The following is a 70,895-nucleotide window of genomic DNA, read 5'->3' as shown; positions in this document are numbered from 1 at the left end:
TTCTGCTGCTGTGTGAACATGGCCAGTAAAAGCAGGTAAATTGGTAATAGGTCAAGGTATCATGTTTGTGTATAAAAGGAGCATCTCAGTCTTTGCAAGCAAAGCTAGATCATGGCTCATCACTTTGTGTCAAATTTCACGAGAGAAATGTCAAACAAATCAAAAATTACATTTCGTAATGCAAAATTGCGAAGAATTTAGGTCTTTCACCAAGTACCATACATAATATTGTGAAACGATTCAGGGAATCCAGAGAAATCACAGTACATGTAGGGCAAGGCAGGAAACCTGTGTGTGCTTGACCTTTGAGCCATACTGCGTACTGTATTGCATTGCATACTGCGGTGTTAGAAATAGCCACATGGGCTCAGGAGTACTTCGGAAAACCACTGTCATTTACCACAGTCTGCAGCTGCATCAAGAAATGCAACTTGAATATCTGTTACTCTGAGAGAAAGCTATACATCAATTCTATACAGTGATGCTGCTGGATTCTCTGGGCCAGAGCTCATCTCAGATAGTCAATAAAAGAGTGAAAATGTGTGTTGTACTCAAATGAGTCCACATTTCAACAGGAAAAATGGATTTCGATTTCTCGGTCCAGAGAGACCAAAGGGACCATCTGACTTTCACCAGCAACAGAAGCAAAAGCAAACGTCTGTCATGGTATGGGGGTGCAGCAGATGAAACAGCATGGGTGACTGGCATATGTGTCAAGGCACTATTGACATGGAGGCATATATTGGGATTTTACAGAGACATATACTGCATCAAGAAGATGTCTTTCATGGCAAATCCATGGTTATTAGATCAAGACAATGCCAGTTGTCATTCTGCATGTGCTACAACAGTGTGGTTTCGTAGACTCAGAGTGAATGTGCTAGACTGGCCTGCTTGCAGTCCAGATGTGACTCCTATTGAAAATGTATGACCAGTCATGAAAAGGAGAATCAGACAGTGACGATCATAGACTGCTGAGCTTCTGAAATCTTGTATCAGTTGTCAGCTTGTATCTGAAGTCTAGACTGGACAAAAAATTTGCTTGCAAAACTTTAACAATTAGTATCCTCAACAATGAAACATTGTAATTAAAAGGAAGGTTGATGTGACACAGTGTTAAACATGCCTCTTTCTCAAATAATTTGGAGTATGTTGCGGCCATTAAAATCAAATTTGTTCATATTTACAAAATACATTTATGTTGGTCAGTGAAAACTTTGGAAATCTGTACTTTTGTCAATTGAATAAAAGTTTACTAAATGTCCCAACTTCTCTGGAATTAGGGTTGTGAGTCAGGGGAGAAATATCCACAGGTCAAGCACATTTTACAAGCAAAACCTGTCCAAAATGGTTTTAAACAAATATGTTGGTGAATTTTGATGCGAGAGGACAGTGGATGGGCTTTTTCAGTGGGGGAAGTATTGTTATGGATTATGGACAATGGTTTAAAGTAATACACCTTAATGATGGATTTGTTTCTTACTTTTTTCACTTCATGAGACATTAATTGATGGACTGGGGTCATATGGATTATTTTATCAGCTGTTTGGACTCTCATTCTGACGGTACCCATTCACTGCAGAGGATCAATTCATGAGCAAATGATGTCATTTTCCTTTCTGAAGCTATTTTAAACAATTGTTTTGAAAACAGCTGTCCACTAATTATCTCTCTGCAACCTGACTGAGCTTGAGCAGTTTTGCTGAGATGAATTGGGAAAAAGTCTGTAGTTGCATCCACTAAATGCAGCTTTTATTATAGAACTGTGAAATGTAAAATTGTAATACATTTTGACCAATTTGAAGAAATGCATGTGCACTTTGACAAGTAAAAAGAAAACAAGAAGAAATATTTTCAGTTGTTTTCTGTACTTTCCACTTAAAAACTCTTCACAAGTACTTCAGACTTGAGCAAGGAAAACAGGACAAGTCTTCTTTTTTTTCTTTCTTTTTTTTTACATTTCTCCACATGTCCTTTGGCAGTCAGAGAGGTTGATTATATGCACTCAAATGTCTAACAATAGTTCTGCAATCAACTGTAAATCTTAAAGAGGTTTTTTTTTTTTTTTTAACAGAGCAACATTACAAAGATGTTTGGCAGGAGCTTCCCAAAGACTGGCTGGATGGACTAAACAACTCTAGACAGGTGCTAATCATTAGCATTACATCTCAATAGTAAATATTTTTGTGATATTTTCATGGCAAGAGTCTGTAGCGGATAAAAGAGCTGAATGTACTCTCTTTGTGTGTATGATTTATGCCGTCTTGTGATGAGACTATAAAATGTATGAATAGTTGATTGCCACATGCTGTAGTTGACAACAGCTAGATTGCCACAAGCCAGCAATCATTCACAGTTGACAGAAACAACATATTCACGTCCAACTTGGAGCTGCTGTTGTGTGCTTGAATTTGAGAAATAATTTAAACATTTGTGCAGTACTAAGCAGGTTTTATGAGAGTTTTTTTATTTTTTTTTTTTTTATTTGGGTTTATTTCAGGTGGCTTCATCCACGTACAGGGAAAACGTGAACACCTATAAAGTAAAATGTGGAGGCAGTCTGGAGATGTGGGAAAGCAGTGGCTGGATTATTCCCCAGGATCCATATGGCTGGTTCCAGTGGTACTGCAGGCAAGAGCTTCTGCAACTCACCATTCACTATTGTTCAGAAGTCTGGGTTTAAAAATGTCATTTGTTCATTTAGCAAGGACATATTAAACTAATCAAAATTGGCAGGAAAGTTGCACAAAATAACATTGTTGCGAAAAAGCAATTTCACTTTTACTTTTGAACTTTCTATTAATCAAAGGAAATATATCTATCTATAATAATAAGAGATGTTTTTTAAGCACCAAATCAGCATATTACAATGATTTCTGAGGAATCATGTGACACTGAGGACTGAAGACTAGAGTCTTTTTAACACATTCTTGTTCCATCTTCCCTGCAGGTTTTACCAGGGCAGGCGAACAGAGGACGATGCACGCCAGATCAGTCGCTGGGCCAAATGTGCAGGAGTCAAAGGTCGGTGGCGACAGAACCTCATCACAAAAGTGGTCCGGTCTGGGTGTGTTTATGACAACCCCAGTGTTTCCCCAGTGGTCAGACAGACTCTCCAGCACTGGGGCTACAAACTCACCCTGGAGGACTATAAGGAAGGAGCAAAGAGAGTCAAACCCAAATAGGATTAACAGACTTCCAAATTGGCCTCATTCAATTTATCACATAGTGCAGAACAAAGCTGACCTTACTGCATGGAAATAAACTCACAAATCTGATTAAATAATTGATGCTTTGTCTGACTGAGGGACGTGTTTAGCTGAGAGACCTGTGGTAATAGTACTGCTGTATTTGGTTCCCATTGGACATGTTTTCTGTAAGCTGTTTTGGTAAATAGGAAAGTTAGAATAATGGTCTATTTTGGGTATCCAAAGCAGAAGGAGACATGAATAGTTTTTTTCTCGTCGCAGCTGTACACTTGCGTGCGTACCAGGAATGTGGAGAACGGATCTGTAATCGGATGTGGGCATTGTTACGATTATTTTTATTTTGACAATAATTTATTTTTCTAGGTTTATTTTTTAATACATGCTGAACATGCTTATCTATTTGACTACAGTCTGTCATATACAAACTTTCCAATCTGTCATCTCTGAATGGAGTTTATTAAAGGAGGTTTTTTTGGTGTTACACATTGTTCCATTTGGTTTAAGAAACAGGTGGATCGTAATTAGAAACATTTATTATATATGGGTCATGCAGTATTTTCATGCCCCCTTGTATATGTATTGATATATTAAATATTAGTTTATATACTCGTTCTTTGATGCTTTATGGTATTGGTTGGTTTGTCTCACTTTCTATCCTATTAGATACAATTTCAGAAATGTATATGATGATATATAAAAATCAAACAATTAAAAAAAATTAAAATAAACTTGACTGGCTCATTAAAATTAACCCCAAATCCCTCACTTCAGTTACTTATTTCCAATACGTATAAAGTTCTTGTCATTGTGTAAACAATAAAATTATAATTAATAAAAGTAAAGAGAATCACCAGATAAAAAGTGTACATTGGTTCATTTCTTTTAATTGAAATCGACACTTGTTTTGTTAATTGCGTTTCCTTTGTTCAACACTGGTCGGCGCCGGGAGTTCCCAATTTTTACATTAGCGTTTCTCAATCCACGCCGCTCACTAACTGGTTTTTTCGTCATTTCCTACGAACAACAACCAATGTTGGCCTAAATATCTGGGTTTAAAAACGGCTACAACCAATGGAACATTTGGAACTTGTAAACGTCATTTTATTGACGTGAAATTGGCCAATCGAAAGCGTCAGAACGTACGCCGGAAAACCCACGCCAGCCAATGAGCAGCTAGATCAGGCAGCAGGTTGAGGTGCACGGCGTTCAGCCTCTCTCTTCTTTGTGAGCAACACTGCGTGTGTTACTGGAGCGGATTAAATACTCTTATAAAAGGTATTTAGACGTTTGTATGGCTTTTGTATTGTATGCATATGTTGAATGCTTTCGTTTATGAATCAATGTGTTTGTGCATATGAGCTGGAGATGAGTCCGGGCCGTTTGTCGTGTTGAGCGTCTGGCCGGCTCGGCTCCGTTTTACAAACCTATAAATTACACGCTTATTTATGAAGAAATCAGACAGTTAATAATGTAAAAATGCATGCACTAAGCTACACTGACTAATGTTCGTAATTCAAGCTTGAGATCAAAACATACGTTAGCGTACAAAACGAAGAATCAAACAATCACTGAAAACAAAGACATTAAATTGCATCCACAATAAAGAAATCACGTTCTTAATTAAATCTGTTAAAACACTCATTATCTAACGCATTGGGCGTTAAATATGCATCTTATTTCTTCTTTAAATTATAATTCAAATAACATGTTCAATGCTACATATTCTTATAGTTTCAAGCTCCGTTGTGCTATTTTATTTTATAACGTAATGGGAGTCATAATTTGTTGATTTCCAGTGTCTCTTGTTCATGTGTGTTGTTTGTCATTAAGCATTTCATTACATTTGCAATTAAAGGATGCTGTAATGTCAGTGAATCATCTTACTCATCATGGCCTTGTTTACACTTTTGAATGGGCCTTATTCTTCTGAGGTTTTAAAAATCAATGAAATCAAGTTTGTATTGATGTTCATGTGCCTTAATAGATGCAAGGAAACAGAGGACCCCGTTCAGAGCAGCAGAATCACGGCCCACCCCGACAGCAGCCCAACCCCCAGCAGGAACAGCAGAGGAAGCCCTCAGGAGCCGACAGCAATGGACAACACACTGATGCTGGAGAGCAGAGCAGCCCGAGTAAGCAACAGTTGTGGGCTGATGGGACAGATCTTTGACTTTGTTAAAGTCATAGTTACTGACTGAGCCTTCTCTCTTGCAGATGCTGCTTTCACTATAGACCTGCAGAACTTCAGGAAGCCAGGTGAGAAGACCTACACGCAGAGGAGCAGGCTGTTTGTGGGGAACCTGCCCACTGGAACCACAGAGGAGGATGTGGAGAAGCTCTTCTCCAAGTATGGAAAACCTTCAGAGATTTTCATCAACAAGGAAAGAGGCTTTGGCTTCATCAGGCTGGTGAGTTTTAAAGAAAGTGACTGGTAGTTTATTTCAATGAGACTTACCTGACAATTCATAACCAAACTTTTTTTTTTTGTAACTTAATTTTTAGTTAAAGATTTTTTCATCAGGGTTTTTGCAGGTCTTTAAAGGTCTAAATTCTCTCTTCCACTTTTAATATTAAATTGAAGACTTAAATCGATAAATTCATGGCATTAAATGTTGCATCTCCTGCAAAAAATTAATATCAAACAATTAAAAAAAATAAAAATGCAGTCCCATTGACTGCAATTATATGACTGACAGACTGCAACGGTTTGAGTTAAAAATCTTCGTTTGTGTTCTACTGAAGAAACAAAGTCACCTACATCTTGGATGCCCTGGGGGTAAGCAGATAAACATCAAATTTTAATTTTTGGGTGAACTATCCCTGAATCTCTCTTGATTTAAGTGGTATTTTACAACTTTGAAGCATTGCTAAGAGAAGACATTTACATTTAGAGACCATATTGATATTATGTTCCTGAAATTCTCCTTATTTGGTCTTTCAAAGTCTAGATTCACCTTCATAAAACCTGCAGAAACGATGTTTTGTGCATTTTCATGTTTCTTTTTCAATGATGTGTGTATCTGTTATCAGACAGCAAAGAACAAAGGCAACATTAACCTTGACCTGCTGCTCTCTTCTCATTAGGAAACAAAGACTCTTGCGGACATAGCAAAAGCAGAACTGGATGACACTGTGTTCCGAGGTCGCCAGGTCCGTGTGCGTTTTGCCACTCACGGCGCTGCGCTGATGGTCAAGAACCTGCCTCAGTTTGTGTCCAACGAGCTCCTGGAGGAGGCTTTCGCCATGTTCGGTCCGATCGAACGGGCCATTGTCATCGTCGATGATCGTGGCAGGCCGACTGGGAAAGGCATTGTGGAGTTTGCCAACAAACCCTCTGCCAGGAAAGCTCTGGACCGTTGCGGAGATGGGGCCTACCTTCTCACCGCGTGAGTGCCTGCTGCTTTCATTTTATTTAAATGTGTGTTAATAGTAGTTGGTTTACTAAAGTTTGCCTTTCTTTCCCAAACTCAGTTTCCCCAGGCCTGTTACCGTTGAGCCGATGGAGCAGCTTGATGAGGATGAAGGACTTCCTGAGAGACTTATTAACAAAAACGCACTATATCACAAGTGAGTTCATGTTCTCGTATGCATTGTAAACGGTTATGTGTAACCAAATGGTTACCCAGGCTTCCTATAAGTATTAAAAAAGTACTAAATATTAAAAAGTGTTTTTCAGATCTGGAGAGGTTACGGAAACTTACAAAATCATGACAGAATTTTCGTTTTTGGGTGAACTAACCCTTTAATCGGAAGAACAATGTGAAAGGCTCTCACTTTAATTTTTATGATGATGACTGTTTAAGTGTAAATTATCCCACTTATTACAAAGCTACCCACCACATACATAAACTGACACGCCTTCCTCTATCTGTCCATCAGAGAGCGTGAGCAGCCGCCCCGGTTCGCTCAGCCAGGCTCGTTTGAGTACGAGTATGCTATGCGCTGGAAGGCCTTAATGGAAATGGAGAAGCAGCAGTTTGATCAGGTTGATCGAAACATCAAAGAGGCCCAAGAGAAGCTGGAGACTGAAATGGAAGCAGCACGACATGAGCACCAAGTCATGCTAATGAGACAAGGTGAGCACACACAGGTTGTCATTTGTCACATTAGCCAAACTCCTTCAAATATTTTCAAATATAGTTCAATTATTTGTTTGAAATATTCCCCCAAACAGCATTAGACATTTTGGATTGTTTTTTGTTTTTGTTTTTTTTACATTTTTATGATTTAATAAAAATGATCTGCTTTTCGCTCCCAAAACTCTACTTTGGTGAACCCAGTTTTAGAGCTTGACAGGAAGACTGTTTTCCTGCTATGCAAGTCTGAATGCTTTAATTGACATGTTTGTTATTTTTATGCAACTTATGTCTTACCTATTTTTGTCTTTCTGACAGCCAGTGATGATTCTGAAAGAAAACGCACAGTGTTTGTTATAGTAACACGTGCATCTGACTGACAGAACCGCGCGCTTGTATTTCAGCGTTGCTGTTAATGTTATGGTTATTTTAGCAAAATGTTTGCTCCATAAATTCAGTTCAACAGCATTAAGTTAAAGAGGGTAAACTTTATTACTCGACTGAATCTACACATGCAATAAATGTCTTTGAATGAGCACTGTAGAGTATTCTTCGACCGCTGAGGTAATGCCAATACGACCCATTACAGGGGCTACCAAAATTATATTTTAAAAACCCCCAAACCCAACTTTAATTCGCGCACTGTACACAACTGACTGTTGTTGCCGATGTCAGTTTTAACGAAAGCATATTTCACACTCACAGGGCTTGAATTGCAGATAAGTACAGATATTTAACCTGCTACATATCTCTTGGGCGTCAGCGCTTCTCTCAGATTGTATCTTTGATCTTTTAAACAGAGCGATCATAACTAAAGTAAACAAGCATGCGCTTGTCTTTGGTTTTGGCCTTTTGTCGATGATCTTCAAGAAAACTCAGAGTGGAAAATCTAGGCTAAAATCGTGTAGTGTGGCATTATGTTATACATTTTCCATATTAAAACCTTTTTTATTTTTTTGGCACACAAAATTTGCCTTTAATTCATCCATTTTAAAGGGGTCATATGATGCGATTTCAAGTTTTCCTTTCTCTTTGGAGTGTTACAAGCATTGATAAGACCCCCTGCACTTTGTCTAGCAATTTTTTTTTTAAATCAAGCATAGTCAGGGGAACCTAAAACCAGTCAATTCAGACGACTAGTAATTCAGGAACCCTATAGTTTTGCGCATCCCATCAGCAATCACACTGCACTTAGTCATGTCTGTTCCTCTCTTTGCTTTAGATCTCCTGCGCAGACAGGAAGAGTTGAGGAGAATGGAGGAGGCTCATAGCCAGGAGGTGCAGAAACGGAAACAGATGGAGCTGCGTCAGGAGGAGGAGCGGCGGAGGAGAGAGGAGGAGCTCCGTGCTCACTCTGAGGACCTAATGAGGAGACAGCAGGGGCAGGGAAGCAACTTCTCTGAGAAAGTGAGTCTGGGGTTTCCAAGCTCCACAGTTATTGTCTGCATTTGTGAGGATTTTTAATTCATGGGCTTTGTGTTTGCTTTTTCAGAGGGATCCAGACATGAGGATGCATATGGGAGGTGAGAATCTCACTCAAACACTCAGTGATTAACAACACTGAACTCACGCTTAGACTACTGAACATTTTAAACACCAGTGTCACAGCAAGAATTGCTGAAGGTTTACCAACCCTTTACCTCATTTGGTGTTGCTGGTTAAAAATTATGTAGAAATTATTCTCCTCTTTCTATAGTCTTGGATTAAATATTTTTGTCAACCCTTTTCTATCAATTAGCACAGGTTTTGTATTTATTGTTTTTTATAACTGATTGTCAGCCTCATTAATCTGATCTTATAAAACAATTGGGGGATAATTTCGGCAATGTTCACTCAAAAATGACATGTATAAACGCAGATCAATGAGGCCTATAATCAGTTAGTTCCAAAAAGATATACAACACCTGTGCTAATTGAAAGAATGCAAGATGATAAAAAGATTGCACACAATATTTGGTAATAATATTGAATACTGGGAAATTTATAAGCATTTTTTTTGTACGATGGTGCAAAAAATCTAGTTCTTTTGGGGAATTGTTACATAGTGTATGAGCGGAATCAGTAAGTTTGAGTGCAGTGCTATAACTAACTAGCATTTTACAGATAAAAAAATTACAAGAATGCAACATGAGGGGAGTCCTGTTGTTTTGCCCTACTTAAGATGTATAGAAAATGCATGGTACACGATTGGTCTTTTTTTGGTTCTGTAATATAAAATACTATGTTTTTTATCCATTTGAACATAACATTGTTTTTTTCTTTCTTGGGGTGAAAGGTCAGGGAATGGCTATGAACAGGAACCCGATGGGTGGAAATACCACAACAGCAGGAGCTGCCAGCTTGGCTTCCAGTGAGGTAGAGATTTCTCAACACACATTGGCAACTTTCAGTCCAATGTGAAAAGTGTGCAGTATGTAATCCTCTGTCTCTGTCTCTTTCAGCAGGGGCCTGCTGGTAATCCAGGTGGTCTCCCTCTTCCCTTCCCTCGTCCTGGACCTCCTGTTGACTTTGGCCCTAACAAACGCCGCAGATTCTGAGACCACCATCCAAAAGTCATTCGTTTTGTTTGTTTGTTTTTTTTTTTTACATACTGTAAAATATTTTTAAGTGCATATTGTGGTTTTGTAGGACCTGTGTATGCATTTCACATTCACAAATGAAATTGTGTAGGCAAATGTTTTAAACAGGTTGAAGTGTATGTTTTAAGTTACCCTGTAAATCTCCCCAGCAGGACCCTTAAGGGACTGTTTCCAGAAACGAATTGAGCGGCAGCTTTGGGGGACCCTTATGCTTATGATTTCTAACTGAAGATTCTTCTATAGGCGAAGGTTTATCTGTGCATGGAAACAGCTCCTGGCTGGATGTTCAGCTTTGTATAGCCCTTTTTTATTAATTTCTTCTCTTTTGTATTTCACCCAGCAGTGACCTTTTCTAAAGTAGAGATTAGCTTTTGTCCATCTTGTCCTCTGCAACGCTTGCCTTTCTAGACAACTTTAAATAAATTCATATCTACATGTTACATACTGTCCAGTGTCGCTGGCAGCATTCATGGATTACATTTTGTGATTTTGTCTTTGTACAGCTGTTACAAAGGAAAAAACACAACATAAATTTTAAAATGAAATTGTCTCCTATCCATTCAATCGTTAAAAGGTAGCGAAAAGAATAAGTAGTTCTTGTACTACTTATGTTTATATATACCCTTTGTCTTCTAAACCACCTTGAACTATTTGACTCCATGGTCCACAACAATATTCAAGGCTCCCTCATGTAGGCTAATGGATTTTCTTTGGTACATCTTGTCTGCATCCAAAATCACATGCTTTCCTACTATATTGTAGGTGAAAAACTGACAAAAGTATGCTTGAATTCACAGTGCTCCTAAAAGAGTAGGCAAAAAGTACGCAGATAACCTAATACTGTACTTCCAGTCGAGATTTTGAAGTGTGTGTACGATGGACACTTTACTATCCCATGAGACCATGGGAGAGGATGCTGGTAGGTCATGTGACAATGACAACATGGTCAATGTCCAGATTGCATTCATATTACACCCATTCATGCTATATAGAACATACTCTTTCTGCAGTCGTGAAGTAATTACTTATTCAAAAAAACAAGAGTATGTTATTGTGGATGCAGCCTCTGTGTGTCCATAGATAAAGTAAATGACTAATTAAAATGTAAAAAGTAAAAAAAAAAATTAAGAACAGACAGACTGGATGATGATGATGAGATCAAGATCTCGGTGTGGAGCACTGGCTGTTAGACAAAAATATCACTGGGTTATTACTGTTATTACTATTAATGGAATATTTTTGAGTTATAGGTTTTCTTTGTTACACAGCTGTTATAATTATTCAACATTGCTGTTTAAAGTCAATTTGTTTGGTAGGGTATAAAACTGTTAAGAGACAATTAAGCTTTTGGAAACACTATAACTGAATTAGGTTGAGCTGTTACACATACATACATTTAGCCCATGCATGTGCTAAAGATGAGTATGGCCAAGTCAAATAAAATGTTTTATTACATTAGAAAGTCTATGGCTACAGGAAGATTTCCAAAAGTCCAAAAATTCCTAGAGACATAGCTGGCAGTCTTATACGTTTAAAATGTGTTGTACCAGAAAATGTTTGAGGAAGAAAAGCACAATATCAAACTTTTGGATTAGAGCAATTGAGAAAAACCTTCGATTTACTGCCAAGACTTGTGGGATGACCTGATCAAAGTGGGAAAAACATTTAAATGCAAATTAACAAACATGCTGAGACACTTGCTGAAAGGCCATTCTTGACCAAGAAGAACATAAAAGGCCAACTGTGCTAAAATGAATTTAGATTGGAGTTCTGGAGGAATGTTTTATGGAATGATGTGACCAAACCAACTTTTTGCATGCATGGACCAGCAGTATGTCTAATGCAAAAAAGGAAATCTTGACTAAATGAAGGGCACGTAAATTAATAGTCACACATAAATACATAAAACACAAACAAAATATAGAATACTAAATATGTATACAAGACGCGATGCCACAACTGTAGCGTCCGGTGTAGACACCTATTTGTCCCCCAGGTCAAAGACTATAGAAGTCAATACAAGAAAGTTCTTTGCCCAGGTGCAGTAGCCCCTCACTGCAAAACAAAGATCCATGGGGCGGGGTTGCATCCACATCTAGGGGGTGGAGATGGGTTGGTTTAGGGGTGGGGATGGGTGGGTTTAGGGATCAGGGGGTGGAGACGGGTAGGTTTAGGTCAGGGGTGTCCAAACTCGGTCCTGGAGGGCCGGTGTCCTGCAGAGTTTAGCTCCAACTTGCCTCATGGAAGTTTCTAGTATGCCTAGTAAGAGCTTGATTAGCTGCTTCAGGTGTGTTTAATTAGGGCTGGAGCTAAACTCTGCAGGACACCAGCCCTCCAGGACCGAGTTTGGACAGCCCTGCTTTAGGTAAATGTAAGTCGGGAGGAGTTGGATCTAGATCCAACCACGCCCCCTGGATCTTGTGTTCTGCAGTGAGGACCATCTCCCCAGGTGGGGTTCCTATATGTAGTCGTCACGCAAACACTATTTTGATCCGCCCATTCCTAAGCACAACCCACATTATGGGTGGTTTTAATAAGAAGCTTCATTAACATTCCTTTTCCTGTTGTTTGCCCTTACTTTAACAATAGCTGTACATAAAAATCGTATTAGGATTTTATATACGACGAAATGGCAGGTAAGATTAATTAATATAAATAATATATGTGTGTGAGTAAGAAAAGTTCATTTGTAGGCTATATGACGAATAATTTTGCAGAAATCGCAGAAGAATAATGAGATGGAAAGTGAAAATAAAAAAACGACGAAAGGTTACCAGTTAAAGAAGACTTGTCGCCGTTTCAGTTTTATGGTCAGATTTAAGGCATTTAGCAGACAGTCAATTACTGTGAACATATTTGAGATTACGTATTATATTGTATTATATTAATACATTGTACATACTATTTTGGATGGTTGTAATATGTCTGACTGTATCAATCCTGTGCGCTCAAAATGTGATTCAAACTAGTTTTTAAAAATTGCTTAGACACTAAAAGTGTAAGTGGCTAATTATTTTATGTTTGTGTGTAGAGTTACTATGCAAAAAAATAAAATTTTTAGAAGAGTTAAAACAGTTTTCAAAGAAATGTTTGCTTTTGCGAGATGTGTGTGATGTTTTGTAGTTTGTGTGTGTAGAGTTTTGAGAAATGGAGTCATAGTTTCAAAAACTGCATGTAAGCATTTTGAAAAAACTGTAAATGTTGTAGCGGTTATATTTGGAGCACAAACAGAAAATTAATGCTTTAGTTTTAAATATGAGCAGTGAAATGTTACAATTCACCCCATAGTCTGGGTTAGATCCCCTGCGGTGAGATTATGCAACAAGGGTTATGACAAGAAAAAAAAACAATTTAAAAGCTTTTTATGCAACACTGACTTTTCAACATAATGTGTGTGTGAGAGTTTGTAAAAAATCTGAATAAAATGAGCAAATTTGCGATTTGCTAGGAACAACAACAATTGTGGGTATGTGTGTTACATATGATAATAAAACTAAATAATGATAGTAATAAATGAATAAAACGGTGTGTGTGTGTAAGTGATTCCCACAGGTTTGAAGGCAATGTGTGGTGGTCAGCCCGGGGGGGGGGGGGGGTGGGGGGGTGGGGGGGGGGGGTTGCAGAAGAAAAGAACGATTGAATAGGGGATACGATTGGATCCCCTAAAGGGATTTCCTAAGGTTAATAATTAACAAAAACTGTTAATAATTGGTTACACAGAACTTTATTACATTAATTCTCTCCTACTCTTTCTTCAATGCCTAACAAATCTATTTCTTTCTCTCCCTGACCTTGTCTTTCTGCTTGAGCAGCACTAGTTGAAGCCTGAAAATATTGTAAACAATAACATAACTAATTACACTGGTCGGACTAAGCTCCGTTTCAGACTGACACCTCCGGTTCAGGATGGTCCTCATCCTCAGCACGTGCCTTTTTCAGTCGCGGAAAATACTTTTCAATACTCATCTGGATTGAAGCAGCAAACATTCGGTGTAAGAGTAAAGAAACGACATAATTTATAATACGTTTATTTGATTCACAGCTGCATATAGTGTTTTGACCTCGACAACCCAACTAGGCTAGCCTACATTTTACCGCAAACTTGCGACTAGTTAACTTTCTAAAGAAGGCGCAATCGCGTTTGCTAAGGGTCGGGATTTACAGTAACATCAACACACTGAAACTATTGTATTCAGAATATAAAATATTTTATAGCACTTTTTAATCTGTGATTGTGTGTTAAAAGTGTTCACGAGATACCAACCTTTCGCCAGCCGTCTTCTCTCCACAGATGAATATGATCCAGACAGATGTGGTGTGCACGGAGGGGAGGTGCTGTGTGCGTGTGTGTGTGTGTGTGTGAGGGAGGGAGAGACGCGTGAGTGACAGAGAGATGAAGAGAGAGCAGGGAAAGGAAATGCAGTTGAACGAATTCGCTGCGTGTTTTAAATAGCGTACAAAAGAATAACGAAACGCAATATGTGACGGTCGGTATTGATTTTTTATTTTTTTTGGTCGGTGTTGAATCTGTGGCGGTCGGGGGGGGGGGGGGGGAATGAATAATAAAGATAATGAATTTCAAACGAAAGTGACTGAACCAATCATGTTTTTATTAATATAAGTAGCCTACATATACATATAATTTTATATAATATAGAAGTAACGTTAGGCTATTTTTATACTTCAAACTGAAGTTAATGAACCAAAAAAAAAAACAAGATGCTGCAGCCAATGAGCAGCCGGCGGGGGCTGGTTGCCAGGCTGCAGGATGACTCAACCTCGCTCCACGGACAGTTTTTTATGTTTTATCAGACAATAACTATTTAATTTTGCTTCAGTATAATTTTCGGGACACTTAGAGCGGGATTCGGGATTCGGGACAGCAGCTTAGATTTCGGGACTGTCCCGAATTTTTCGGGACGTCTGGTCACCCTAACCGCCACAGATTCGTCTATGTGTGGGAAACACTGCATGTTTGTTAATATCAGTCAGTAAATGGCCATAATAAAAGTGAATTTGAACAGTTGAACATTTAGAGACACCCCCCGGTTTGTCTTTCTCGTCCAAGACCCAGGCATACTGAAATTCAAAGAAAATATATAAATATGTTTAGAGTAAGTTATAACATGTTTCATTGATGTTACAACTAACCCTGAGTCTCGTGGCCATGAATAGCTCAACTTACAGCTAAGAGCCAAAACATTAGCACTAACAACTTGTATGAAAAATATCTACACGGACACTGCATATATTGCAAAGCAGGGACTGCAATCACAAAAATAATGAGGTACAAAATTGATTCTCATATAAAATATGCTGTGTCTGCCACAGGGCTCTACTTCCTCATTTCTGGAATAAGGACTAAACTGAGAATGTGTGAAGTGAATTAGGTGATTTAAACTTGCTCCTTATATTTGAGAAATTGGAGGTGTTACAAGTGACCTGTGTTACAACCCGGTCTCACCCTACATTATGCCTATGTGACAATGATAAGCTTATATTTAAATAACATATAAATTAACATTTGACTTACTCAAAGCGCTTTCCTTTAGAAAAAGTCTTGGAACAACTTCGGATTGAACTGAAGGATCGTTTGACCGAGGCCGTCATCAAAAATTTGTTGGATGATCTTCGGGACAAGAAGGTGCTAGGAAATGAGGAGATTGAAGAAATATTGCAGAAGACCAAAACGCGAACCGATCAAGCTCGAGATCTGATTGATTTTGTGAGAAGAAAGGGGACAAAAGCAAGTGAAATTATGTTGACATGCTTGAAGGCCAGAGACAACTATCTTTACGACAACCTAAACATAGACAGCCATTTAGAAATTCCTGAAACGGGAGCGACCTGTAGCCCTGCACCAATGCCACATAGTACAACAGGTACAGTTACATGAAACATTTAGTAATCATATTTACTTTTCATTAAAAGATGTTATCACATTTCCTCTTTCGGTCCAGTTTTATAGTTTAAAAAAGGAATCACATTTTCTTAAGACTTACTGACAATCTTTTTTCCCCAGACAAACAAAACAATTTGGTCAGTGAAGTAAGTAATAAATGCAACACATGTTGCATTTATGTTGCATTTACATGTTGCATTTACATGTTGCATGGGAAGTCGTGGCCTAATGGTTAGAGAGTCGGACTCGTAATCCAAAGGTTGCGGGTTCGAGTCCCCGGCCGGCAGGGATTGTATTTGTTCACTACTCACTGCTGTGTGTGTGCACTTGGATGGGTTAAACGCAGAGCACCAATTTCGAGTATGGGTCACCATACTTGACAATACGACTCGACTTATATATTTTTCCTTTTTTCTCTAAATTGATAAACATTTCAGACAGATTTTATTCTTGAATGTTGCTTGTGCTTTGTAACACTTGCTCTTTTGTCCCAGGATGAGGTGTACAAAATGGACAGTAATCCATGTGGACTGTGTGTAATTATTAATAACGAGAACTTTGCAGACTCAATAAATAAACGAAACGGATCCCAAAAGGATGTTGGTAGGCATTTGTTCACACACTGACTTAAGAGATGCTTATTGTTCTTGTTTTGTTTGGTTTTTTTTGTCCTCTACATTTTCTTTCTTTCATTTGTTGTTGTAATTGGTCTGTGGATCTATGTATGGTTATTTTTTTAGCTTGAACTTTTATACTTTTCTTTTATGTATTTCTCAGATTCTCTGAAGACCTTATTTGAATTTTTGGGCTTTCTGGTTGAAGTCGAGAAAGACAAAACTGCTGATCAAATAAAAGCGCTTATGGCCAAATACAGTAAAGATGCTCGTCACGGAGACTGTGATGAGTCATGGAAATGAGACTGGTGTCGAGGGATATGATAAGAAAATATGTCCCCTGAATAACATCACCTCCCCATTTGATGGAGACAACTGCCCTGCTCTCATTGGCAAACCGAAAGTGTTCTTTATCCAGGCATGCAGAGGATGTGAGATGCTGAGTAAAGTGGTGGTTACAGATGATGCTGGAGCCAGTCGTACCCAGAAATCTTGCAAAGTATACAGCATTGCCAAAGATTCTGATTTCCTGATCGCCCAGTCCACTGTGGAGGGATATTTTTCAATCCGTGATCCATTCAGTGGATCATGGTTTATTCAGTCCCTTTGCAAGCATTTAAAAGAAGGAAGTGAACAGTGAGCATCCAATACACTGGCCTTATTACACTTTATTTTAAGTCTCTTGTCAGTGTTTATGTTAAATGGTTTCTTCGTTTATTAAATAAAAAAGATAATAAAAAATATATTTTAATATAATAAAAACTATAATAAAATTTCACTATAATAAAAAAGAACAATGATAAAGTAGATGCAAAGATGACCCCTCAGCCCAAATTCACCCTGAGGAAGCTTCTTATTTTCAAATCACTGAAGGTCAGAACTGTTTTTTTTTAAATTCCATAACAGAAATAGATTACAATTTTGTGCGGTGTATGTTATAAGGTGTCAAAAACTGAAACATTCACAAATGAACATTGTTCTGTTGCAGATCTGCATCTTCTTAAACTAAAATGCCTCTGTTTTATAATTAAACATAGCCTAACAGCCTTGTGATTTCTGTAATGCTTGTCAATCTGCATTTAGCATTATTTTGAATATAAAATATTTATCAAATAAAGCGCTCTATTCATTCCCCATTGTAGGGTCAGGCTGCTGCTTCTAAACGGAAGAAAACAGTCATCTGTCACCTGACGAAGAGGAGGAAATCTTGCCATTGACATTCTAGAGAAGTCTATAGTAGCCGATTTTAGAATATGTTTACCACAGGAAAGTGGACCTTGAGGGCCAGAGTTGAGAACCCCTGTTTTACAGGATCAGGATCATTTCATTTAAGAAATCTGTGTTTAATCACATAGGCTTTCTTTAATTTCTTTAATAAATGACATAAATTTTTCTTATACTGATTTTGTTTTGGCTGTCGACTAAAATCACCTAAACTTATAACAACGGAACTGAATCCTGTAATTCACATAGAGTATGTACTTTAATTTACATACTGAAAAAAAACAATAAGATTTACTTAATTTTTATTTTGCAAGTTTTTGCACGCATAAATTTTAAGAAAAACGGCTTCTGAAATTTACTCAATTGATACAGCACTGGGAAACATCCATGCTATTACAGCATGTGATTCACTTACAATTATGTAAGTAAGCAAATAGACAGCTTATCCTTTTAAAATAATATGTCCACTCAATAGAATTATTACTCAACTGAACACAGAGACCTCAACACTTGGTACACCATACACAATGACGGTGACATTCAGTGGATAGTGTTTGAGTATGAATGGGTTATTTTGAGTAGAAAATCAACTCCAGATGTCACAAAACAGTAAGTTACTAAACCTAACAACAAAAGCAACCATAAAACGGTGTAAATACAACTCAAAAACCATTTTTAATTATTCATGCCCCAGTGCATGATGGAAAAAACTGGATCATAACTTTGATATTTACTTAAAGAATCCTTGTAAACATAACAAACAATTCAAACAGTTCAAACTTTAATTTCTACAAGCTTAAACTGAGTACTAATATAGAATTTACTTTAATTTTTTAATTCTTGCCTGAACTAAATTATTTAATGTAGAAATTACATTTAATTTTTATGTAGTATTTACTTCACCACAAAATCATTTTTGCAGTAAAAATTTCATGAAAACAGTGCACAAATAAACCCCTTTTATTTAGTCTCGATATCAATAAAATAAACTGTTATTCGTATTTTAATTATACAAAAGAATTTAATTTACAATAAACATTGCATAAAAACATTTAGTCTTGGTATGGATAAAAAAAAGTGTTATTTATCATCGCAGTATACATATATTTTATTAATATTTTTCTGGAAAACAAATGACAAACATATAATATCTGAAAGAAATCAACTGAAACAAAACGCTGCTTTTTTTGCTTAGCTAATCATAAATGCCCCGAAATAAGTGGCTTCCTGTGGGAAGCGCACGGCGCTAATGTCCAGCACGTACAATGAGAGCCTGTCGCCCTTTTCTAGGCGGAACAGCGCCCCCTGATGGCTGGAATAAAGCTGTACACTAGAGTTTGCGCTCACGCAGGGAGTCAATACAGATTTTGCGAGCATCACTGGTCGTGGATAGGACCCTGTCCTCTTGTATAAGTACTGCGTAAAGTGCATACTCTGTCCTAATTGTGTTTTGAAATTAACCTGAGAGAAAACGAAGTAAATCCCGTCTTGTGGCACCGCTATTTCTCCATCGGGGCTCAGGCGCATTAACCCTTCCTGACTGAACTCGCCGTTTATGTTGTCCCACTGAATGCGATCCAGTGCAGGAAATCCGTCTGCAGAAAGTAAAAAGATTAAACATATTTAACTTTAACAAATTATCTTGTATAGTGCAAACAATAGATTATTAGCCCACTGCATGTGGGGGATTTCTTACCATTGTTCTGCAGCCTTTGATATTGTTTAAGCTCTTGTTTTGCCCCGACGTGCACAGCTGGTTTGAAAATGTCAGTGACATTATGTTCTGTAAAATCAAAGAACACACTTTCAATTAAATACAACGCTTGGGTCAGGATGCGAATTGTGGGGGTGTGGGCTCAGACTTCACAAATTCAGAAAGTCTTAAAAGTATATTCTTTTTGCAAACACACGTTTTAACATTTTACTATCCACAGCTACAAGTTAAATCTGGAATAGGCCTACACTACACGACGTTTTGCCTCGATTTCCTCTGATTTACAGTCAGGAGATGTGGAGTATTGCCAAAGGTCAGTCTGCAGATTTGAGATTTCATAGAAAATCGCGTAATGTATGATGATCACACACTCAGATTTTTTGGAGCACATCAAACATGTTTGAAATTTCGAGCCAATTTTAGAACACATTTGTCACGCGTCTCCTAGCAACAAGACGCACGTTTCTGCATAAGTTTGTTGTGATGGAACCATTGATAGGCTATAGCTATATACGATCGGAACGACTTGATAAGTGTATAATGGCCAGTTTTTCCTCTGAGACTATTACAAAAGTCAGTAATGGTGTCCAGTGGGTTAAAATCTGTTCGGATATTGAAAGTTGTGAAGTGTAGCCTATTCCAGCTTTTAGTTGAGTTCGCGGGCTAACCAGATCAACAGGTAACGCTAAACAAACAAACATAAATGCATTTGTTTTACCTTCTAATGTTCCCAGTACATAATTCTGAATGTCCAGCAACAGTCTCTGTTTAAAAAAGAATCTAGTCTTAAAAATAGCTACATATATTTCTCATTATGGCAACATGTATTCGGGTTTTAAAGCTGTTTTAAATACCTGCTGTGCGGTTTGTTTCAGTTCTTGATTAAACAAGTCACAGCTTGCGATACCTGCTTGATTTGTGGGTTGGGTAAGATCTGTGGAGAGACAGTGGATTGGATACCCTCCATCTTTGCCTGTTTCACGAGTCTTTTAAAGTAAACAAACAAACGTATTGTAGAATATTTTGTCTAAATGACAATATTTCTTATTTAAAGATGATATTGGTGTATGAAGAGGTTATTATTAAAATAATTAACTCACTCTGTGAATATCCTCGGAGAAGTCATAAAGAAGAAAAGCCGTGATACACGTCTCCGTGCTTAATATTAAAGTCAGAATCAAGAATAGTACATACTGGCCTTTTGTGGTTTTGTTTTCAGATGTGTTTTCGTCCAGCTGGCTATAATTGGGGATGTTTGGTAGGTTTGATGTCATGTTCAGAGTTTTTACAGAATGTTCGCATGACAGAAAGAGAAAGTAGCTTATTCTGTCGGATCCTTGTGGAGTCAAAGGTCTGTGAGCTGCTCTTCCGGATGTCAGTTTGTTTTCCTTGCTGGAAAGTCCCGCAGTCACGGCACCACCCCGCTTTCTATCAGATAATACGATTTATTTTTATTTATTTATTTATTTTTATAGAAGTCTCTTCTGCTCATCAAGGTTGCATTCATTTAAAATAAAAAATATGGTTGTCTATGGTTTTCTATTTTAATAAACTTTAAAACAGGCAATACTGTCTTCAGTGGCACACCATCCTTCAGAAATCAATGTTAGAAATAAATGTGCTGGTTAATATGTTTAATATATGATACGTTTTTTTTCAGAACAGCATTTATTCAAAATATATTTATTTCTAACATTATAAGTCTATACTATCGCTTTTTATCAATTTAGGCTACCACATCCTTGCTAAATAAAAGTGTTGAAAAGAACTACACACATGCGCTGATTTGTGACTGCGTGTTTTGAGTTTGAGCTCCATCAAGTTGATTCTTTATCTTAAAAACTATTTTATACACTATAATTTTAGTTTCTATAACGTGTGACTATATCCCCTATAGCATTCTAATACAAAACCAATCAGAGCGCCTTGTTATCACTAGTTTTATTTTGATTTCTCGAGTCTGCTATTAGTTTATAGCCCGTTAGCATCGGCAGCGTGGCTGCCGCTAATCTCGCTTACACTGCTAATACTCTATTCACACACATTACCATTGTTTCTCTGTTACTTGCTTAAATGGCGGATTTGTGTCTAACTTTGAGTGCAGATGAGGACACATTCAAGCTGCATTCGGTGCAGCTGGAGCTGGAGGCTGTGGAGAAGCAGATCCGCGACCTGGTGGAGAAGCAGGCCCAGCTGAGAGAGTGGAGAGCCGCGCTGGAAACATCCCGGGCTGACGCTCACAAGTCCGGGGTAAGTATACAGCACGCTGCTAACACTCCCACCACCTCTACTCCGTGTGTTTCTCTGCACAGACCCTGTGCACCCAGGACGCGATCTTCCCAGATGTCCTTCACTCCGGTGCCGGGACGCCACGGACCCTGGGTGCACCAGCAGCGGAAGACGCGAGCCAGGCCCCGGGCGACGACCTCTCCCCCTCCGGTCTTCGAGATCTCCACCTGGAACCGCTTCGCTCTCCTCCGCGAGACGGAAGGCAACACTGTGATCGTTGGAGACTCCATCGTCCGGCACGTCCGTGCTACTTTAGCTGAAGGTAAAGTGCATACTCACTGTTTCCCCGGTGCTCGTGTTCTCGATGTTTCTGCGCAGATACCAGAGATCCTGAAGGGCTACGAGAGCATCGGTGCTGTCGTGCTGCATGCGGGGGTTAACGACACCAAGCTGCGGCAGACGGAGACACTGAAGAGGGACTTCAGAAGCCTGATCGAGACGGTACGCAGCACATCGCCCGCGACGACGTTCATCGTGTCAGGACCACTTCCCACATATTGACGAGGACACAAAAGGTTCAGTAGACTGTTTGCTTTAAACGAATGGTTATTATCATGGTGTAAAGAACAGAAACGGCTCTTTGTTAAAAATTGGAATCTTTTCTGGGAGCGTCCTAGGCTTTTCCATGCTGATGGCCTGCACCCCAGCAGAGTCGGAGCGGAACTCCTGTCGGACAACATCTCCAGGATGCTACGCTCCATCTGACTAGTAAGCCAATTCTCAAATAACTACTATGATGACTTTTGTTCTACCCACTTAAAAGATAGAAGTTGTCCAATCTATACAGACTGTGTCTGTTCCCCAAATAGCGAGGTCAAAATATAAATTTAATGCAGGATCTAGAAAAAATCTGATCGTGATTAAATCAGAAAAACGCAAAATAAATGAACAAAAGCAATTTTTAAAGCTTGGGCTCCTAAACATTAGATCACTCGCACCCAAAGCAGTTATTGTAAATGAAATGATCACAGATAATAATTTTGATGTACTCTGCCTGACTGAAACCTGGCTTTTTGCCTGACGCTAATTATGTCTCTATTTGTTTCTCTGTTTCTGCCACGGGATTACTATCCCAATTAATTACAGAAGCTTCAGTCTGGATCCAACCCTTAAATGATAACCGAACACCTGAGAAAAGATAATGCCAACCCCTCAGAGGACCTCAGAGGATGCCAATGCTCAGACAACATACAGAATTACCAAATTTTGCCATAAGTTAAATATATTAAGGTTCTGCAATATATAAATATATTGTGGAAACTTAATTTCCTGTACAGCTGCTTTGCAACGATTTGTATCGTAAAAAGTGCTATACAAATAAACTTGAAACTTGAAACTTTTTAATTTCTTTCAATAATTAATTTTTTTTTTTTTACCCCAAACTTTAAATTTTTTTTTGTGTATAATGTTATAGAAGATTTATATTTTAAATAAATGCTGCTCTTTTTTAACTTTTTATTCCTTAAAATATCCTGAGAAAAGTATCACAGGTTCCATAACTGCTTAACATTGAGGCTAAATCAGCATATTAGAAGGATTTCTGAAGGATCATGTGACACTGAAGACTGGAGTAATGCCTGATGAAATTCAGCTTTGCATCACAGAAATAAATTATGTTTTAAAGTATATTAAAAAAGTTGTATTGTACAAAATGTTGTAATTTAAAAGTTGTAATAATATCACACAACATTACGTTTTTTTCTGTATTTTTAATCAAATAAATGCAGCCTTTATAAGCATAAGACACTTATTTTAAAAACATTAAAAATATTGCTGATCCCAAACTTTTGAATGGCAGTGCATTCCCCATTTATTTAGAGATCTGTATTGTCTTAAGAATAATATATCAGAAAGAAACTTTAACATATGAAATTATCTATCACAACAAAAAGGCCAAAATACTACCAATTAAAAACATTTGGAAAAACAAACAAACTGCCATTACTGGACAAGATAGCTTTCATATTTTGTGTCTTAAATTAATGACAGATAAATTCTATTTTATTCTATAGCCTATTTCTATTGAACGTGTTTAATCTTTGGTGATTGTCAGCATTGGTGTGAATTAGCCTTTATATTCTTGCAAACATCCTTTTAGAATTTCAGGCTGCATATAAAAAGTTTGTGCTCTCTCTCTATATATATATATATATATGTGTGTGTGTGTGTGTGTGTGTATGTATGTATATATATGTGTGTGTGTGTGTGTGTGTATATATATATATATATATATATAATTATATATATATATATATATATATATATAGATATATAGATATATATATAATTCAAGTTATAAGTACAAAAAATGACTGAAACGCCAGCTGTAATAATAAAAATTTAAATCGCTTGCCTCTGCACACCTGTCTCTCGTCATACGACCTATTGCGTCGTTAAGGCGTATCCTACATATAACCAATCGTCTATTGAGCAACACTGACAAATTGTAACTGACAGAAACACTAACCAATTACTCTATAATCCGTCAGTGCCGCAACCAATCAGTGCAGAAAGAGGGTGGGCCGTCAGCTGAAACCGGAAGCGCCTGTCAGAGCTGTGTGACCTGAGAAGATCTCCGGGTCTTGTGCTAGAGCTGCACGGTGAGCGTTGCTCTGAACTTCCCCAGTCTGTCTTTCCGAGAAGCTCAGCAGAGCTGCGATGTTTAAGTGCAAGACAGTATGGGATAAACTGGGTCCGCTGGCCCGGGCCTCATCCACACTGTGTCTGCAGAATGCAAGGAAATCAGGTAAGTTGAAAAAAGCGGCAGAAGTTTGTGGCTCTGCTAATCACCTGTGAACTTCATTTCTAGCAGAAAGGCTTGCACAATTTCTATGGAGACACAAGTCCAGGCGCCGGTTGGGTAATGGTCCAGTTTGGTGCGTACTATGGGGTGCCGTCCAAATGCTAGGTACTTTATTTGACCGGGTAGATAGTTGAAACAAATAAGACACACTTAACTGAATTGAGTAACGTTAGATAAACACTATTGAAGTTTCATTCAGCACTGCGGTCACGCCGTATATGCAAGCATATGGCAAACTAACTCACAGAGTCGCGCAGTTTAATCAAAACTTTTATGTGGGAATTCTGTCAAAATTATTATTAGTCACGAACACGCTGAATGGGTGAATGCAGGACTGCACGAAGAGTTGCAGTAATTTTGGGCCAGGGTCGGTGAACATCACACACTTGTGGCTCTGACTGCTCCACGACGCTGTCATTCAACTAACGTTAGTTAATTGTATAGCAACAGATTATTTTACAGTATTGACAGGACTATAACTTCCCCGCTTGTTACACAGGTACTCACCAACTAAAGAAAACAGATATCAAAATGTTGATTTTAAATATTGGTTAAGTACACTTCAGATTTAAAATGTATAATTTTTCCGATACAGACTCATGAGAACCTAATAAAAATATTCGATTACAGACATATTTACAGTGCTCTTCACTAATATTGGCACCCTTGGTAAATATGAGCAAAGGCTGCTGTGAAAATAAATCTGCATTTTTTTTTTCATCCTTTTTGTCTTTCATTAAAAAAATTCACAAAATTCCAACCTATCATTGAAGTAAAACAATTTAAAGTGGGGGGAAAATCTCATTGTGAAATAAATGCTTTCTCTAGTTCATGTTGGCCACATTTATTGGCAATTGCATTTTCCTTGAAACCCTCCTGAACAACATGTGGTGATGTAGGGGCTGTTTGATATATTTTTTTCTGGTTTCTGACCCCAAGACTCAACTAATCTCTACAATTCTCCAGCTGTGATCCTTGGAGAGTCTTTGGCCGCTCAAACTCTCCTCCTCACCGTGCATTAGGACAATATAGACATGTCCTCTTCCAGGCAGATTTGTAACACATTTAGTTGATTGGAACCTCTTAATTATTACCCTGATTGTGGAAATGGGGATTTTCAATGCTTTAGCTATTTTCTTACAGCCACTTTCTGTTTTGTGATGCTCAACAATCTTGTTCTTCACATCAGAACTATATTCTTAGTTTTTACTCCTTGTGATAGATGATGGATGAAGGGAATTTGGCCTTCGTGTTCCTCATATTTAAAATCCTGTGGAACAGGAAGTCATGGCTGGACAATTTCATGCTCCTAGTCACCCTGGTGTGCTAAAAAATGTAAATATGAATGGGAATATACTTAGAGATATTTTACTCATAAGACTTTCTAGGGGTGCCAATAATTGTGGCCAACATTCATTGGAGAAAAATGTATATTTCATCATGAGATTTTCTCCCCACTTTCAATTGTTTTACTTCAATGATAGGTTAGAATTTTTTGAGTGAAAGATCAAAAGGATTTATTTTCACATCTGCCTTTGCTCTAAAACAGCTTGTAACCCACCCCCCACCCCCATTACTTAGAATGTGTTTTGTTAAAAAAATTCCATTTCCCCATGAATGAAAAAATGTCATTCAGTTTAACAATAGTTTCTATAGCAAAAAATCTTGTCAGGCATATTAAGAACAAGAATCATTAGATTCTCTATTAGATTCCTAGCCCTAACCTCTATTTAATACTCTATTTAACTCTATTTAATACTCTATTACAGTGCAACCCCAAATGACTAATTAAGTGTAATTTTAAATCTTTGCCAATATCCTTTGAATCACTAGGTTTTCTTATTCATTTATATATTTAAATAAATGTTGTTTCAGTTTTTAAATTAAAATATTTGTTACGCTAGATAATGAAGCAACATTGTTTCACCCATATTTTGACATTTTATTTTCACAGCAGTTGTTTAAAACATTAAAGTTGACATTTTACCCAGATGTTGCATTTAAAATGCTGGGTATATAAAATAATTTTATAAATGTATATTGTTTTTATGATAGTGCTGAGACATGGGAGAAGGTTGGAGATGGTTCAGAATGCCCAGATGTCATCAGGGCCAGCAGGAGGGGGGTGGCGGCGAAAACACACTGTATTACGTCCTGATTGGAGCAACATGTCTGGGGGCAGGAGTTTATGTAAGTACCCCTTTATGATTGGCTTATTTATCAGTCCCATGTTGACAGTGTAAAATATATATATATTTTTAATCAGATGTTACTGCTCGTGTGAATTATGTTTATGTTAATTTATATGAGCATACTCAAAAAAACATTGTCTGTCAATTATACAAGATATACTAATATACAATATATACATACTGTTGCGTTGCTATGACCTATCAGTTAAACTGTAGGTTGGTAAAAATTATGTTAGATGTGTGCCATACATATAACTGGTATTAACATGTAGCTTTTTTTCTTAGACTTTATCACACATGAATTTTATATTTGGTGAAGCAGGTTAATAAGCTGATTCTTAGATTGTTGTTTATTGGTTTGTGTGCTTAAAGGCATACAGCACCGTCTCAGGGGACAAAGAACGATATAATGAGCGTATGATAGAAATTGCCAGTAGACCAAAACAAGGGCCACAAGCAGCTAAGGCTGTAGGTAAGTAAATACACTCACACACCAAATAATACATCACTGGTCTCATTTAATTAGCAGTTTTCATGTTGTTTCAAATCATATATATACAGTTCAATTCAGTGGTATGTTGTCTTTTGTATTTCAGCTGAAGTTGTGGCAGAATCAAAAGAAGGTGAGTAGTTATTTCTGCACTCCGATGAAAGTTTTTTCTCTATCTGTCTGTCAATATGTGCACATCATTCATAGCCTTACACACAGAGCACTGCACTCCCTGTGTATTTGCTGAATTCAATGCAAAGCTTAAGCCTTATTTTATATTTGCCATTTATCTGACAACATTGTCATTTTAATTATTTAAAATTCTGATTTGATTGGGAAACTAAGATAAAGACTTGATATAAGTGATGCAGTGTTGTTGTGCTCTGAGGTCGTATGGCTGTGGTTGGTATCTCACTGGTGCACATATGGGTGTTAACATGCACAGAATGTACACTCTCAGTATGTAATGTTTCTTGGAATTCTTAACTCTGCTCAGTCTGAAAAAGGGATTAACAACCTGAACATATTAAATAGTATATTACATTATATTATGTACAATGATCAAGTCAGCTCCAAATTATTTGCCACGAAAATAGCCAAGAAGGAAAATGGCATGGCATTAAAACACCAAACAACCAACCCTGCATTTGATAACTAAGAAATAAATGCATGCAGCTTCTTTATTACTTGGCAATTTACTAACTATAAACAAGTTTTCTTTTTTAATGCCTGAAAAAGTATCCATTGCATTAGTTCAATTCGTTCAAAAACCTGATGCATTGTGCAGGCCTCGAGTGGTATGAGCTCTTAATTTATTAATATGGTCTTTATTCATAACAGCTTACTGCCATTTGTCTTCTCTAAGTACATGTACAGTGATGATATACTTATTTTTGATTGCCACTAGGACTCTACTAAAAATAGTTTTAGCATGCTAGTTCAGATGAGCATGCAACACTGGACTAGTAATTAGGGAAATGTTTAAGATCAATAAATGGATAACCTCTTGGTATAAACAAATCTATGGTTCTTGTGATGAGTTGTGCATGTAAAATGCATATACACTATCGTTCAAGTAAGATAAAAAAAAAATAATAATATTTTTATTCAACAAGAATGCATCAAACTGATCAAAAGTGACAGTAAAGTATTTTACATTGTTACAGAAATTCTATTTCAAATAAATGTTGTTCTTTTGAACTTTCTGAACAAAATATCAAGTTTCACCAAAAATAAGCTGCATAACTTTTTTCAACATTGATGATAAGAAATGTTTCTTGAGCACAAAATCAGCATATTAGAATTATTTTTGAGGGATCATTTGGCAGTGAAGACTGGAGTCATGGCTGCTGAAAAGAAGTAAATACATTTTCAATAAAAGAAATTACATTTTCAAAGTTCTTTTAAATTGTATTAATATTTCACAGTAACAAATAAATGCAGCCTTGGTGAGCAAAATGAGCATAAGAGACGTCTTTCAAAAACATAAAAAAAATCTTACCAATTGCAGCATTTTGAATGATAGTGTAGATGTGCCTTTACTAATATACAATATACAACAGCAGGAGTTCCAGATTTGGACTTCAAAGTAAATATGATATGATTTTTTTTTATCCAGGAAGTGTTTTGTCATAGATCAACCAGCAGCTTCTAATGAAACTGAAGAGAAAGTCAAACATATTCAGATAGTGCCCCGTGGGCTATACATGGTCACCATTTCCTGTTTAATTCCTCAATACAGTATAGGCTGTAATAGAAAACTGGTCAAATGTACGTCACATTAAGTTGTGCATGCTTCTTGGGACACTGCACACTGCATGTGACTATTTAATGTTCCTATTAATTGTCTTTTGCATTGTTTTAATGTTGTCTGTTACTCTGAGAACAGTTCTGCATTATATGCGCTTTCTTCTAAATAAGTTTAAAAAGCATCTGCCAGGAATTGTAAATAGCCCTTTTCACACAGTAATACAATTAAATTGGCGTTAAATTACCGGAGCGACTTTACTGGTAAATTTAAAGAATGCGCTGTTCACACAGGCAACGACGTTCTGTCTTTTTTCCAGAAAAACACCATTCGCACACAGGTTTCAAAGAGTAAGCATCTTACGTCACTGTATTCTGAACTCATACATGCTCATACCGGTAATCTTCATTCTGCATTCACACACAGCATCATTCTTTCAATTTACTGGTAATGTTACAACTTCTCATAACAGTAAATTGCCGGAACAAATTTGCCGGTATTTTTGAAAAGGTCCTGTTCACACATGATCTCTTTACGGCAATTTACCAGTAATTTTCCAGTAAAGTCTGTATGTGTGAAAGGGGCTAATGTAAACTGTCAGCCATCTTTAGAATCGTCACTGTGACCTTCCACTTCTACTCATACATGATGAACTGTCTCCACTGTCAGGCGTTTGACTGTGAGCATTTGTTTTTGTGTGACTGCTTTGTGGGTAACTCCATTGACATTCCTCACCCAATCACCTGACTATCCATTTGTTTTTATTCTAAATTCACTTACTATGCCTTTTCAAGTTTAGAGGGTAATATGGTACAAACTGTATCAGAGTTTCTTTCGGCCATTGGGCCAAAAATGGTTGGATTGAGGTGATGTTCTATGAAGTTCTTTCAATGTTGATGGACATGCCTGCTGCTTGTCTTGTCTTCTTCGTCATGTTTTTCATTTGTCAGTTGTGTATTTTGTGTCACCAACCAAACATTTCTACCACATTTACACCACTATTTTCTCTTCTCCATTTTCTGTTCGTCCCACTAACTCTGTTGTTTAGAAAAAAAAGCAGTTTTGTCTTGCTCATTATCTTGCTTTAACTTCTTCATTGATGTTAAAGTGTTTGGAAAGGTTTTAGATGGCTAGGCTATCCATTTGTCTGGATTATCTGTCCTGTCCTCCACTTGCACAATGAAGCTGATGTTTTGGAGAAACTCTCATCAGGACTTGCTCTGGATCAAATTTTCTGTTGGACTTTTTGATTGGCGCTGACACATGGACCCAGCCTCAGATTCACCTAGCAGCTACGAGTGTTTACAGAAAAGCGCCAAAGAGGAGCTTTCAGTTTTTTGAAGGTAGATTCTTGAAAGGAGATGAATGAAAATGTAGAGAAGTCCAAGAGAATACTCCAGAGAATTATCCATCATGATAGTCTCTGATGTGCAGACACTATTTCAGAAGATATGATGCTCTTCATGATAACATGGTAATCCTCAACAAAACATGAAGATCCTGTCATAGAAGATTTTGCAACTAAGGCAGAAAGTGGAAGAACCCCCTGATACCTTAACGTTCACCCATAACTTAACCTTTCCTCATGTTTGTATCCTTTTTTTGTCCTACAAATTCATTCCTGATCCTTTATTTTTCAGTTTTTTCACTGGATGAACCTACCCCAAATGAATCACTCATACAACCCATCAAAGTATGAAAATTTTTGAATCTAGAGCAGTGAAAGAAATGTTAGGGGTGTTTTTCGTTAAGTCAATTATCTATTCATAATCCTGCTTTAGATGCTGCACCTCTGGAATCTATCCCCGAACCATCTTCAGAGCCAGTTAAGAGTGGTAAGAGCCGAAGAATATAGAGCGGAGGATTGTTCTGGTGCTTCTTCTGTTTCAGTCAAACCTTTATGTGTTTTGCTCATTCTGTGGCATTAGAGCCTGTTGCTGAAGAACCTACTCTAACAGAACCTCCTGTTGAAGAACCTCTTGTAACAGAAGCTGATGTGAAGTCCACTGAAACTGAACCTGTTGCAGAAGCTCCCGTAACTGAACCCGTTGTAGAAGAACCTGTAACAGAACCAATTGTAGAAGCTTCTATTCTGGAACCCACAGTGGAAACCCCAATAAGAGAGCCTGTCGTTGAAGCCTCTGTAACGGAACCTGCTACAGAAGCTCCAGCAGTTACACAGAGTGAAAAGCCCTTAGCTCCTGTAGTTGAGAGGGGTAAGCTTGACACAAATGCATGGAAGTACATTTTTTTTATTTTCAGAGGAAAATATTTTTGGAAACTGAGGTTAACGTCTTTACTCTCCTCTTACATCGGGATTAAGAAACAGAGCCTACACCTGTAATCATCGCTGAGCATGTTCCGGAGGCTTCGTCTGTTTCTGAGAGTGGTAAGAGTCCAGTTTTGACTGGATGGGAATCAGTTTAAACATGTTACCGATAAAGATACAGATAATTACTTCATTCACACATACGGACACCTTTTTCAAAACTTTCCATTACTACACTTTTGATTTTTATGGCTACGTATGCTCTTTTTTTGAGTTGATTTATGAGTTATGTCTTGGCCTGTCTTAGATTTGGTTTTTTGTTTTTCATTTGTTTTTCTTGTCTGTATAAATCACATTGTCCTCTTCTATTCAAGGCCTTATATTTTTCCCACTCAGTTATTTCATTCCTTTGAATGGTTGTTTTGTGTGACTGTTGTAATGCTAATGGCTAATGCTAATGGTACAAAGTCACACACTTATGACCAATTTGCAGCAACGTTTCCAGATTACTTGAGGTACAGCTTGCACTAATATGACTATAAAATGCTAATCTCTCCCCTCATCTAGCGCTGTGTTCCTGAGATCACTCACATATTCTTGTACAGATAATGCTATGTGCATTCACTAATTCGATGTTCAGGTCAGGTTATTCATAAACGCTTGTTTGTTTGTTTGTTTGTTTGTTTGTGTGTGTTTGTACTAACTATCTCTTTATTTAACCAGCTGCAGTTTCTAAAGCAGCTCCTGCTGCTGAGCCCGTTGAACCCACTGCTGCTCCCTCGGATGTCCCTGAACATGCTCCCTATCTGCTGATTGGTGGAGGCACGGCTTCGTTCGCTGCAGCTAGGTCCATTCGGGCTCGTGACCCTGGTGCCAGGGTGAGTCTGTCAGTTTGGTGGCAGTTTGGCAGAATTACGATAAAACATGTAAAATATTGTAATCATCAATGCTTAGAACAGGCGTTTACTAGGGCTGGGTGATATGGCCAAAAATAAAATCATGATAATATGTGACCCTGGACCACAAAACCAGTCTTAAAGGTGCCATAGAATGGAAAACTGTCTTTACCTTGGCATAGTTGAATAATAAGAGTTCTGTACATGGAAATGACATACAGTGAGCCTCAAACACCATTGTTTCCTCCTTATGTAAATCTCGTGAATAAAAAAGACCACTGAAAAATAGGCGAATCGGAACATAACACCGACTGTGACGTAACAGTCGGGATCACTAAGTTACGCCCCCAACATTTGCGTGTACCCGCCCAAGTTCTAGGCCAGCCAGACCTGCCTAGCCGAATCTTCAGAAGTTCTGCAGGTATTGTGAAGAAATACGAGCAAGGACAACAGCGAAAATGGCAGATCATGGAAATAAATGTTATGTTCCAGGCTGTGCAGGGGATGTGAAGTGCAGGGATGGGTTGGTGTCTGTATTCAGAAAGCCACGGAAAGCAAAAAACGCATTCTAATAAAATATTGCGAGCCACAAAAGGCACATGGTTCACTCCTTGCTAGCTGTAGCCTGTTACAGTACATAAGATTTCACTTACCACATAAACAGAGTAATGAGAGATGCCTGAGGATGATGGCGAATGATTTACAGATCCTGAGCACCACTGACAAGCATCTGATCTTGTAAAATGTGTGGTAAGTACTGCCGTTCCATAGTATAAATAGAGTACGTGCGATCGGGAATCTCGAAAGTGAAAGTAAAACGCGATCGTGCATTCCAAAGCAGTTTGTGCCCAGCATATAAATAGCGACTGCCTGCATTTTATTTACAGTATAATTACCTTACGATATAACTTCACAAGAAAGTATTGAAATATATATTTTCCCTATGTTTCCTTCCTGTGAGTTACTGAAATGAGCCGTGCTGTGAAACAGAGTTCAACATTATTATTCATGACCCTTCCAAATAAGCCAATAACAGACCGTTTCATTCTGGGGAGAAATATTAGGGTTGTAAATGGACATGTAAAACTGTTTCTGGAGAATTTTTGCCCTTACCTACCTGTTATGTAGATATCAGAGAACAATTTAAAATATTGTATCAATGCATTCTATGGCACCATTAAGTAGCATGGATAGATTTGTAGCAATAGCCAACAATACATTGTATGGGTCAAAATGATAGATTTTCCTTTTATGCCAAAAATCATTAGGATATTAAGTAAAGATTATGTTCCATTAAGATATTTTGTAAATTTGCTACCCGTAAATATATCAAAACTTAATTTTTGATTTGTAAAATGCATTGCTAAGGACTTCATTTGGACAACTTTAAAGGCAATTTTCAAATTTTTTTGCACCCTCAGATTCCAGATTTTCAAATGGATCTCGGCCAAATATTGTCCTATCCTAACAAACCATACATCAATGAAAAACTTGTGTATTTAGCTTTCAGATGATGTATAAATATTAATTAAAAAAAAAAAATTGTATGACTGGTTATGTGGTCCAGGGTCACAAATTATTCATATCAGTTGATATCGATAATTATGAGGGTACATTTCAAATCTTTATTTCTTTCAAATTGAAAGGCAGATTTTTGCTCCTACATGAAAGTTGTAGAAACCAGACCGTTAATTGTGTTTTTGAACTACTCTTTATACCCAGAACATGACAAATGTTTTTGATTTCTTTACACTTTTCTTGTCGTTATTTCTTAAAATAAATATCTTAATACAAAAATTAATTTCTTAGTTTCTGCATGTTCGAATGAGTGGTGTTATTTCAAATCTTGAAACAGGTTTGTGTTGCTGGACTTTGATGACGTGTATCTTTAATATTAATTTTTTTTTATCTCTTAGAAATTGACTTTTGACAGTAGCTTGAGCAGACATTAGTAGTAGATTTGAGTTAGGATGCAGATGTGAATTGATGTTCATTATCAAAAACAGTAACATCTGTAATAATGGTATTGTACTCATGTAGAAATGTATTTATTCTGACTGTTTGAGTTTTATTCTAATTAACCATTAGTCTTTCATAGTATCATACATTGCGATAGCCACAGTTAAAACCACAGATAGAGTGCCTCAATACCGTGGTAAAAATGTAACTATATGGTTTCTAGGTATTTGTATGAAAAACAGTAGTCTAAATACATTTAAATGCACAAATGCTATATAGCTTAATATATTTAATACATCTCTACATTAAAAATATAATAAAATTGTATATGAATTTCCCACATTTCTGCCACAATACTGTGGTGCAGTTAGTGTTACTACAGTAAATCCATGGTAAATGGAGATTTGTAGATTGAAAAGTCCTCTGATTGTATCGTTGCGCAGTGTTTGTTACATCTGGCTTTAAACTAGTTTAAATCAAAAAGTATTTTTTTGTTTGTGAATGTTTGTTACACAGGTGTTGATTGTAACAGAGGAGTCTGACCTGCCCTACATGAGACCTCCTCTCTCTAAAGAACTCTGGCTCTCCGATGACCCCAAGGCCATTGAAACACTGTGCTTCAAACAATGGAATGGCAAAGAGAGGAGGTGTGTGTCAGAATTTTCCAGACCACATAAGACCAGACCACACACTAATGTACTGGCTTTGTTTCAGACCATTGTTTCAGAATGGGTTAATTTTGGCTAATTTTTGTGATATTTATTTATTTATGCTTGTTTTAGCATTTACTTCCAACCTGCCTCGTTCTACGTCAGTCCCGCGGATCTTACTAAAGTGGAGAATGGGGGTGTGGCTGTGCTCACGGGCCGTAAGGTGGGAAACTCTGACATCAGCAGCTTGTGTTACAGCGAAGCTGTGCTCTTAATTACATCCACATGAAAAATGCTGAAAAATGCTGAGGTCACACGAGAGGAGAAAATGTTTTATGGATGCATAAGTGTGTGTGGATGAGTTGTCCTCATTGTACCCCCGTGTGTGTGTGTTTGTACCCGTGGTGTAGGTGGTACACATGGATGTCAGAGGAAATAAAGTCAAACTGAGTGATGGTGCAGAGATCTCATATGAAAAGTGCCTGATTGCCACAGGTAAAATGCATGTATAATATACACATAAACAGGCACAGAGGTGTAAAATCTATTGCTGACTGTCCTATAAATATAATATGTGTGTGTGTGTGTGTATTAGGTGGGGTGCCTAGGAACCTGCAAGTGATTGACAGAGCAGGAGAGGAGGTGATGAAGAGGACAACCTTCTTCAGAAAAGTACTTTTGTCTTACTGCACATTTTTGGGTTTTTGGACAAGCAGAATTAAACGGTAGTGTCCAAATGAGATCCTCCATTGGTATGTTAAAGTCAACATGAAATCAAATTTAGGAAAACAGTTTGATTCATCAGCATGCAATACATCATTTAGACACTGAAAACGTTCCTTATCAGATGATGGATAAAGTCCTTCCTCATGTTTTTTTTCTTGCTGAATACCCTATTGTTTTTAAACACTTCATATGCACATCAAAGGGTTGTGAATGTGGTTTTATGTTGACAGAATCAGATTATACTTCAATCTACAGTGTCAGCATAGTGAAAAATTCAAGCCAGAATAACATGTTTGTTTTTAACCAAAGGACTATAAAACATGAAGCAGAGTGTACAATTTTACAACCATCAGTGTTGTTATATATTAGATATTAGCATTCTATATGGCCACAAATTCTATATCTTGTTCCTGCAGTCCTAGAATAGTGGGAATTGGAAATGGAATGGAACGCTCTAATTCTCATGTGTAAAATATTTTATTCACTTGAAATTGCTTTTTGATGCAGTCTCTCTGTTGCAGCAAATGCTGCTCTTTTTAACTTTGTATTCATCAAAGAATCAAATAAAAAATATAACATGTTCCAAAAAACATTATGAAGCATATTAAATCAGCATATTAGAATGATTTCTGAAGGATCATGTGACTCTGAAGATTGGAGTAATGATGCTGAAAATTCAGCGCTGCGTTACAGAAATAAATTCTGTTTTAAAGTATATTAAAATAGGAAACCAATATTATAAATTGCAATAAGATTTCACAATATTACTGTTATTTCTGTATTTTTGATAGAATAAATACAGCCTTAATGAGCAAAAGAGTCTCCCTGAAAAAACATTAAAAATCTTACTGATCCCAAACTTTTGAGCGGCAGTGTGTATATATATGTGTGTGTTTGTGTATGTATGTACGCATGTGTATATACTGTATTACTCATATACACACACACATGTATTTTTTATATATATATATATATATATATATATATATATATATATATATATATATAACCTTCATATGTTCTTTTTGGTAGATTGAAGATTTTAGATCTCTAGAGAAGATCTCCAGAGAGGTTAAATCCATTACCATCATTGGTGGAGGTTTTCTCGGCAGCGAGCTAGCATGTGCCCTGGGTCGCAGATGTGAGTCCCAACACTCAGCTTTCATTCATGTATATGTGTGTGTGAGAAATAAGAGTTTTGAGGTTCTCATGTTTCAAAGGGTGTTTTTTTTTTTTTTTTTTTATAAAAATGCTACTGACTACTCCCTCTCTCTCCTTTACCTTCCCCTTGCTCTCTCTGTAGCCACTGACCTTGGTTTTGAGGTGATCCAGATGTTCCCAGAGAAGGGCAACATGGGAAAAGTACTGCCTGAATACTTGAGTAACTGGACCACTGAAAAAGTCAAAAAAGGTGAGAGAACGAATAAAGGACATTTGCTTAAGCAGCCCGACATTGGCTCAACAAATACTATGTGTTTTGTGGTGGTGGGGGTGGGGGGGTAGGATTAATTTCAATGACGGTGTTTGAGGAACCTGTCTGAAACGTTTTGTTTTTCTTCCTAGTTCAATTTATCACAGGAATGGTTTCCTTTAGCTGTAAATGTCCAGATCAAATGTAGGTATTCTAAAAAAGTTTAAGCTAACCACAGCTAACCTTTTGACCATTCATAGAGGGTGTGAGCGTAATCACAGATGCCGTAGTGAAAAATGTGAGCTACAAAAATGACAAATTGGAGATCAAACTGAAGGATGGACGACTGGTGAGTCTGCTGTTCCATCAGCCAGTCATAACCTGGCCTGATTTTCTGTGTGCTAATTACATTGAAATATAGTTATATTTTTGTGATTTGTTTTTTATTATTTTGTTGTTTTAGATTAAGACAGACCACATTGTGGCAGCAGTAGGTTTGGAGCCTAGTGTGGAACTTGCCAAATCTGCCGGGCTGGAGGTGGACTCTGACTTTGGAGGGTACCGTGTTAATGCTGAGCTTCAGGCTCGCTCCAACATCTGGGTGGTATGTAGGGCAGAGGGCTTCTTCATTTTTCAAAGGAACTGTACTGGGTCTGATTGCATCATAAATTTTAAAAGGAAGGTTCTTCAATGTTTGTGTTCTAGGCAGGAGATGCTGCATGTTTCTATGACATCAAGCTGGGCCGTCGGCGTGTAGAGCATCACGATCACGCGGTGGTCAGCGGCAGACTTGCTGGAGAGAACATGACTGGAGCCAACAAACCTTATTGGCATCAGTCAATGTTCTGGTAACCACATATCTTCAACAAACACAGATTTTAATTAGGGCTGTCAGTTTAACGAGTTAACTTAATTAGTTATGAAAATAATGCGATTTAAAATATTTTCTTAGAATATTTCATACAGTTGACTGTTGACAAATGATGCATGGCAACAACTCCATGAATGCAGTTATGCCCTAAAATTCAAAATATTGGTGCAAAAATGCCCCTGTATGAGTTTTTGTCTCACATTTATATCATACGATAAGCGAGAGGCCTATCACGCGACACGAGCAGGGAGAGCAATATCACACGAGTGCTGACTTTGTCCCGAATATCACGAGTTTAAATGTGATTTATACAACAGCTCCATAAATAACTTGATATTTTGTTATATTTGAAACACAATAGTATGTGTTTTTGCTCCGTTTTGCTGAGAACATATTACCTATAAAGCCACAGCAGAATTTGTTGTGCATCTCCGAGCAAAAGTGGTGTTTAGTTTCTGAATAATTCAGCGTTTTGAATGAATCGTGTGAACCAATGATTCAAAGGCCCATTCATAAAGAGAGCCATTTACTTCATTCCTGAATGAATCAGCCGTTTGAACGATCGAATGAAGACATGTACCGCCACCTGCTGGCAGATTTAATTTTCTTAGTTAGAGTATCATTTCATAAAAAAATAAATAAAAATAAAAAACATTAAAGGCATAAGTCACCCAAAAAAACTAAAATTCTGTCATCAATTACTCACCCTCGTGTCGTTTAAACCTTTCTTTTGTGGAACATAAAGGAGGTATTCTGAAGACTGTTGGTAACAAAGCTGTTTTAGTTACCAACGACTTTCATTGTATGAACAAAAAGATGTTTCTCATTATCTTTTCATGTTAGGCCATTGTAGCCTAAATGTTTGTGTAGCCTAATAAATTTTATGTTGAATCAAATAAAATATTTCTTTCTAAAGCTACAATTTGTAATGTCTACTTGATACTTTCTCATTTAACTCAAAAATAGCTTTAAATAATCTTGTGTGGGTATTTTCACAGTCAGATTTATTTTGCGATTAATTAATCAACACATGGCTTGCTCAGTTGGGGACACTTAATCTCTAGTGATTATCGTCAATTTGATTTAGCAGATACTATTTAAACTAAACTGATCTAGACAATGACATCTCTGAACTCAATGAAACGCCTTAACTGAAAATTGAGTGTTTAATCTTATTTTTATACATTACTGACACGCTATCCTCCGATTTGATACTGTTAAGTGCTTTGACACAATCTGTATTGTTAAAAGCGCTATATAAATAAAGGTGACTTGACATCATGTAATTAATTAGATTAAAATTTTAATTGAATGACGGCCCTCATTTTAATGTATTTTTAATTGCGTTATTCAGCACTCACAATGTGTTCTTGTCTTCAGGAGTGATCTAGGTCCAGATGTAGGATATGAAGCCATCGGTATAGTGGACAGCAGTCTGCCCACTGTGGGAGTGTTTGCTAAAGCCACAGCCAAGGACACACCAAAAGCTGCAACCGAACAATCAGGTACACAAACATTTAGATCGCAACTATTATGGAATTGTGGATTACCACTTCCAAGGTACCATCAATAGCAGAGTACAAACAAAAATACACACTAAAACAACATTTTCTCTGTTTGCAGGTACCGGAATCCGTTCAGAGAGTGAGACAGAGGCAGTTGCCGGGGCATTAAAGGCAGAAACAACGGCCACTCCACCTCCTACCCAGCAGAAGGAGGATTATGGGAAAGCAGTGATATTCTACCTGAGGGATCAAGTGGTGGTCGGTATTGTACTGTGGAACGTCTTCAACCGAATGCCCATCGCAAGGAAGGTGAGCAGATATATCACTCCCTTTCTCTATCTATCTTTTTTCAGTGTTTCTCTGAGAAAGATTATTAATTTGTTGTTTTGTCTGTTTATTTGTAGATAATCAAAGATGGAGAACAACATGCAGATCTTAATGAGGTGGCCAAGCTTTTCAACATTCATGAAGACTGAACTTTCATTCCTCTTTCTACTCTGTCAAGGACACTCGGTCCAAATCTATGTGGAGTGAACTTGGGAATAGACACACACACACACTCATACACTGAACAAACACATACAGGCTTACACCAGCCTGTCCTCTGCCATTTTGACCTCGAAGTCTCTGAGATCAGGAAATGCCATGCTGACTCCAGGCTGCAAGATGGCACTGTGCCCATGGATTGTATAAAACTGTACCACTCAATTTTCTACTGAGGGAACTCTGTACCTGTTGTTTGTATTGAAAAGTTGTGCTGTTGTTTTTTTCTGTTGAGGTCAGTAAATGTTTATCTCACTTCTTGAATGCATCCCTTCCTCAAACACCTCAAAATCAGACCGGATATCCACTTCCATTGAATAGTTGGATTTTGAATAATACAAAACCAGATGAAAGTTTCTCTTGACACCTGGTCGCACAGTGTTTTCTGCCTGCATGATCAAAGCAGCTGGTACAAATGAAGACTAAATAAAAGTAAATTATTTTTGATTGTCTCCAAATTTCTCTGAAGACTTGGTGTTTGTTAAAACATTTTCCAACACAGTAATATACAGTGATTTATTTGGCCATTCTAGAAGTCAGAGGAATTTACCAACCCTTTGCCAAGTGCAAGACACTGAATGCCTGTGTGTCAGATATGGGTGTGACCCTGAGGCTTTTGAGATGCCTAGAGAAGATGCGATATGTTGAGGCTCATTAAACCTATGATTGCCTGCAAACATGTTCCCTAACGTAGCCTTGACACATTTTCTTATGCATCAGTGCTCTGATATACAGGTCAGAGTAATAGCAAATTGCTCATTCTGTCTTTCTGCTGAGTGATAGTCATAGAAAAATAGCTTTTGATGTTTGAAATATTTTAATGTCTTCAAATACTGGGAAAGTATTATTTTTTTTTTCCAGAAAAAAAAATAAGCTTATATAAATGATATATATGATTTATATATAAAATAATAATATATACATTTCATTATTTTAATTTATTTTTTAATAATTGATAAAAGAACCGGCTGATAAGAATCATTAATAGTGCATTGGACTGCTCTGGTCAACAGAGGTGGACAGTAGTGAAGTATTTTTACTTAAGTAAATTTAAAAATAATCTAATTTATCAGTGTTTTTCTTTGGAAAACTTTACTTCATAAGCATAGTGTCATACTCTTTACTGCACTACATTTCATCAAAATAAGTTTTGTTGCCTTTAATACTTCAGAACATTAAAAATGTACTACTTGTTCTCAAGTAAATCTTTGAATTACTTTGTAAGAAAGTAATAGATTTCTAATGTAATTAAGTATTAATGATATTTAATATGAAACAGTGCAGTACAAAAGTACAATATTATGCTTTGGAATGTTGTGAAATAAAGTTTTCTATAAAAAAACTACTAAAAAAACCACTCTAATAAAGTACAGACACTTGAAAATTACTTTTAAAGCAGAGTAGCAATGCTTCACTACTGTCCACCTCTGCACTCGGAGTATTTAATTCTCTGAAAGGAACCAGTTTATAAGAGTCAGTTGTTCAGAGTCGTATATTTTTCCTGCTAGGACAACTTAGCAGAAAGACAATTTTGTCATTATTTCTCTGTACACAGTCTTTGTGTTGGATAACATTCACAATTCAGATCATTTTATTTTGCTGAGGAGCTGAAGATTATCATCAATCAAAAAAAACCTTTTACACTACTCTGCAGTTAACAAAATTTCTGAGTAAACACTTTTTTTTTTTTTTGCAAGGTAATTTGTATTTTTTTGTAAATAACTGAGTTCCGTAAAAGCACCAGGATGCAGAAAAAAACAAGATCAGATGTTTCTGAGATAAGCTTCCTCAGAACTGTGATATTCTCTAAAGCATATGAACAGGGTGGATGTCACTGACCCGTACATGCATGGGGCTACACACAAACACATAAATGTCTGCTTCCCCGCTAGTTATTCTGGAGTCAGCCAGCAATTCTCAGTTGAGATTGCCTGAGTACATTTAACCTCTATGGAGACTAAGCAAATTCAGATTTTACGATTCATTAATTAATAATACTGTTTTCAGGCATGTTAATGAGTAGAAATCAGTGGAGTGGTGTGTGTGTGTATTTGGAGGGCCTTCTTAGATAATTACGTTAGCTGAGAGCAAAAGTGTGTGTGTGTGTGGTGTAGTTTAGGCATTTGCTCTAATTCCTCCTGAGGTCAAGACAATGTTTTAACACAACATCGACATGACCGCTGAGTGTGTGTGATTTCTGAGAAAACTGGGTCTGTTATTCTTTAGTTTGGTTCACTCTGGAGTGAAGATACATTAAAATTAACACTGGCCTAGTTATCCGCTGTGACTCAACACACATAATGCTCAGTCGGATTTCTCCTTCTTTCAGTTGTTTTCCTTACACCCACACAAACTATATTCTTGTCTTATTTTTCTTGCTCTTCTTTATTCCATGTCTTTCTCCTATATAGCTGCCGGTTCATGTAAAGCAGCACGATGGGAGAAACTTATGGAAACAGAGGGATGCTATACATTGTGTTCTCAAAAGCACACTGGTATTCCTATCATTATGGAGACATTCCATAGATGTAATGGTTTTTATGATGTCCAAACAGTATTTTCTATCCCGTTATCCTAACCCAGAAAACTTTCTATATTTTCAGATTTTCAAAACACTTCGTTCTATATGATTTATAAGCTTGTTTTGTCTTTGATAAAATATTGTTTTGTTCTTAATATTGCTAGATAATATCATGTTTTCAGCATTGATTCTTTTTGACTCATTGAATTCTTGATACGTGTGAATGCCTCATATAACTAAATAAACAGCCTTGGTGAGCATAAGAGAAAACATTTGAATGGTAGTGTGCACATTATGTTTCATATTAACTGAGACATTATTATATTTTCACCACAGGACTATTGACATGAACTGCAAGAGACACAAAGGTGACCAGTCATAGAACCTAAAATGTAAATTAAGAAAATCTAAACACTGAACCTAAATTCTTGCTGTTCATTAACAGGAAGCACTTGATCAGTGTCATCTACCGAATATACTCAAGATATCAGGAGGTGGATGGATGGATGTTTATCCTCTGCTGCAGTGCGTCTTGGGATGTGGATCTGGAGCTCAGGTGGAGTCGTGTCACAGTTGTTTATTCTGATAAAAGTCTTTAAACGCATCTTACGCCCTGTTGCCTTCTCTCTTCTCCATGCTAGAACTGCACCTCAGGCTAGCATGTGGCCAGAGAGAAAGAAAGAGCAGAAGACCCCCTGTATACACACACACACACACACACACACACAGATGTCTCTTAGTGTGGATGCGGTGCTCAGTCAGATGGCAGTGGAGGAGAGACCAGAGTGCATCGGAATGGGCGCCCTGCCTCTCCAAAACACATCTGCTTACTGAGATTTAGCCACAGGACACCAGGGAGGGAAAGAGAGCAGCTGATGAGTGGAAGGATGTTTTCTCTGTTCTGGAGGATCCTGCTGGAGCTCTTACTGGTTTTGTGGATGTTTGAAGGGGTCATCAGGTGAGTTTTCACAGCTGTGCCATCATTCCTCACTGGCATCACCATGTGATTCATTAAAACATTTTTAGAGGCTGTTTGTGAAGATTCAAATATAGTTTGAAGTGTTTTCAGCTGTTAAAATGACCTGTTTCTTCCCTAATATTTGAATTTCCATACTTGTTCGCTTTTGTGTGCTCAGTCGTCCATATTTGGCTTGTGTGTTCAGTTCAGTAGTCTTCATGGGTGATAGGTTTATTTTAATCCCAGAGAGGGTTCTTATGTTTCCGAGTGTGTGCTTGTGTGTGTGTTTGTTGGCTTTATGTATCTGGGTCTCTAAAGTATGAGGCTGACCCATAGAGACAGCTCTGTCTGAAGTCATTTTCTCTGTTACTGAAATTGCAGATTTATTGAAGTTCACATAATGAGATTGAACTATTATTATCTGGAACGAGACGTTTTTTAGAATGACAATAAGGGCTTGTAAGACTCACCTGAGGATGCATTCATTCTGTGTCTTATTTCCATTCCCTATATACTGTGTGAGACGGGCTTTATACTTTCACAAATCACAGATTTGCCACAGTTCTGCTCACAAACAGACAGGAAAATTGAAGAGGAACTGGACCAGAAAATTTCTGAATAAGATTCAAAGTGTGTGAGAGAAAGTGCTGTCCTTTTCGCTGCTTGGACTTCTACTTAACTCTTTTTTAAAATAAAATATTAACACCTACAACAACCTGCAATTAAGTTTAAGGCAATAAAGATGTCACTGCTATCTTATCTTTTACTGCAGCCACAGAAACAGACAGAACGTGTCAGGTGGAGAGGAGTTTTAATAAAACATGAGACAGATGTTCTGATGTGCTCATTTAAAGCCTTATTAAAGGTTTTAAGTATAGACTCCTCAGGTATTTTGTTAGCAGCCAGATTTCCCTCTACCATTAATATTTCAATCTGGCATACATTATTACCAAAGCATTCAGTCAATAATGAAATGATAATAAAGGCTTTTGGCCACAGTGAATCTTAAAATGAACAACTGAAAGAGTTCATAGAGAGCATACTTATTAATAAACCACGCACATATACAGTCCAAAAGCCCACAAAGTAAATCTGGTCATTTAAAATCCAAATTTTAATTGAAGTTTCTGAAGACCAAAAGGAAGATATTAATGCAAAGAGTGTCCTTTGTTCAATATAAATGGTGGAGTGAAATCTGGTTGCTAACAAAACCAGAATATAAGTGAAAAAGATTTTGAAAGATTCGAAAGCATTTTCATTAGTGGTCTTGACTTTTGACCCCACTGTAAAACAAAAACAACTCTCTAATATGATGATCTGTTGGAGGCAGGTGTAGATATGATGTTCTGATGTGCATTTTTTTTTTTTACATTTCCCAGGTGTGTGTTTAGTAAGGAGCTCAAATCGCCCAGCAGCAGGGTGAAGCCTATGTCACCATCTGATTTTCTGGATAAATTAATGGGAAAAACATCTGGATATGATGCTCGGATCAGGCCTAACTTTAAAGGTTTGACTTCAACTCCAATCTGCTCTAGTGTAATGTAAAGTTTTAATTTATATTAAAGAAAATGTGATTTCTATTAAAAATGTATAGCAAGTGATGAGTGCATCAAAAACGGTGAAATGCTCATCTTTATGCAAATGAGAGGCAGTCACCGTCAGCCAATTTCTATCACACTACCATACAGAAGTTTTGAGTCAGTAAGATTTTTGAATGTTTTTAATATTGTCAAATTTCAAATAATTGCATTATTTGTTTTCTGCATGTTTTTGAATGAAATTGATTTCTATGATGGCAAAGAATAACATGTAACAATAAAAAACATGTATTATTGTCATCACAGTTTAAAAACGGTTGTGCTGCTTAATGTCCCCTCTGGTAAGCTATATATATATATATATATCACTAATGTCAAAATGCTGCAATCAAATATTTACAAAGCAACTGAATGCTAATTAAACATTGGCTGAATAGCATAGTCAGCTGTGTAGTTCATTTTAAGTAAATGAGGCATTTTACAGTTGTCTAGTTCTCTATGTTTGTGAAAATGCTTTATTTTTATCATTTGTAATTTGATTTGACAGTCTTAGACAACCTCTTCAGTGTTTTGTCTTGGATACTATCTGTTGCTATTTGCTGCATGTGGATTTCTTTTTATTGAAGACACCATATAGTTCAATTCTGTGCGAATTGTTTATCTAATCTAATATGTTTAAATGGGAGACGCAGAGGTTGAGTTTTCAATATTTTTCTTTTTCGATCAATTGAATGAATGCATACATTGCTGGATAGAAGGACTAATTTATTTCAAAACAATAGTCTTATTGGCCCCAATTTTTTATTAAACCGTCACTATATGTATACACTGGACATTTGGAAACCAAATTTGCATTTTTCCAAACGTTTTCCAAACGACATGTCAAGAACAGAAATGTCATTTTTAGGTGAACTATTCATTTAACCTCACCAGTAAATCTCTCACCACTTTATAATTTCGCAAAGCTGTGTTAGCCTGGAATTCCTTCTGCTGAATCCTGCTGTCAGACAGACACACGTGAGGCTGGAACTCCAGGATTTTAGGAGTCTGTCTACTGTCTTCCACTCATTCTCACTCTCTTCTGTTACTTTCTTTCAATGATATCTTGGTCATTTTTCAACATCATATAAAGCAACACAGAAGTAAGTAAAAACTGCTGTTGCAGCTTAATCTCTTTTACATAGATTGTTTTGGCAAGAACTGCAAAAATGTGATGCGGTCAGCAAAGAATATATTTACATTCTCTGTGTGCCTTGCGTGCATGTGAAAAAGTGCTGTGGCCCGAAAACACAGAGCAACATAAGATCTCATTAAACTATGTGACCCCCCATGGGTTCTCAGGTCTATTTTTTACCACCCCCACTATTCAACAAGAGAAACCAACAGGCGTTCAGAGACGAAAACCGACAGAATTCGAGACAGAATTTCAGCCCCAGACGATGAGAATGATTTCAGAAACATGCAGGATACGGCTGTCAGCTCACGCTAGATTTCTCTCCGTAAAAAGTGTCACAACAGCCTCTGTGAGGATTTGTGAGGGGCAGTTTCTCTGCTGGCATCAGGGCCATTTAGTTTGCTGTGCTGTCCGCTCGAGTGCATGTTAACCCACAGACCTAAATAAGTCTTTTCCTCTCATTCTCTTGCTTATGTTTTTTAAAACTGGAATTTCTTTTTTATTCATACTTTTTCTTCACTCCTTCCTCTTGTTTTCGCTCATGATCTCTTGCTCTCTCTCAGTAGGCATCTCTGAGCTCGTGTATATTTCATATCTGTTCTACATCTTAGAGATGTGGCCGTCAGCATGTGTGGGCGAAATGTCCCCTCTGATATGCTATATATATCACTAATGTCATGAACGTTAAATCAATAAATAAAATGCTGCAATGAAATATTTACAAAGCAACTGAATGCTAATTAAACATATTGGCTGAATAGCATAGTCAGCTGTGTAGTGAGGCATCTTACACTTGTCTAGTTCGCTATGTTCATGAAAATGCTTTATTTTATCATTTGTAATTTGATTTAACAGTCTTGGACAACCTCTTCTGTGTTTTGGCGCAGATACAACTATTTGAAAATCTGTATTCTGAGGGTGCAAAAAAATCTAAATATTGAGAAAATCGCATTTCAAGTTGTCCAAACGAAGTTCTTAGCAATGCATATTACTAATCAAAAATTAAGTTTTGAAATATTTATGGTAGGAAATTTACAAAATATCTTTATGGAACTTAATCTTTACTAATGATTTTTGGCTTAAAAGAAAAATCAATAATTTTGACCCATGAAATGAATTGTTGGCTATTGCTACAAATATACCTGTGCTAGTTATGACTGGTGTAGTGGTCCAGGGTCACATATGTTAACATGGGAGACGCAGAGGTTAAGATTTCAATATTTTTCTTTTGCCTAAGATTTGCATAACTTACATTTGGCTTTCAGTTTAGCTTTATCTTTAGTGGATTGTTTATTCCTGATGAAAAAACAGCTTAGACCAACCTAATATGATTTGCTGATTTTCCAGACTGGTCTGGTAGGCTGGTTTTGGAAAGGTATTGGCTAGCTGAGCAGCTAAACACCAGCTAGACCACTCTAAACCAGCTAAGACCAGCAAAGCGGATTAGGCTGGTTTAATTTTTTAAGAAAAATGTTAATGTTTCATATTGTGTTGTTCTTTCATTTTTTAGGTCCTCCGGTAAATGTTACTTGCAACATTTTTATCAACAGCTTTGGTTCCATCACAGAGACCACCATGGTATACACACACACACACACACACACACACACGTGACACATATATTTACATGGGAAGGATGCCTACACATAAAAAGCTCATCAGAAATATGTTTGGTCTAGAAAGTACCACAGTACACCGTTCAAAAAAGAGTTAAAATAGTCAGAATCAAGCCTGAACATGACAATCAGACTATATTGGGACTAGAATCATCAGACCCAGTTTTATGAATGATAGATTCTTAAATCTATTAAGAAGTTAGTAACTGACATTTTAGACACAATATGGCAACCATAATTAACACAGGCAAGTGGAGTAATATGAAAAGGTCCAGTGCAGTTACATGAATTAAGTACACTAATTTGTCATAAATAAGTAAGTGAATAAATAGTGGACTGGAAATAATTGTTGTACATTAACATCTATCATAATGTTAAAACATCTGTCATGTTTTAGCAAATGTCTTTGCCTCAGCTGCTGTGAATGTGATCTAATGTATTTCTGAACACACTGACTCCTCAGGATTATCGGCTGAACGTTTTTCTACGGCAGCAGTGGAATGACCCACGGCTGGCTTATAAAGAGTATCCAGATGATTCCCTGGATCTGGACCCATCCATGCTGGACTCCATCTGGAAACCAGACTTGTTCTTTGCCAATGAGAAAGGCGCCAACTTTCACGAGGTCACCACGGACAACAAACTGCTGAGGATTTTCCAGAATGGAAATGTGCTGTATAGCATCAGGTGCGATATGAGCCCCTATAGATTACTTGTATCATTCTAAACCATTACATGAATGATCATCCGAAATATCTCACTCTTTCAGACTCACTCTGATTCTGTCGTGTCCTATGGATCTGGAGAATTTTCCAATGGACATACAGATCTGCACTATGCAGTTAGAAAGCTGTAAGACTGAGCCTCCATCAACTAATCTCATGTTTATCTTATTTCTCTTTTATATGCTCATTATTCTCCGTCTTTCTCTCTCTAGTTGGCTACACTATGAATGATCTAATATTTCAGTGGTTGGATGAAGGCCCAGTGCAAGTGGCTGATGACCTTGTGCTGCCCCAGTTTGTCCTGAAAGAGGAGAAAGATCTGGGATACTGTACAAAACACTACAACACTGGTATGCTTTTGCAGTTCCACCATTATACATTTTTACTGCTTTTACAACCAGTGTTGAATGTGTGCATTACTAAGCTTTCTCTAATTTAATTAATTTTCCTTTGAAAAAGTAGAGTAGAGAATTATTGTAATTTAATTAAAGTTACCTCTGATGTAATTGCATTAAATACTGTATAGCCCATAGAACAATTCTATATAAAACAATAGTGGATTTAACATCAAAATTTAACATCTAATGTTAAAATGTATGCTTTTAATATAACCCTCTCACTTTAAATACTTGTTGCAAAATGCAATTTTACATTATTTATTTCATAGAAGTAAAAGAGTAGTTTCATGTCTATTCTTATATTGTTTAACTGATTGTGGGTAATATACAGACTACTTTTTGATTACTTTTAAATTACATTTGACCTATCTTGTTTTTCACAAAATCAATCACAAAAATGTTAAATTAAAACAAATAATTTTAAAATGAATCAAAATAAAACACTGAAGATAAAAAAAAAAGAAATGTTTTATTTGTTTACCTGCATGTCATGTGACCATAACCAATTTCAGAGAACCATGAACATGCAAATGTGATGCTTCATTATTCAAATATTTAGTTTCAAATCTAAGGGGTACTTCAAATAAAAATATTATATTAGGTGAAAGAGAATCAGATGACAAAAAAGTTGGTGAATTTGTGCCTTTTAATGTGTTTTAAAGACAAAAGTATTCCAAAGTATAACCGACTGAGTGATCATTCAAATATTAATGTGTTCATCAGTAGTTGATGCAATGTTGAAACACTTCTTAAACCTGAAATGATTTTTGTAAATTCAGTGGACAAATGCTGTGTAGCACCTGTCTAATGACTGATCTGTGTGAAATTCCACAAAACTGGAAGACTTTCTGAGTGTAAATAAGCAGTAGGCTATTATAGAAAGGAAAATTTAAAAGATGAAAAAGAGGAATTAGATAAAGGAGAATCAATAAATGGTCAATAATTATTATTATTGTGTAAATAGTGTAATCATGTAATCCATAAAAAAGTAACTGTAGTCTGATTATGAGTATTTTAAAATGTAATTTAACATGATTGTGTGTTTCAGGTAAATTCACCTGTATAGAGGTGAAATTTCATCTAGAGAGACAGATGGGTTACTATCTGATCCAGATGTACATTCCCAGCCTCTTAACAGTTATCTTGTCGTGGGTCTCCTTCTGGATCAACATGGATGCCGCCCCGGCCCGTGTTGGCCTGGGCATCACTACAGTTCTCACAATGACAACACAGAGCTCTGGATCCAGAGCATCACTGCCTAAGGTAGGTATCTACTTTATCTATCCAATCATCCACTTTAAACCTGCATGTCTTGTTAAAACGGGTTTCTATGTTTATCAACAGCATTTGACAGATGCTAAACTTTTGTTAAATCCCTGTGTGCATGCGTGCAGGTGTCATATGTTAAGGCCATTGACATCTGGATGGCAGTGTGCTTGCTGTTCGTCTTTGCTGCTTTGCTGGAGTACGCAGCAGTTAACTTTGTCTCTCGGCAACATAAAGAATTCTTCAGACTGAGGAGAAAACTGCGAAAAGAGCAACGCTATAGAGCTGTGAGTGGCAGTCTGAAACTCTCCTCTGTCATACACACGCGACATGCGTTGAGTGCCCTTAATATACTGTATATCTTTCATGAGAGCAGCCTGCTGGCCCCTTCAGAGCAGGGAGGGAAGGTCAGCGATGGCATAAAGCCATGTCATGAATATTGCACAGAGTAATACTGTTCTTTCCACACAAAAAATGTGGGCCAACACGAATGGGAGGAAAGTGAAGGAGCTGCAGGATTTTAAATCAGGGAAATGTCTCAGTGAAGCAGAATACTAAACGCTTAGCTGAACTGTTAAATTAAGCATTATTTCTCTTTTACCAATTGGAAATGCTAAAACAGTAATCGTATTCAAACAGGTTTTCTGAACCTTGATCTATGATTGGTTGCCCTGCCCAAAGCTCACACGATTGGTTGATCCAGTGTTGTTGGGTCAAGCTGGTTTGGGTGCTCAAATAAACAAAGTATTGTTCTGAGAGCATCACAGAGCTTGGGAAACTTACTGGGGGAATTTAAACTATGGCTTTCTTATAGTTTATAAATATTAAGATGTCTGATTATTAAGACGACCCTGTTCTGACACTGAAAATGTTCAAAATTCAGTTTTAAGAAATGTATTTTACTTTGTTATACTCAATGACTATCAAGGTGAATCTCATGAAGCCTGTCAAGAACATAATTGTACAATTTTTACCCTAGAAGGGGGAAAAAAAGAGAAAATATATTTTTCAGTTCAACAAATACTATAATTCTGGACAAAATAAGTAATGTATTTACCCTACCATTTAAGTTTTTTTTTTTAGTAAATTAAAAATTCCGCAAAGATGCATTAAATTTTTTAAATTGACAGTAAAGACATGGTCATCATGTTTTTCACAAAACCCTTAAAAAACAATGATTTCTTTCACAAGTGACCCTGAAGACTGAGGAAATGTCTGCTAAATATTCAGTTTAGCAGACATTTGAATACATATCAGATCACATGAATAAATTACTTTTAAAATATATTAATATTGAAAATGGCGATTTTAGATTTTAATATTTCACAATATTATTTTTTTTTTAAAATAAAATAAATTAAAAATGAAAACATCTTACCAACACCAACTTTCTGTAGTGTTTATATATTATTTGAGAAAAATTAATATCTAATTTTCTTTTTTTTTTTAATATGTGTTCCATTAAAAAATAGAAACAAACCCTTAAGAAAAACATCCAGATGCATTATGCTAATGAGATTGGGGAGGGGTAGTTGTGCTTGTCATGAAAATTTCGCAATGCACTTTTAATGGTCCTAAAAATAGCTTCATTTTCTTGATGTAACACATAAATTCTTGTTTTGTCGTTGGATTTTTGAGCTGTATTATGACAGACATGCTCTTTGTCTGCTTGGAATAGAAGACTATTCCTAGACTCCTCTCAGGAGTTTTTGTCAGCAGAAACTGCAGTTATTTCCCTATCTTTGTTACTCTACTCCTAACCAGCTAGTTGAGAGAACATCGTGGCTTTCTTTTGGACACTTAAGACACTGTCCTGCCACAAAGAGAGAATAAATATTACACTATCCTGTCCTTTTCTATTCCTCCTCCAGCTCCCCTCTATCGCCCTGCAGGACAGGCTGTGTGTGTGTGTGTGTGTGTGTGTGTGTGAGACCCAGTGGGTGAGTTGGTGGTGCTGTGCCCCCTCATTTGCCTTAGGGATGCTGTTAGGCATGCAACATGCAAACATGCTTACACACTACTGCACTCAAGCTTTTAGGGACAATGTACATATGCACCCCATTATGTATGTTAGCCACATACATAGAAACACATACACACACACACACACACACAGTCTGATTGGCTGTTTGGTCACAGGCAGAACGCTGCAGTAGGCTGTCTGATCTCATGTGCACTAAGTCACCCAAAGCAGCGACCTGTACACAATGTGATTCAACACAAACACACAAACACACCTAACTGACTGGATCTCACACTCAAAAAAGCATATTTTCCCTAAGGAACAAATATGCTGTCACTGTTAATATTACACACACACACACACACACACACACAGAGAGAGAGAGAGAGAGAGAGAGAGAGAGAGAGATTGAAAATATCACCAAGAATAAGTAACCTGGAAAAAAGGGGAAGACTGAGGAAAGCCAAAGAAAGCTGGCACATGAAAGGAAGACAAAGCCAAAGCAAACCTCTGAAACTGACAATAACATATTTAGACTAAAAAACAAATAAAGACTTATTTTTATGTAGAAAATATATGTATCTTAGAGAGTAAATTCATTGTTTAAAACTAAAGCCCAGCTAACAATAATATGTTCTAAGAATATTTTGCTAATGTTCCCAATAAATTATTAAAATATGTTATTGCTGAATGTTTAAAATGTCAAGTTTTACAAATGTTTTTTCTTGGTTACGCTAATGTTAAAGGAATATTCCATTTGATCATTTTGCAAACATTATGGAAACGTTACTTTGAATGTTCTCTTAACATTCTGGAACAAGTTGTCACATTAAAAAAGTATTAGACAGAAAGATGTTTCAGATAATCAATAATGTATAATTTTATCATATTTTGTGGTAACATTTGAGAACAGAACACTTTTAATGACCATTCTGTTAACATTACTGGAAGAACATCAGTTCATAACTTTGAGAAAAGGTTGCTAGAATGTTAGCTGAATTCCTGAGAATGTTCCCTGTTATATGTGATGGTTCAGAGTGAAATCTGCTCACTGACTTAGTTACGTCTTGACAAATTAAAGATATTACTGTAGAAATGTGCATGCCCACTAGAGATTTTTAAGGTACATTGTGACCCCATTTCAGATCTGTAATGCATAGTTACAGAGGAGGTCTGTTGAGGAGAGCACTGGAAGAGAATATTTTATTGTTTAAATAAATGATGACGTTTTTAAATAAGTGTCTTTGTATTGTCTTCAGGCATCTGGTCAGGCTGGAGGAGCAGAGATGAAGAACAAAAGTAACAACGTCACAGGGAGTACACCAAGTAGAGGCACACAACGCCACTGCAGTGCCTGTGCACGGGTATATGCACCCACAAATTCAATATTTACATACAAACACTCCTGCCTTTAGAATATTTGATTCTGATTGGTCATTCTTTTTTTTCCTTTTTTTTTTTTTTTTTACCATAGATATGTTGCCATTATTGATGGCAACATAACTGTGCTACTTTCATGTCTTTCATATCTTATCCCTTTACATAAAAATTCAAGTTTGATAACTAATTGGTAATCTTGCCATATGTAACTACATACAGTATCTCACAGAAGTGAGTACACTCCTCACATTTTTGTAAATATTTTATTATATCTTTTCATGTGACAACACTGAAGAAATGACACTTTGATACAATGTAAAGTATTGAGTGTACAGCTTGTATAACAGTGTAAATTTGCTGTCCCCTCAGAATAACTCAACACACAGCCATTAATGTCTAAACCGCTGGCCAAAAAAGTGAGTAAACTTTTGAAAATGTCCAAATTGGGCCCAAATTGACATAAAATATTTACAAAAATGTGAGGTGTGCACTCACTTCTGTGAGATACTGTAAATAATAAATGCCATTAATGGTAGGTTAATGTTTCCCAGTTAAAACAAGAAAACAAAAACATCACTAAGAGATAAAAAGAGCTGGATGAGAAATTAAAATAGCGAGAGACTTTTTTACAAAGCAGCTAAATATATTAGTTAAGTAGCCCATAGAAAATGTTTCTTCATATATATATATATATATATATATATATATAAGAAATGTTTCTTGATCAGAAAATTAGCATATTAGAATGATTTCTGAAGGATGTAACACTGGCTACTTGAAATTCAGCTTTCCCATCACAGGAATAAAAGACATTTTATTTATATAATATTTTAAATAAATAAATTCAATTGTAATGATATTTCACAGGATTACTGATTTCCGCATTTTTTATCAAATATATGCAGCCATGGTGAACATAAGAGAGTTCTAGAAACCTTAAAAAATCTTGCCGACCCCAAACTTTTGAATGATAGTCTATATTTATATATTTTTGTGGTTTCCTTCAGGAAGAGCAGTTAGCCTCACAGAATCAGGACTTGTACTTCACGGGATACGGGATGGACAGCTGTCTGTCTGGGGATGGGCCTCTCTCTGAGGCTGCTGCCATGTTTGCAGGCCTGCCACCCGGCCACGTTCTGTTTGATATCCGCCGCCGCTTCGTGGAACGAGCAAAGCGGATCGACACCATCTCACGAGCAGTCTTCCCCCTCAGCTTCCTCGTTTTCAACGTGTTCTATTGGATCACGTACAAAGTGCTTAGAAATGAGGACATTCACCCTGCCCTGCAACCCTGACTCCTTTTAAGACTTCTGAACTTCCCAGTATCCCATTTTGTGAGCCCGTTTAAATCCAGTGTGAGGATGAAATCCTGTATCAAGGATGTTTAAAATCAAACCAGTTGAGGAAAGGTGCAACACGTTCTCTCTGCACGAGTGAACATACAGTCATGGCCAAAAATATTGGCACCCTTGGTAAATCTGATCAAAGAAGGCTGTGAAAATTAATCTGGATTGTTAATCCTTTTTATCTTTTATTTAAAAAATTCACAAAAATCTAACCTTTCATTAGATAATAAGAATTTAAAATGGGGGGAAATATCATTATGAAATAAATGTTTTTCTCAAATACACGTTGGACACAATTATTGGCACCCCTAGAAATTCTTACAAGTAAAATATCTCTGAAGTATATTCCCCTTCATATTCACAATTTTGAGCACTCCAGGGTGATTATGAACATTAAATTATCCAGCCATTGCTTCCTGTTTCACAGAAATATAAATAGGAGGGAAAACAAAGTCTAAATTCCCTTAATCATCCATCACAATGAGAAAAACCAAATAATATATTTCTGATGTGCAGCAAAAGATAATTGAACTTCCCAAATTAGTGAAGTGGATTTAAGAAAAGAGCTAGAGCAGTGAAATATTCCCATTTCCACCATCAGGGCAATAATTAAGAATTTACAATCAACAGAAAATGTTACGAAACTGCCTGGAAGAGGTCGTGTGTCTATATCATCCTAATGCATGGTGAGGAGGAGAGTTTGAGTGGCCAAAGACTCTCCAAAGATCACAGCTGGAGAATTGCAGAAAATAGTTGAGTCTCGGGGTCAGAAAACCTTAAAAAAAATTGTCAAACAGCCCCTACATCACCACATGTTGTTTGGGAGGGTTTCAAGAAAAATTCTCCTAGCTCATCCAAAAACAAACTCCAGCATATTCAGTTATCAGACACGACTGGAACTTCAAATGGGACTGGCTTCTATTATCAGATGAAACTAAAAAACAAGCTTTTTAGCAGTAAACACTCAAGATGGGTTTGGTGAACACAGGGATAAAAAGTACCCCATGTGTACAATGAAATATACTGCTGTATTTTTGATGTTGTGGACACAGGGGCGTAGCAGCCAGGGATTATTAGAAACAGGTGATTCTGCCCCCCGCACTTTTTTGACCCACCGTCAATATTTCCACCCGCGTTCTCTGATTTGTTACTTAGATTTGAGTGAACTAACATTCAGCCAATCACAAGGCAAATAATCTCTTTGGCGTGTCTGCCATGAGCTTCAAATCACATGCTGCTCTCGCGGTTTCATTCATTCACTTCTTTGCTCTTTGGCGATTATGCCCCCCCCCCCCCCCCCCCCCAAATTATCCTTTCCCAAGTCCAAGTGTTAAGAATTAAGATACAAGTTATTGTTCAAGTGTAGTGTAATTGAAATATTGTCTATAAAATATCTTTATTTCATAAAAAGTACATTTTTATTTAATCAGAAAATATGTCCACAGTAGTCTCAGATATTGATGTTCACAGTGGTCTAAGTCCTGAAGTTATTTTTTCAAATTTAAGTATGATATCACAAAATAGGTTCCTGTGAGCTATCACGTTCACAAAATTGCAACTATGGTGCTCTAAAACGCCAATTGTATTCTATTTAGAATTTATTATATAAACATGAATGTACTTACTTTGTACATTATGTACATAATTTATTTTCCTTTGAGGGTCACATCACCTGACAGCTGTCCCCCCCACCTTTTAAAATGGCTGCTACGCCCCTGTGTGGGCCTATATTTCTGCTGGAGGTCCTGGACATCTTGTTTAGACTCATGGCATCATGGATTCTATCAAATACCAACAGATAAAAAAAATCAATGAGTGACTGACTCTGTTAGAAATCTTATAATGGGCATGTCTGGATCTTCCAAACGGACTATAATCCAAACACAAACCTCAAAAACAACATAAAAATGGGTCACTGAGGACAAAACCAAGCTTCTGCTATGGCCATTCCAGTCCTCTGACCTGAACCCTGTAGAAAATGAGTGAGATGAACTGAAGAGAAGAAGCACCGTCATGGAGCTGGGAATCTAAAGTGAATCTAGTGATTCTGGGTGAAGGAATGGTCTCTGATCTCTTGTCAGGTGTTCTCTAACCTCATCAGGCATTATAGGAGAAAATCTAGAGCTGTTAAACTGGCAAATGGAGGTTTCAAAAAGTATTGAATAAAAGGGTGCCGTTAATTGTGGCCGATGTGTATTAGAGAAAAACATTTTTCATAATGATATTTTCCCCCATTTTAAATTCTTATTATCCAATGAAAGGTTATATATATTTTTTTTTTTAAATAAAAGATCAAAAGGATAAACAATGCAGATGGATTTTTACAGCCTTCTTTGATCATATTTATTAAAGGTGCTGATATTTTTGGCCATGGCTGTATATGCATGTCTATGACCACTTTTGAAAAGATCTAAACCTTTAATCACTGAATTACTCCTGACCTTTGAGATTGAGCAAGTTATTTTTTTCTCACTGAGCACACTTGTTTGTCTATTATAAAAAAAAAATGTTCTAAACATAGGGTTTGTTTGGCAGCTTTTTTCCCAGTCATGTATATATAGTTATCCACATAAGCACTGAAATCTAAAAAGTACATTTTATTTATTTACATGCATCAAATTGGCTATCACAACTGGCAATGCAATCATGAATTTTGGTTTAAAGAGGTCATCAGATGCAAAATTCACTTACAAGTTGTTTGAACATAAATGTGTGTTGGAAGTGTGTGTACACATCCATCCTATAATGATAAAAATCCACCCAGTGGTTTTTTTTTTTAAATCCCTATTTTAAAATCCTCTTTCTCAAATCAGGCTGTTCTGAGATTCCTGTCAGAATGACGTAGTTCTGTACAGGCTGCTCCCAAACAAGACCATCTTACCTTAGACCCGCCCTGAATGAACTGTCATCAGTCCATCATCGTGTGGACTACGGTGCAGGGGAAGACAAGATGTCTCCGATTAGGCGAATTAAGTGTTTAGTTGTTGGATGTAATAATGAATATAGCAGTCGTCATTTACTCCCGGCTTGGCCATGCGTCTATGTTTGCCCGAGTCATTCGTGATCCAGCTTTATCTACAGAAGTGAGTATATGGGTTTTTATGAATCTTTGCAAATCGCCTTTCCTAATAAGTTTTGCGGCTGAAGTTTAGTATGCTTCATAGATATATATATATATATATATATACCTAGACAGTGTTGGGGAGTAACTAGTTATGTAACGGAATTATGTAATTTAATTACAAAATAAATGTAATTGTAATCAGTTAGTTACTGAGAAAAAAGTTGTAATTAAATGAGTTACTTATATAATTACAAAGGGGGTCACATCTCCCACATACAGATTTAACTGCTCTAAAATATGAGACACCATTGTTTCAGGAGTTTAGGACACATGATTATTCAGTTTTATTTCCTATTTGGATTAATGTATTTGCTTTATTTTTTTATCATCAACTTTTTTTTTTCTAAGCTATTGTTAGATGCCAGTGTTTCCTGTCATAACTTAGCAAAGATTTGATTTCAAAAACATTAGCATAGCTATTAAACTATTTCTTGTTATGGTTTTAAATCTTTATGATCAGAATGATCTCAAAGTAATTCTGATTTTGTGGTGGCTGTGCTATAAAATTAAATTATTATAATCTTAATACAAGCGATGAAGGATTTTGAAAGTCTGACAGTGTTGAGTACTATAAGGTTAACCCTGCCTGGTTTACATGTTTTAAAAATATTAAAAAATGACATTAGAAATTTAGAAAGGTAATCAAATGTAATCAGTTACATTACTTTAATAAAGTAATTGAAAAGTTACACTACTTATTACATTTTAAATAGGGTAACTTGTAATCTGTAACCTATTACATTTCCAAAGTAACCTTCCCAACACTGTACCTAGATGCCTCATTATGGACTGTTTCTATGGGCCGCGATACGTAAGCCATCTGCCATTTTTGGAACGGTCTGTGAATCTTTGAGCGCATTGACTGTGTGCATCTACAACAGCAAGTTATACGCTTGTATATCTTTGAATATTCATTGATTATGATGAATACGAGATGGCTGACGCGTCAATGTATCTGGAGCGGTCAAGTAATCTACCACTGATCTATAATAGTATAATAGTCATTATATAGGGATCAGTGGAATCTACACATCTACGGTCTGCTCGTCACTCCACGGAAGAGGGAGGCAGTCAGCAGAGCTCATTAGCATTTAAAGCAACATGGAGTGCTGAAGACAGAGCTGATTTTGACAGGGTAAAGGTGTTTTTTACACTACCATCCCAAATTTTTTAACCAAAGTATGTTATAGACTTTTCATTGAGAAAAGAAATCATATCAACTTGTGTAAAATGGGCATCCAATGACCTCTTTAACTAATTAGTCTAAAAATGCACTTTTCAGGTTGATCTAATATAATGCGTGTACGTTCTAGTGCAAAAACACCAGGGGATGCTTTTTTTTTTTTTAAAGACAATTCCTTCCCTACAGCTGCTAAGTTAAGGGTTTCTAACATTAATTTTTTTTTATGTGTTGTGTCTCCTTGTTCTGTCCCTGACTACACACAAAACTGCGTAAGAGTCTAAGTAAAGATTTATCTTCCGCTGCGGGATGCATAATTTGCTTTACCCCAACAGCTGCACGAGACACAAGACATCTGCTGTTAAAGCAACACTTTTGTATGCATTCATGTAAGCAAAGTTGCCATTTTGGTCCCCTACGGTGCACTGGTGTGGAACTTCATTTGGAAACACAGTTTGATACTGATGATTAATATAAGGCAAGAGTCAGCATAACTGTATACAACTTTTATTGACAGTGATGGTAAACCACAACAGAAGCATTTGGCCCAGCTCAGAACTGGATGACCTGGCCCTGTAAGAGAAAGACGAGAATAGAAATTAGGCATTTTCATTCTCTTGACAGGTTGAAAATTTTCATCGGTTCAGTACCTAGTTTAGGGAAAATGCTTATTTGAAGGCCCAAACATTTATGACGTGATTAATTCTAATAATTAAAAAGCCATGGACAAAATGTTCAAACTTAATTCAGACAAAGTTAAGAAACGGGTCCACTACTGATTATTTTAGTAAACTAGACATTGTAAAATACACCTGCCTCAAACAAATTTCCATTACTTTTCAATTTACTGTACAACTAAAAAATTCAGGGTTGCACTTTTTTTTTTTTACAGTACGTGTACTTAGTGTTCATACCTAAGAAAGTACTGGCAATATAAGTTAACCACATGGGGTAGAGTTAGGTTTAGGTTCAGGGTTAGTACCTAGATATTACCCTGTTATTGTAATTACTTCAATAAGTACATAGTATGTACATGGGGAACAGGACAATAAAATAAATCAACCACAAATCTTTGTTTACTACATAAATATCAAATGCATTTTTATGTACCTAGTAAGTCTTGTTCCAGGTTTCCCATTATGAAAACCCTCAAAAATATATAATCTCTCGTGCATCCAAAGTTTTACTATCAGTACAAAAAGTTCCAAATTCTGTGTTTAATTTATAAGTTTTTTTTTTTTTTTAACCAACGTGATGTCAAGTCAGCTGATGTGTATTCCTTTACCTTTCTCTTCTTGTCTCCTCCTAACTCAAAGTGTTTGCATCTCTTAATGGCCAACATCCTCTTTGAGCGGCAGTTGGGCTCCACGCACTCCAGCCTCAGTACGATCTTCTTTGTGGTTTTAGCCTGCGGCACAAGGAGGGAAAAGTTACATCCATACAATTAATCAATCTTTAGCAAAACCTGTTTCCCACAAACAATGTAGATCTAGACTCAACTAAAATGCTTAGGGGGTCATTTGTGGAAAGTTTAAAGCTTCATGTACATGTGAAATTTACTTTAGGCTCTGTTTATCTGTGATCTGATCAGAAGTGGTGAAACAGATCACTGTTACACATGCAACTTGAATACACCTCCTGTGACCAGCTGTCATGTTTACACTGCAAATTTGATGTTCAAAAGGAATGTGACCACTACCTCTTTTTTTTTTTTAAATGAACCTCATTCATTAATATTTAGTACTGTTCACTTGTAATCAGATAGCCAGAAGCTGATGTTACAACACTTAAAGAATCTTAGGCTCAATATTCATCCAAATTCCAATACTGCAACATTTAGTAAAATGCCAAATAAAGACATTTAACCATGTCAAAAAATACATATATATTGACAATACTAACAATAACCCTAAAACACTTCTGGCCTGCAGTTTACCATGTGTAGATAAGTTTCCACCAAAGTCTACACCAGTGGGTCTCATTTTTGTCAAGTACTAGAAGAAAACATTTTAGTTTTACTGTACAAAGAACAGTTACATCCTTTGCTGAATAATGAAATAAAAAGTGCTTCACTAGGTCTACACTGTTGATTTAAAAAGTATATGTAAACTACTGTGTTGCAACAACACCTAAAGTGTTTTAATTACAGATACTTAATTGAAAATACAACAATATCGCTTAAGAGCAATATTAAAATAGAAGACTTTGAAAACTGCTGGTCTACGTTAAACATGGCAACTCTTGCATCCATACTCCCGACACCCATCTGCAAGACCCAACATACCTTTTTCCTGAAAATAGGCTTCGTCTGTCCTCCATAACCACTCTGCTTTCTGTCGTAACGCCTCTTTCCTAGAAAAAAAACAAATGCAGGTAAAACTCTTCAGACATTGAACACGCTGTCGATGTCTCAGTCAGCGCTTCACTTACCCTGGGCGTACAGAGAGTCTTTGCCCTTCTTGTACTGGGTCACTTTATGTGGCTGGTGCTTCTTGCATTTCTTGCAGTAGGTCCTGCGGGTCTTCGGCACGTTCACCTAAAGATAAACACGCATATTAGCGTTAGCGCTCAAGCTAATCGGCATTTTCCCTAAATACACAGAAAATGTCGTAAATTAAAGGGTGTGCATTATAATTTCGAATACATAAAGACAAAAAACTAGTGTTTCTTTAAGATTATCCCAAAATACAACTCATAGGCGGCTACAACTAAAACATCTGCATTACGAGTTGGGAAATCGGCAAATAGAGAATAATCATCTCATTTGTCACATAAACGATTAAATAAAACATTTTATATGTTGCCGAAGATGTATACATTCACACCGTACAGTATGTTTGGGTCTAGGTTATTCACATATTTAGGATTAAAACAGATTTTGGATGAAACTCCACAGGACAATATTACGCACCATGGTTGCCCTCGCGGCGCAGGAGCAAAGAGGAAGTGCAGACGTCACTCAGAGCATTAGTACCGGGTCGAGCAAGAGAAGTCTCGCGCTGTTTCCTGTTGCACGATGCTACCACCTAATGGTCGACATAGCAAGCATATATATATATATATATATATATATATATATACATATATATACATACATATATATATATACATACATATATATATATATATATATATATATATACATATATATATATATATATATATATATATATATATATATAGCAGTTTTTACCTGTAATTATTGATCAGTTAGTACACTGTAAGAAAAATATGTAGATAAATGGAAAAGGTGCTAGAAATTTTCCACGACATATCAGTTATCCATTGTGTAACTCGAAAACACAAAATACAATGCGTAATTTAAAATGCAGATAAAAAACCCTTTAACATAGTATTCATGTAATTCATGGTTAAGAATAAGAAAGCCTGTAAGTTGGTGTCTCTATTGGATTTGTATAATTTAATTTAAAAGCCCTCTTTGTTGTATTTTATTTTTGGAAGCATGTTCTTCTTTCTTTCTTTCTTTCTTTCTTTCTTTCTTTCTTTCTTTCTTTCTTTCTTTCTTTCTTTCTTTCTTTCTTTCTTTCTTTCTTTCTTTCTTTCTTTCTTTCTTTCTTTCTGGTTTAGTTCGGCTCATTTGGAAGCTTTTTTGTTGTTGTTGTTGTTCTCTTTTTGGTTATGCTCAACCAAGGCTGAAAAAGTTTAGATTTATTCTGAAATGTGATTATGTACCTTGTTTGGTTGTAAAGCTTAAAAAAAAACTTCATGCGGCGCCGCAAGGATCGGCTGCCGCCTGATTCGTTAAAGCAATGCAAAAGAAAAAAAAAAAGTTGGCAACACTGTAGCCAGGTATCGCGATATTTTCTCGAAACGTAACCAAAACGCGAGTTACTTTTTGATATCTCCTCAGAAAAGACGACAAGAAGCTTTATTTACCAACAATTTACCAAATATTTGTATTTACAGAGTAGCTATTGCCAGATTTGAAATCACAATAACTGAAGAAGTCTGTTCTCAAAAACACAATTATAAAAGGGAAGAGAAGTTTCAAAGACCAGGAAAGTATGCTTTTTTGTGCTATTTAAGTGTTGAGTTTATATTTTCGTTGAGTTAATTTTTGTAACTGGTTGGCAGACCTTGAACCCGCAGTGTTTTTTTTTTTGGAAATGGGGAAGAAAGTGATAACAGGTATGGTGGTTATAAGGAATATTTGTACTAAATGACGGATAACCAAAAACATATTTGAAATCAGAAGTGATGTCATAAACATGGTAATATTTTAATAACAAAAATGTTCAAACTGTTCTTTTTCTACTGATGTTCCTCATTTGTTATAGTTTGTTGTCATTTTTGGTTTGACAGAGAATAATGAAGTATAAAGAACAAGTAGTAAATGAAACCACACTGTTTGTGCTGCTGTGCCTGCTGGCCGTATGAGAAGCTGATATGGACTGGCACATGCAGCATGCTGCTGGCTGCCACTATCACCATGGTGACACTCACTAGGTCATTTCCTATGAGCTGTAATAACATCTGCCTGACCCAGTGACTTCAAGGTGCATTCTGCACATTATACTGGCCTGCTAGATGTTACTAGAAAACCATGCCTGCACATTCAGGGTTTGTATTGACATGCCCTCTGAAAAAACGCACTCTCAACCATCCACACACGCTGCATCTCCATGGAGCTTTGATTAATAACACCTGATTGTACATGTTCGCCTTTGGCTCCCTTCATGCGGATTAATGGGGTTAATTAAACTGAAATAATTTGAAAAGACAAAGAACAAACATTGTGTGTGCAAAGGGAGATTGCTCTGTTGTTAAAGGGCCAGTGACTGAGGAAAATGTGTCTGATTTGCAAGTCCATAAAATAATACATCGAAGCCTAATACATCCATGTGTTGATATTAAAGCTTTGTTAGAAATAAAGCATTGTTTTGGATGTTGCAGGATCCCTGGCGATTCACCAACCCTTGACACAACATCGGCCAATGAAATTCTTGAACACCAATAATGTTAGTGCACCAGGTAAGCACTGTTCCATCAAACTTTTTTGTAAGCAGTGTTGGGGGTAAAACATTGCAATTAACTTAATTTACGTAATCAGATTACTTTTTGAAGTAACTAGTTAAATACTGCATTATGTCTTAGTTTACAAGAAAATAAGAAATTACTTTTTCAAATAAGAGTTACTTTTTCAAATACGTAATGCCAGTTACTTTGTTTTTCCATTTATTAACTGACAGTTCTCCTGTCCCCATGTTGAGAGAAATCGGGAGTAAGTGCAGAGGCGTTGTGTGTGCTGTGGGAACATGATTGTTACTGTAGTTCTAGATTAAATGTGAATATGCCTTTACTTGCACAAAAACAGATTCAGTATTCCTCAAATTTGATAAAAAAAAAAAAACAGTTTTGCAACTATTTGCAATAAGTAATATAAATAGCAGAAAATCTTGCTATTTTCACTTAGTGTAAATAGAATCTATAGCTTTTTGCACTTAGTGTAAAAGTAGCATCCATCGCTATTTGCACTTAGTGTAAATAGTATCAATCGCTTAAAAAAAATGCTATTGGCACTTAATGAGAAAGTGTTGAGCATCCTATTCTTCATGCAGTCCAGAATGGCAGTACAGCTGAAAGGTTTTTAAATGAATGGCTCTCTTTGGCATGCTGTACCTGTATTTGTAGTGCTAACCAGTTATTTGGGACATAAATCTGTGTATAAACAGAAAATGTGACTGATTTCATCCCTGATTATGTGGTTTCTTGTAGTGGAAGTGCATTGTTGGCCCTGTTGTCCACAGGGGGGCGCCAAACAGCTGAAGGCCTCTGGCTTTATTTTAAAGGTGCCATAGAATGGAAAACTGTCTTTACCTTGGCATAGTTGAATAATAAGAGTTCTGTACATGGAAATGACATACAGTGAGCCTCAAACACCATTGTTTCCTCTTTCTTATGTTAATCTCGTGAATAAAAAAGACCACTGCAAAACAGGCAAATCAGAACATAACACAGACTGTTACGTAACAGTCGGGATCACTAATAGTTACGCCCCCAACATTTGCATATACCTGCCCATGTGCTAGGCCAGCTCCAAGCCGAACCATCAGAAGTAGGTATTGTGAAGAAACAAGCGAGGACAACAGCAAAAATGGCAGATCATGGAAATAAATGTTATGTATGTGATGTGCAGGGATGTGTTGGTGTCTGTATTCAGAAAGGTACGGAAAGCAAATAACGCGTTCTACTAAAATAACACGAGCCACTAAAGGGACATGGTTAGCTCCTTGCTAGCGGTAGCCTGTTACATTACAGTACATTCACTTACCACATAAACAGATCCTGAGCACCACTGACAAGCATCTGATCTTGTAAAATGTGTGGTAAGTACTGCCACTCCATAGTATAAATGGAGTACATGCGATCGTGAATCTCGAAAGTGAATTTTTGCCCTTACCTAAGCCACATACCTTCTATGTAGATATCAGAGAACAATTTCAAATATTGTATCAATGCATTCTATGGCACCTTTAACAGGGAAGGAGACAAGTTTATGCTGACGTCCAGCTAATTACGAAAACGAAGGTGAATTTTCTTTTATGCTCATAGCCTATAATGTTGCGTTTCAGTTTGGTAGTTCTTCAAATCTGTAATTTTTGGTTACAGAACATTTTATTGTATTCAAATTTTTATAGTTAAAAGAAAAACAAACAATGAAATGAAATAATAATAATAAAAAAGCTTATTTGTGTGCCTCTTTTAAGCATAAAAATAAAATTATTAGCACATGGCTTGTTGCAGTGACATTGCAACACAATAGTTTAGGTCAGTAATACCACAGCTTGTATCATGAAAAAAGGCAATAAGGACACTTTTCATTTGAATTTGAAGGATTTCTCACCACCACCTTTACCTGTACCTGCAGACCTGCCAGAATGCTGATTCATTTTTGGAGTACGGCCATATCTATTCAAACCAAGATCTGAGGCTGGCGGTTCTGATTAATTTAAATGGTAGGTTTTATTTGATTTTCTATCTCTGAGCTACTGTCTGCTTTCTTTATTAGCATTAAATTAGTGGCAGATGTTAATTATAAATTAGTAACCAAAAACATTTTTTTTCATCAAGTTTTGGGGTTTTTGTAAGCTTACAAATATGATACAAATATAAAGGCATCTATGTATTTTCATTCATAAGAAATGTCTTTTCTAAATATATATAATTTCTTATTCCTCACTTTTAAAAATGTAAATTGTACATTTTTGGGACTTTTCCCCCCTAAAATAATCTGCGTACCCTAGTTTGAAAACTACAGCACTAGCAAAAGGTGATCTCAAAAATAATAGGCTTAAAGCTACAAAACTGTCATTTTAATTAGACTATCAGCAAATGTAAAATATGACAAGCACACAGGGTTTCATACAGATCCTGTAAGGCACATGGTACAATCCTTGTCTCTTATTTCCTGTTAATCCAAATGCTGCAGTTAATAACATTTATGCTTAATTGCTTCAATTGTTTCTGAAATCAAAATCCATTTCTGCAGACGTATTTCAGCCCAAACCTCTGTTCCCTGGGTGTGTGCATTTCTAAAACCTGTGTCTGTCTCTTTAAATCGGAAGCAGCTATGCTAAAGCGACACGTGTCTGTTCTTTCCCCTGCTCTCAGTCAGCTGTTTGAAATGATGACAGATTCGTTATAGACACACAGTCAAGAAATCTCCCACTGAACCATTGCATGTCCCTTTTTACCTTTGTAATAACACAATCCACCTCTCCAGTTAATTTTTCTAGTCTCTTCTCAGTGATCATGTAACACACACATACACATCTTCCCTTCTGGATGTTCTTACACACACACACACACACACACACACACACACACACCCCTACCCCTGTGGCAACTACCCAACACCACTGCTGAGGCTGTGACCTCCAGTTCCTCAGCATCCCTGTTGTTGTTTTCTAAACCAATCTGTTCTCCTTTCCTTTCTGTCCCCCAGCACACACACACACCCATCCCCATCCCCATGGTGCAGTTAAACGTCCCTAGTGACACTGAAAAATGTCGCCCGCTTACTCTTCCCTCTCTTTACACCTGTCTCTCCCATCTCCCCTTTTCCCTGCCTATACAAGGTGTGTTTGCCCTATAGTACTTCTATCTCCCTTTGTAGCCAATGTGCCATCCTTAAGCCTCATCTTTTCCTTTCACTCTCCTCATCCTCTGCCACCCCTCCCTTTCTCCCTCTCTCTCTCGTTCTCTCTGCCTCTCCCTCTTTCTTGCTCTCTCCCTCCCTCCCTCACTCTGAGGCACTGCAGTAAAGTCTGTTGATAGGATTGAGGCGGTTTTCTCTGCGCTGACAGAGAGCGGGAGAGAGACTGCAGCATGCTGCATTGCAATCACACTAGAGCACATGAGAATCTACCCACAAAAGCACACGTGTGCATCCATTCAGCCATCACATCCTCCGCAACACAATGTTTGCGAGTGCATGAGCTCATTCAAAGAGGGTGACTTGTGTCTTTAGGTGTCTAAATCTGCTGCGCCCCCCCAACATACACGCACATGAGCGACTCCTCCCACTCCTCCTCCGAACCCCCCATCCTCCCAGGTCGACAGCAGGACGGTGTAGCGATTCCGGGCGCAGCGCTGAAATCAGAGCTTCGCCCCTGACGTGGACGCAAGCAGGTGAAGATGCGGCTTTTGGTTCTCGTGTGGCTTGAAGGATTATAATGCAGTGATTTTTTTTTTTACAGGAAACAGCCCCACTGAAGGTTTGTGTTGGAGACCAAGCACTTTAAGTGGGTGTCTGTCTTGCGTGTGCGTGCGTACCGGTTATTTTTTCTGAGCCGTTGGACTGACGCACGGATACTGCAGCAGAACTGCAGGGGCCTGGACGTTAACGTGGAGGACATGAGGACCCAGTGGATCCCCCACCCCTGAGCTCCAGACCCCACTGCTGCTGCACATTCTGCTGAGGTGCTGCTCTCTCCTCTGCTCTGGACATTTTTGGGATGTGTGTGTGCTGGTGGTGCAGGTGAAGAGGTTTTTTGTGGTGCTGCAGTGTTGTATTGATGTGGAGTGTATGGGGCCTGGTGCTGTGTGTGTGTGTGTGTGGAAATTATGGCTGAAAGGTTGTGACAGAGTGTGTCTGTGTCGTAGCTGTCTGCTGACTGCCCTGTGCATGTGTGTGTATGGTGTAGCTGAGCAGAGCTCCCAGAGGCCGATAGGATGCTGACAGCTCGCGATGGAGCTCGAGATGAAGCTCAGAAGCTGCACAGGAAATGGATGAAGCACCAGGCCTTCATGGCCGAACTGGCCCGTAACAAAGAATGGCTCGCCAAGATCGAACAGGTGAGTCACAGGCAAAAAAATTAAAGAAATGGGATGGCAAGAAGGAGGGAAAAATTAATATATGGGTGGGCACTTTGTACATAAGGTGCTCTTCAGATAACTGCATGGGATCCGACTCCTTTCCAACACAGTGGCTTTATGAGCACAGTTTCTTCGTAAATATGTTTACATTTATAAGGATGCAATTTTGTTTTTTATAATTCAATTTTTTGATGTATTAAATTGATCAAAAGTGATAGTAAAGACATTTATAATGTTACAAAAGATTTATTTTTTAAACATGCTTTTCTTTTGAACTTTATATTCATCAAATAATCCTTAAATGGTTTACCCAAAAATATTAAGCAGCACAATAATAATAAGAACTGCAAATCAGCATATAGAATGATTTCTGATGGATTGCGTGTCTCTGACATCTGGAGTAATGACTGCTGAATCTTTATGAATGAATTGCTATATAAAAAACTGTTCTTTTATTTAAAATTGTAATAATATTTCACTATATTACTGTTTTTTTCTGTACTTTTGATCAAAATAAATGCAGCCTTGGTGACTTGGTGTCTCTTGGTTAATACATGTAAATGCTGTTCCTAGACCTTACTTTTATACTGGGAATTCTCAGTTGAATTTAGTGTGCATGAGAAGTATGAAGGAAATAAGACTTGTGTTAAAAAATGTGCTGAAAACTGAGAACAGATTCAGGATCTGTTGAGGGAAGATTCAGGAATGGCTTAGAATGAATTGAGGAAAGATTCAGGACTGGTTGAAAAAAGGATTTAATTTGAAAATTGATTACAAATTTAGCTTTGGTTGTGGTTTAGTTTAGGACATTTGGCCTTGATTGACGATGAACGGAGAATAGATTTGAGGCGAATGCTTGATGGTTGGTTAAGAATGGGTTCAGAACAAATTTGGGGTTGATTAAAGATGATCTGAAGACAGATTCTGGAATATAGGTGTGGACTTTAGGATGTTTATACAAAAAGGAGTGAATAGTGTCCTCTGTAATCATGCATGTTTTTTAAACCAGTGTTGGGATAAGAAAAAATCTCCAAATTGCCGTAGAGTGCAGGAAATTCAATGTTTGTTGAAACAGCTAATTTTCGATTATGCAACCTTCATCAGGCATCTAAAAGCAGAGACTTGGCACACATGGCAGTGTGCAGGATTTCTTCTTCTCTCTTCGTTATATTTCCCGTGTCCAGTGTTCCTGCCTGAAACCATTGAGGCATTTGAAGCGTGCTTTTATTGTTGTGTATTTAAATCAACAAATAAATTTAGTATAAGATGCCAGTAAATTAAGCAAAGAGATTGGTTGACCGTTGTGCTAAACAACATCGTATAATAGTGCTAAATAAGTAATTCCATATTTACTAATTTATAACAAGGTTAAATAATTTTTTTCAAAATGGGTATTGGATATTTAGGTATGCATGCATACACAATTATCCAATTATTATTATTTTTTTTGCAGTATCTAATGCAAACTTACAGGTGTAACACTACATTACAACTAAGATTACTTTCACAGTTTCATGAAGGATGCTATCTCAGCTTTATAGCTTTGATGACAAATGTTTATTTTAGATTTATTTATTGGCCATGTGTTGGTTTTCATCCAATTATCAGCTTATTGGTGTCAACAAGAATGTTAAAATTTAAGATAAAAGTGTGTTCCTGTTTAAGATTGGCTAAAACTTGGGCTAGTGCTCAGGTGGTGGTAGGAAGCTGATATTCTTACATGAAACATTGGTAAATGAGAAAAAGCTTGGGTGAAGGCTTGATAGTGGAAATGGCCTTTGGACAAGAAGGATCCACTGCTGCCCTTAATGTCTTAATGCAACCACACTGTCTTCACATCTGTACACTGTATATTCACATCTTATTTTTTAAATATCTCTTGTTATTAAATGTTATAAAATATGTTCAGTTTTAGTTGGTCTGTGGTGCCTTACGATGCCCTGCAATACAATATTTGATCCCTGGTGACCTGTTCTGATCCGGTACATGCTGTCCTGGAAGATTGCTTATCATGGCCTGATACATAACAGGACATCCTGGTGCAGCTGAAGTGTGATGGCTGGGTTTCGAATGGCACTGTGACGTGTCTGAAACCATAGAGCACCTTGTGTGATGGCAGGTACATTAATATGATTAGGATCATGTAAATCAGTCTAAAGGTATGATGGGTATTAATGGGATATCTGCTAGTATTGCTGATCACAGAAAATGGCAAGGAACCATATGACATGATGCATCGTGTGTCGCTGTATGACTGCATAGACACCGCTACTGTTCTTCTTTCATGCTGACAGTGGGTGGAAAGCTGAGAATCAGCCTCACTGATGTGCTAAATGTTGTGCTGAATTGTCTCAAAAATATTTACAAAACCGAAACTAATTATTAAACTGTGCAAAATATGAATTCATTATCTGAATCCATGAAGTGGCATATGCGTGTGTGATTTTACGGTAGATGTATGATGCTGTGTGGACCGATATGCTAGTATGTGGTAGTGTTTCTAGTTTGTTTTCTCTATTTTTGTATTATATTGTGGTTGTAATGGCAAGATCTAAACATAGGTGAAGGAGCTCTGACTCAAAGGTTTCTGTCCTAATTGAATAGTGTGTTTTTAAGTGGTAAACAATCCAGCTCTGACTAGAAATTTCAGATGCATTTTGCTGCATTGATGGTGGTTAATAATATCTCAAATGCCTTG

At 37.0% G+C, this 70,895-nt stretch overlaps 8 protein-coding genes across 9 annotated transcripts in view; 6 read left to right on the top strand and 2 right to left on the bottom strand.

The window, feature by feature from the left end:
* LOC306869488 (uncharacterized protein) overlaps positions 1–3,904 on the top strand; it is a gene marked incomplete at its 5' end in the record, with an annotated part of 8,875 nt that extends 4,971 nt beyond the window's left edge. Inside the window, 3 exons of the mRNA XM_079416256.1 lie at positions 2,075–2,145; positions 2,501–2,631; positions 2,951–3,904. Coding sequence (XP_079272382.1) covers positions 2,075–2,145; positions 2,501–2,631; positions 2,951–3,185 — 437 coding nt within the window. The 3' untranslated portion in view covers positions 3,186–3,904. The remainder of the gene's footprint in view (positions 1–2,074; positions 2,146–2,500; positions 2,632–2,950) is intronic.
* A 479-nt stretch (positions 3,905–4,383) lies between these two features.
* Positions 4,384–10,970, top strand: LOC306869689 (non-POU domain-containing octamer-binding protein-like). Of its 2 annotated transcripts, none has more exons than XM_079416552.1 (10): positions 4,384–4,484; positions 5,194–5,341; positions 5,424–5,617; positions 6,294–6,595; positions 6,681–6,776; positions 7,089–7,285; positions 8,508–8,692; positions 8,778–8,808; positions 9,561–9,640; positions 9,727–10,970. In XM_079416552.1, exons 2-10 carry the CDS (start codon positions 5,194–5,196, stop codon positions 9,820–9,822), a joined length of 1,329 nt encoding a protein of 442 aa, XP_079272678.1. In that variant the 5' UTR covers positions 4,384–4,484; the 3' UTR covers positions 9,823–10,970. The 2 variants fall into 2 exon arrangements, with proteins under 2 accessions (XP_079272678.1, XP_079272679.1); XM_079416553.1 differs by having other exon boundaries at positions 4,385–4,484; positions 9,730–10,963.
* A 1,409-nt stretch (positions 10,971–12,379) lies between these two features.
* On the top strand, positions 12,380–17,778 carry LOC306869295 (caspase-1-like). The gene is made up of 7 exons (XM_079415989.1): positions 12,380–12,500; positions 15,417–15,746; positions 15,887–15,912; positions 16,261–16,369; positions 16,544–17,016; positions 17,111–17,253; positions 17,523–17,778. The coding sequence occupies exons 1-5, from the start codon at positions 12,494–12,496 to the stop codon at positions 16,681–16,683; spliced, it is 612 nt and encodes a 203-aa protein (XP_079272115.1). The 5' UTR covers positions 12,380–12,493; the 3' UTR covers positions 16,684–17,016; positions 17,111–17,253; positions 17,523–17,778.
* Positions 17,779–17,846: 68 nt separating this feature from the next.
* Positions 17,847–20,703, bottom strand: tnfsf10l4 (tumor necrosis factor (ligand) superfamily, member 10 like 4). The gene is made up of 5 exons (XM_079417294.1): positions 20,419–20,703; positions 20,173–20,304; positions 20,037–20,082; positions 19,301–19,387; positions 17,847–19,199 (listed from the first exon to the last, which is right to left on the bottom strand). The coding sequence occupies exons 1-5, from the start codon at positions 20,590–20,592 to the stop codon at positions 18,796–18,798; spliced, it is 843 nt and encodes a 280-aa protein (XP_079273420.1). The 5' UTR covers positions 20,593–20,703; the 3' UTR covers positions 17,847–18,795.
* On the top strand, positions 19,783–23,388 carry LOC306870185 (uncharacterized protein). Its single transcript, XM_079417296.1, has 3 exons — positions 19,783–19,997; positions 21,423–22,315; positions 22,694–23,388. The coding sequence occupies exon 2, from the start codon at positions 21,662–21,664 to the stop codon at positions 22,106–22,108; it is 447 nt and encodes a 148-aa protein (XP_079273422.1). The 5' UTR covers positions 19,783–19,997; positions 21,423–21,661; the 3' UTR covers positions 22,109–22,315; positions 22,694–23,388.
* Positions 23,389–24,201: 813 nt separating this feature from the next.
* aifm1 (apoptosis inducing factor mitochondrion associated 1) lies at positions 24,202–40,116 on the top strand. The gene is given in 20 exon segments (XM_079417290.1): positions 24,202–24,353; positions 26,466–26,527; positions 26,529–26,600; positions 26,975–27,074; positions 27,199–27,225; positions 30,768–31,055; positions 31,169–31,234; positions 31,832–31,986; positions 34,480–34,610; positions 34,746–34,836; positions 35,024–35,108; positions 35,209–35,285; positions 36,372–36,480; positions 36,643–36,750; positions 37,011–37,099; positions 37,214–37,354; positions 37,456–37,598; positions 39,002–39,126; positions 39,245–39,435; positions 39,531–40,116. Coding segments are annotated over 20 exon segments (2,220 nt in total). The 5' UTR covers positions 24,202–24,265; the 3' UTR covers positions 39,603–40,116.
* A 2,961-nt stretch (positions 40,117–43,077) lies between these two features.
* glra4b (glycine receptor, alpha 4b) lies at positions 43,078–54,503 on the top strand (the record flags this gene model as incomplete). Its single annotated transcript, XM_079416295.1, has 10 exons — positions 43,078–43,148; positions 44,528–44,655; positions 47,371–47,438; positions 47,940–48,163; positions 48,246–48,328; positions 48,414–48,551; positions 49,648–49,862; positions 49,994–50,152; positions 53,088–53,192; positions 54,216–54,503. The coding sequence occupies 10 exons, from the start codon at positions 43,078–43,080 to the stop codon at positions 54,501–54,503; spliced, it is 1,479 nt and encodes a 492-aa protein (XP_079272421.1).
* Positions 54,504–59,349: 4,846 nt separating this feature from the next.
* rpl36a (ribosomal protein L36A) lies at positions 59,350–61,824 on the bottom strand. Its single transcript, XM_079417289.1, has 5 exons — positions 61,770–61,824; positions 61,289–61,394; positions 61,143–61,210; positions 60,144–60,266; positions 59,350–59,431 (listed from the first exon to the last, which is right to left on the bottom strand). The coding sequence occupies exons 1-5, from the start codon at positions 61,770–61,772 to the stop codon at positions 59,411–59,413; spliced, it is 321 nt and encodes a 106-aa protein (XP_079273415.1). The 5' UTR covers positions 61,773–61,824; the 3' UTR covers positions 59,350–59,410.
* Positions 61,825–70,895: the final 9,071 nt, after the last annotated feature.

Source organism: Barbus barbus (assembly GCF_936440315.1).
Source record: "Barbus barbus genome assembly, chromosome: 5".
Classification (NCBI taxonomy): Eukaryota; Metazoa; Chordata; class Actinopteri; order Cypriniformes; family Cyprinidae; genus Barbus; species Barbus barbus.
This window is presented reverse-complemented; position numbering and strand designations above follow the sequence as displayed.

Bases quoted from the DNA above. Each gene is read 5' to 3' on its own strand.
- LOC306869689 (XM_079416552.1), top strand. From the start codon at position 5,194: ATGCAAGGAAACAGAGGACCCCGTTCAGAGCAGCAGAATCACGGCCCA. The intron at 5,618-6,293 runs GTGAGTTTTAAA...TCTTCTCATTAG, and splicing joins GCTTTGGCTTCATCAGGCTG to GAAACAAAGACTCTTGCGGA. The intron at 7,286-8,507 runs GTGAGCACACAC...TCTTTGCTTTAG, and splicing joins AGTCATGCTAATGAGACAAG to ATCTCCTGCGCAGACAGGAA.
- LOC306869295 (XM_079415989.1), top strand. The intron at 15,747-15,886 runs GTACAGTTACAT...TTTTTTCCCCAG, and splicing joins AATGCCACATAGTACAACAG to ACAAACAAAACAATTTGGTC. The intron at 16,370-16,543 runs GTAGGCATTTGT...TGTATTTCTCAG, and splicing joins CGGATCCCAAAAGGATGTTG to ATTCTCTGAAGACCTTATTT.
- tnfsf10l4 (XM_079417294.1), bottom strand. From the start codon at position 20,592: ATGACATCAAACCTACCAAACATCCCCAATTATAGCCAGCTGGACGAA. The intron at 19,388-20,036 runs GTAAAACAAATG...TTGATTTTACAG, and splicing joins TGTACTGGGAACATTAGAAG to AACATAATGTCACTGACATT. The intron at 19,200-19,300 runs GTAAGAAATCCC...TACTTTCTGCAG, and splicing joins TCAAAGGCTGCAGAACAATG to ACGGATTTCCTGCACTGGAT.
- LOC306870185 (XM_079417296.1), top strand. From the start codon at position 21,662: ATGTCCTTCACTCCGGTGCCGGGACGCCACGGACCCTGGGTGCACCAG.
- rpl36a (XM_079417289.1), bottom strand. The intron at 60,267-61,142 runs GTATGTTGGGTC...CTTGTGCCGCAG, and splicing joins AGCCTATTTTCAGGAAAAAG to GCTAAAACCACAAAGAAGAT. The intron at 59,432-60,143 runs GTAAAGGAATAC...TTTCTCTTACAG, and splicing joins GAGGAGACAAGAAGAGAAAG to GGCCAGGTCATCCAGTTCTG.